The sequence below is a fragment of the Felis catus genome, chromosome D2, assembly GCF_018350175.1.
Source record: "Felis catus isolate Fca126 chromosome D2, F.catus_Fca126_mat1.0, whole genome shotgun sequence".
Classification (NCBI taxonomy): domain Eukaryota; kingdom Metazoa; phylum Chordata; class Mammalia; order Carnivora; family Felidae; genus Felis; species Felis catus.
This window is the reverse complement of record NC_058378.1, coordinates 48,334,320-48,405,601: the sequence shown is the minus strand read 5'-3', so window position 1 is coordinate 48,405,601 and position 71,282 is coordinate 48,334,320. Positions and strand designations below refer to the sequence as shown.

General features: G+C 49.4%; 1 protein-coding gene across 4 annotated transcripts; it reads left to right on the top strand.

Moving 5' to 3' along the window:
- The first annotated feature begins 31,503 nt into the window (after positions 1-31,503).
- TMEM72 (transmembrane protein 72) lies at positions 31,504-62,243 on the top strand. 4 transcript variants are annotated; one of them, XM_003994188.5, is made up of 5 exons: positions 31,507-32,226; positions 49,867-49,933; positions 53,846-53,917; positions 55,466-55,605; positions 56,983-62,243. In XM_003994188.5, the coding sequence occupies exons 1-5, from the start codon at positions 32,157-32,159 to the stop codon at positions 57,459-57,461; spliced, it is 828 nt and encodes a 275-aa protein (XP_003994237.2). In that variant the 5' UTR covers positions 31,507-32,156; the 3' UTR covers positions 57,462-62,243. The 4 variants fall into 4 exon arrangements, with proteins under 4 accessions (XP_044896279.1, XP_003994237.2, XP_044896277.1 ...); XM_045040342.1 differs by lacking the exon at positions 49,867-49,933; XM_045040344.1 differs by lacking the exons at positions 49,867-49,933; positions 55,466-55,605 and having other exon boundaries at positions 31,504-32,226.
- The last annotated feature ends 9,039 nt before the right edge of the window (positions 62,244-71,282 follow it).

Sequence of the window (71,282 nt, the reverse complement as noted above, 5' to 3'; positions counted from 1 at the left end):
CTTAAGCCCTTCAACTGATTGGATGAGGACCACCCATATTATGAAGGGTAGTCTCTTTACCCAAAGTCTACTGATTTAAATCTAAAAACTACCTTCACAACAACATCTAAACACGTGTTTGACCAATCAACTCAGTACCATGGCCTAGGATAATTGACACATAAAATTAACCATCACACAGTCACAGACCAGGAAGAGCATATTCTGGACAATAATGGATCTCAAATTTTAGCATGTATGGGAATCCCCTGGAAAGCTTACGAAAACACAGGTGTGGAGCCCCAGCCTCTGACTTTCCGATTCAGTAGAGGGAGGCTGTCTTATAATAAGTGCCTTGATGCTGATGATGCTGGCCCAGGGACCACACTGCGAACCCCTGCTGCATAGTTGCCACTTTGCTCTAAGTGATGACATTGAACCATCATGAACCATCATCACAGAAATGTATGCTTCTGATCTGTATTGTATAACAACACTTAAAGTTTTCAACAAGAAGGACTTCCTTAACCCCCCGAAAAATGTCCATCCAGCCCTGAGCCCCCTCATACGATTATATAAAGAAAGTTAGGTGACTACTCACGTACCAATAATCAGTTAATTCATAATTTAATTAACTTAAATTTAATTTATTGCGAAGCAATAGAGACACGACCCTGTGGGTCAGCCTGGACGTGGCTGAAGTGCGATGGAAGGGTACCACGAGTCAGGACACCTGGGTTGGGCAAGATCACGAGGCTCACAGTTTGTACCACTGCTCAAAGCCAGAACTCCCAGTTCCTAGTGCTTCCCTCCCTCAGGCCTCAGGTTTTCACATCCATGAAATGAGTGGGTTGGCTCAGGTCTCTCCAGACCTAATTAGTCTTCCACCCAGGTCTTAACACATCTTGATTCAGTTCAATACAGACACTCAGAGAGTTCATGGTGGCCAAGGGGGATGGGCTGCTCTGTAAGGTAGGTAGGAGGTTCCTGTGAGTGGAGGAATCCAAGAGGGAGGACACTTGGTAGGAACTTCATAGAGAGAATTCAGAGGGCAGACTGGACACATCTGTCTCCTCTCACACTGTAAAGTTCTACGAATCCCTGAATTCCAGCCCAAATTCCTGGGATGGAGCTTAAAAGGAAGAAACAAACCTTAAAGAAATACAGGAAGGTGCCATTGTTGCTAGAATCATGACGGATGCCCATTATAAAAATATTCACGGTACTCATGCATCTTATGTGCAGAAATCCAAAATCATGTTGTTAAAGCGGTTTCGGGGTTTCAGAAAATAAATAAGTAAATAAATAAGCATCGGGTCTCTACACCTCCAGGAAAACTGTTCCGACTTGGATTAATCTGGAACTGAATGTCACATTTAATCCTGCCAAGGCTTGGCAGGGCCTCAGGCAGGGAATGGTTTGCATTCCATCCGGAAAAGCGGCTTGGGTGCTGAGGAACCAGTCATCTGGGCAGGGCCCCGTCAGGGTGGCCAGACCACAGTGTTCCTCTGGGCGGACTCATGCAGCACAAGTAAGCTGAGGGTCACCCAGTCTGAATCCCGAAGGCAGTTCCCCACCCCCACTCTCAACCTGGCCCCGCTCATCCCTCTGCCAGTGCTGGAAACACCACCGTGCAGTGAAAAAGCTACATTTATTCCCGCTGGAAGCTGTGATTCCCACCGAACCACACACAATGCTAAGACTCAGCGCCTGCGTTCTAAGACTCAATGGACACAGCCTCAAACTTGGAGCCAGAAGACCTCCAGAACACCAGGCTCCACCCTTCAAGGACCCTGTGATTTAGACAAGTCAAATCACCCCTCTGAACTTTGGTTTCCTTGTCGGTAACCAGGGGTTATTAAGACGTTTGACCAGGGGCACCTAGGTGCCTCAGTTGGTTAAGCATGTGACTTTGGCTCATAATCTCATGGTTCAAGGTTTCGAACCCCACGACAGGCTCTGTGCTGAGCTCAGAGCCTGGAGCCTGCTTCAGATTCTGTGTCTCCCTCTCTGTCTGCCCCTCCCCCACTTGCGCGCACGCGCGCGCGCGCGCTCTCTCTCTCTCTCTCTCTCAAAAATAAATAAACATTGGGGCGCCTGGGTGGCTCAGTCGGTTGAGCGGCCGACTTCGGCTCGGGTCATGATCTCACTGTCTGTGAGTTCGAGCCCCGCATGGGGCTCTGTGCTTGTGGTGACAGCTCAGAGCCTGGAGCCTATTTCAGATTCTGTGCCTCCCTCTCTCTCTGACCCTCCCCCGTTCATGCTCTGTCTCTCTGTCTCAAAAATAAACAAAACGTTAAAAAAATAAATAAATAAATAAATAAATAAACATTAAAAAATAAAAAATAAAATAAAAAAAGATGTCTGACCAATCAACTCAATACCATGGCTTAAAGTTGACACATAATGCTGGATCTTCCCACCTACATGAGAAAAAGATAAAGTCTGACATCAGAGCCTGTGCTGTGGTCATATCTGCATGGCGACATGGTCCCATATGGACACCAGTGTACGTTTATCTTTGCACATAGATATATACACGCATACATTTCAATTAAGTAGATACAGCCCCATCTTGCCAGAGAGAGTGATTTTTGTCTCTTATAAGCTCCACTCTCCCAGTATGCAGGAATGATCGGTAAATGTCAATCAATGCATAGAATGGCACTGAGAAGAATGGTGGGCTTCTCCTGTGTTCCTAGAGTGTGAGATGAGGGGCTCCTGGATGGCTCAGTCGGTGAAACGGCGGACTTCGGCTCAGGTCATGATCTCACGCTTTGTGAGTTCCAACCCCGCTTCGGGCTCTGTGCTGACAGCTCAGAGCCTGGAGCCTGCTTCAGATTCTGCATCTCCCTCTCTCTCTGTCCCTTCCCTGCTCTCACTCTGTCTCTCTCTCTCTCAAAAGTAAATAAAGATTAAAGAAAAAAAATTTAGACTGTGAGATGAAACCAAAAGCCATCATCAGATTAGCTGTTATCTTCACAATGAGGTGGATGAGTTGGGGGAGGGACAGGGACCAGTGTTGCAGAAAACCAGACCTTTTTTCCAGCTTTGCAGACAAGACCTGATCCCACCCCGGTCCTCCGGGTCTGGGCCTCGATGACTGGACTCTGGCCACACCTGCCTCCCCACTCCCCAGGGAATGAAGGTCCTCTCATTACTTGAAGGCCCTATTTTCCATCCCCAAACACACGTACTGATGATGTTCCCACATTCCAGCCCCACGCCAAACCAATTTGTCTAGAAATTGCCCTTTGGTTTCTTCGTATGACTTGAGGAAGAGCAACAGCAGGAACCAGTGTTCACAAAGACAGTATATCATTACAGTAAGGGGAGGGAGGGAAAGATTTAGGGTGCGAGGGGTTGGAATCCAGCAACACCACTAAGGGATGTGAGCCCTTAGAATGCAAAGGAACTCACGGTCCTGAGGATGGGCCAGATAAGGGAGGACAGAGGCAGTGGCTGACCCACCAGGGCCCTGGCCTGGAAATGGAACCTAAAACTGCACCTGTGGGAAAGGTGGCCCAGCCTTCCCTCCAGGATGGTGCCTGAAACACATCCATTGTTTGTGGCCAGTCCTTGTCACTCCCTTAAAGTACAGGGATTGTGAAACCAAAGCAGCAGAATCAATTGGGCAGATCTTCGTGCACACATTGGGCTGAACCGTGTACAAAATGTGGGTGAGTATAAAATGCAAACAACCCCCGCTGTGTCTAGGGAGATGCTGCCCCACCGTGGGCCGCTGGAACAAGCAATACTGCGAGGTCATGGCAACCCCCAGCTCCCCATGGGGGCAGCGTGCTGTTTCCTGCTGCTCCCCTCCGTGTCCTGTAACCACCCCCCACGTTGGGGCACAGTGTCCCAGGGCCCAGTCCCAGCTCTTTGCACTGCAGCTCACAACCATCTGTCAAGTGCAAATCTTCCGCTCCAAACTGCCACCCCCAGGGAGCCTATGACTATGAGGTCCACTGCTCCTCACTCTCGTCCCCGGAGCTGCAGTACTGCTGCATGGCCGAGGGGCCCACAGGACAAGGGTCTCTGGCCAGCAGTGGGAGTGACAGTGCCGTGTGTCACAGGCATATAGAAAGTTGGCACTTCCCAGGATCCCCGCAAAAGAAAGGAAAAGCTAGCAACCATCTCATTAACCATGGCAAGAGGCAAATTAGAGGAATTGGCCATAACGGCCAATGAAACAAAGTATCATTTGTGAGAGACCGTGTTCTATCTGACTAGAGCAAAGCAACTGCATCATTTTCAAGTGTTTATGCGCAGGGCTGGGCCAAGATCTAGAAAATATCTAAATGAAAACAAACCCGTGAACTTGGCAGTTTCCGTTGATCTGATGGCTCATTTGCCTTTGATCCACTGACTCCTATTCAGGGAGATGAACAGAGAATTCCAAGTAACAAGGTCTCTTGTCCTTCAGCGTGGTTATAGGATTTCCAGATGGCATATTGGAAGGTATGACAAATGGAAGCAGGCCTGGAAATGAGATAAAACAAGGGGGCTTGAAGGCCAAAATTAGACGCCGCACAGCACGGTTTGACTTAATAGCAGTGGCGAAAACAAAAACAACCCCTTGTGACCGAGCTGGGTTGAGAAAACAGCCAGGTCACAGGACCCATTCCTGCAGGCCCTGGAGCAATGCACAGCTGGGAATGTACTAGAAACCTGGGAGGGAGCAGCCCGGTGACATTGAAAGTCCAGCTCGGAGGAGGCGGGGAGGCCCCCCCTCCCCATGCTCCGGTCCCCTCGGTGCCCCGTGCTGCCCAGCCAGTGGCAGAGATGGGATGTCCGAAGCGGAGCACCCCTGGGCCTGGCGGAAAGGTCGCCTGGACGCAGCAGCACCACTGTCCGCTGCAAATGTCTCCTTGCCCCAGAAACCCAAGCCCTCAGCCTTTCCCAGGGGCTCCCTGAGCCTGAGGTCCTGGATCCGCAAGCAGAGAGGCCACAGGCAGTGTGGAGGAGGGCACACGTGCCTTTCAAGCAGAGAGCTCTGTGCTCAGATCCAAGGGCCCCACTTTCCAGCTGTGACATCGATGAAAGCTCCCAATTCCTCCGAGTCTGACGTCCTCATCTGTGGGGGGAGACAGTGACATCCACCTTATAGAGGACCCAGAACAACCTAGTGCTCAATAGGCTTGCCTACGTTGTGTCCTCTCCTGTCTGGTTGCCTTCAAATCTCCTCTCCTGTCTCAGGGCCCCTGCTCCCCAGGGGCACTGAGGACAGGTCTGGGGCTCATTCCCTCTGGCTTCCCTTGTGCCCAGCATGGCTGAGATGAGTGTCCTGAGAGAATTTCTTCCTGCCCACACCGAGGCCTCAAATCCCCCACACAAAGCTCCAGAGGCCATTCCCTACAGCTCAAGAATGTTCCCCCGGAGCCACCTCCTACTCTCTGTTTCAAACCCCTGACGTCAGTCTGGGTTTCCTACATTCTAGACCCATGTCAAATCTCATGTGGCCTCCTTCCTCCCCCCGACCCATCTTTCTTTCTTTATTTCTTTTTTAAATATAATTTATTGTCAAATTGGCCAATACACAGTGTGTAAAGCGTGCTCTTGGTTTCCGGAGTAGATTCCCGTGGTTCATCGCTTCCATACGACACCCAGCGTTCATCCCAACAAGTGCCCTCCTCAATGCCCATCACCCATTTTCCTCTCTCCCCCATCCCCCTACCCACCCTCAGTTTGTTTATTGAAGAGTCTCCTATGGTTTGTCTCCCTCCTTCTCTGTAACTATTTTTTCCCCTTCCCTTCCCCCTTCTGGGGGTCTTCAGGGATATGTGGATCCTTCTTTCCTCCTTGTGCATTTATCTTCTTTCCTTCCTTCTTTTCTCCTTTCCCAGTCTCCACCCCCTTCTCTTTCTCCCTCTTCCTTCCTGCTTCCCTATCTCCCCTTGCCTTGCTTCTCCATTGATGACTGCCTTCCTGGCCTTCCAAGCTTTGATTTCATTTCACTCCCAAAGACACCGCCTCTTGTCTCACTCCGTTTCTCCCAAATCCTTCACTCGGGGCCCTGGGAAGTCATGCCCTCAGCTAGGCTCTGCTCCCTTACCTCCCAAACCCTATCACACAGTTGACAACTGTAGTGAGCATTCAGTTTACAAAAGTAAAGTGCGGGGAGGTGGGTTTATTCTCTCCAATGAGACTCTCAACACCTGTCTGTTCCAGGCCTGGCTTGCCAGCCCTCTCCTCAATCCTGTGGGCAAACTCGCATCCCTCCAATAAATTTTCTTCTAAGTTACTAGCACAGGTCCCTGTTGCTTCCAACCAAAGAACTCTCACTGTGTGAGCGAGAGAGGACGAGGTGCCCAGGACACCAGCTGCAGGGGAACCTTGTCTGAGTCTATTCCAATTGTAGCAGTGAGAATGATTAGCGCCCAAGCTGAGGCAGGAGCAGTGTGTGTGCAGAGAAGGGGGGGGGATTAAAGAGCTATTAAGAAGACGAAGACACTGGAATCAGATGTGGAGGATGAGCTCACCTCCAGGCTCCTGGTCAGGGTTTTGGATAGAAGGTAGTGCCCTTGCAAAGGGAGAAGGTAAGGGGTGGGGCGGGGGGTGACATGACCTGCTTCAGACACAGAAGGACTGATCTATCTATAGAGGACCCAAGCAAGAGACCCCAGGAGGCAATGGGTTGTACGGTTCTGAAAATCATCCCAAGAACAGATTATTTGCCAAGGATGTTTGGGAGATGTTCCTGCCTGGGGTCCCAGTGCCAAGCAGGTACCCAGTGGGGAACTTTGGTGCTAAGGTTGGACAAGGAGCCAGAGTGAGATGGCAGAAATCCTGGAGGAGAAGGGTGAGGGCCCAGCCCCAAGTCAGGCTCTCCACCGCTCTGTGGCCTCAAAGGCAAGCCACTTACTGCTTCTGAGCATCAGTCTGCCCATCTGTAGAGTGGGGAGAAAACAGCCCCCTTGCCCTCCCAGCAAGGGGATTGATGAGTGTGGGAGGGCCTCTGGGCTACAGGAATAGAAATGGTCCTGTAGGCAAGTCAGGTCATGGACAAGGACCAACAACTTTAGATCAGGGCTGGGGCTGCAGGGAGGAAGAGGAGGAAGCTGAGGGCCCTTAAACGCAGAGTGCCATCACACCAATTTATTGAGTGTGGCCTACCTTGAGCAACCCAGCACAGACCACTTCTTCCTCTTCTCAACCAAATGTGAAAGCTCATCAAATTCTTGCCCTGGCCTCCAAGTCCTGGTGGATACACTGTTTTTCTCTCTAGATTTTTAGACTTGAATCCAAGCTGAGGAAAGTCTGGTTAAAGACAGGTTTTCTCTGATTCCTGAGACTGGGGACCAGAAGGGCTCCAGACAGTAGCAAAGTTTCACTGACAGCCGGGGATGTTCCCTTCTGAGACTGGCTGCCTGGGGCTGAAAGACTTCTCTGTGCTGGGGGACCGCGCAGTCCCCGGGCCCACGTGTGGCACAAGACACTCTGTGGAAGACACGGAACAACACCCGTTCTTCAGCCACTGGAAGCTGTGGACACTGCAGGTGAATGAAAGGCATGACTGAATGCTGTCACCCTGGAACAGTAGTGTTCCACGTATGGCCTCTGCTTTTCAGAGCTACAGTAAAGACCGAAGGAAATGGAGGCACATAATTGAGGACCAGCCTGAGTATCCCCCACAGGGACGAGGGGGAGCATTCCTTGGGTGATTGGGGACCAGCCTTAGAAAGAGCAGCTGATGTGTTCTAGAATACTGAGTCTGGAAAGGCCCCAAATCGTGTCATCGCTTGGACAATGATTAGTGAGAGAGCCCAAACCAGGGGGAGGGCAGCATTTACTACACTGGGCTGCTGCATAGTTGGAGCCTGTTCACATGGCAGAGGCCCACTCACTTGACCGTTGACCTTAGAGAACTCACTTCACCTTTCCCAGGCTCAGTGTCCTCTCCTTAAGCCTTGGTATCCATAAAGCATTAACAGAGCGCTGACACATGATAAGTGCTCAAAAGACTGTAGCTTTCATTTTCTTTGTTTTCTAACGTTTATTTATTTTTGAGAGAGAGAGAGACAGACAGAGCACCAGTGGGGGAGAAGCAGAGAGAGAGGGAGACACCGAATCTGAAGCAGGCTCCAGGCACTGAGTTGTCAGCACAGAACCTGACACGGGGCTCGAACCCACGTACCAAGAGATCATGACCCGAGCTCAAGTCAGACGCCCAACTGACTGAGCCACCCAGGTGCCCCAATGGCTTTCATTTCCTTAAGACATTACTCTTCTCTCCTTTGTCTTTCTCTCTAGCAGCAAAAGCCCGTGGAGAGCGGGCTCTTCCCCCACCGGTGACAAGCTAGACTTTCGTTAGTACTTCACCTCTCCAGGTCTAGCTTCTTGTCTGCCAATGAGTGGTGAAAACAGATGATGGATAGGGCCACTTGCTGCAAAAAATGTACAGAACTGTGAGTCCAACATTGTGTGGTTCTCTGGACTACATGCTCGTGTACCTGGGGAGTCTCCACCTACCAGGAGTTCCCCTCCTACTTCCGTGGGCAGGGAACAGGAAGGGTCGCATTAGCAGCTCGGGGTCATTACCTACATATCCTGGTGATAAAGTCGGCTTCGGAGTCTAAACTGCAACAGACTCCAGGCTCCACAACTCAGTCTGAGAGACAAAGTTCTAGACACTCTGGGAAAACATCATTTCTGGAAAAAAAAAACAAAAAACTAGCAAATAGTCCAAATAACATTAATGGATATTTTTAATGAGACAAAAGTTATGAACGTCTCTCCTTTCCTGTTATTAGTACTTTAAAATATGCAAAATGTAAAAAAAAGCTTGCAAAAACATCCCTAAGTACCACCCCATTGCTACTTCGTCTTGCTCATTGATGACATTTCCATTTCCATTAGAATATTCTTACAAGACTTCTTCACATCATCTTCCTCAACTCCTGCTGCCCGCTTCTCCTCCTTGGCTCTGTGACACATTCTGGAATCCGGCCCTTCTAAGAATGAGCCCTGAGAAGCCTGATAAATAGTATCTGGCAAATCCGTGGAGATGTCCGCTTTCATCGCGAGAATAGTTTTAAAACAAGCATGAGTGCCTTTCACACGGCTCAAGGAGGGCTCTCTCATCACTCTTCAGTCCTAACATTGGCAGGTCCCACCCTTTAAAGGGCATCTTAGCATTACGTGCCCACAGAAAACAGAGGAACAGTCAGAGGAGTAGCTAAGGGTCAGCCTGTGGGGTCCTTACTCACGCAACGTACGTTTCAACACCACGTCTCAGATCCTCCACCCTTAGCTGGGGATCCAACAATTTAATTGAGTTCTGACACGAACTACCCAGAGCTAGGGCAGACCCCACAAGTTAAGAGATCGGTCCCACAACATTGTCCTTGCCTCAGATGCCAGTGGCAAACGGAGTCCCCAGGCCACCTGCACTTCTGCCCTGCCATCTATAAATTCAGGGTTTCCACAACGCCTCTTCAGCCTTGGTAATTTGCTAGAATGATTCACAAAACTCAGGAAGACTCTACTTAGAGTTACGGTTTTACTATAAAGGATACAAAGCAACAGCAAAGGAAAGAGACGCACAGGGCGAGATATGTAGATGAGGTGCACGGAGCTCGCCTGCCTTCTTCAGATGTACCACCTTCCCTGCATTTGATGTGTTCACAGACACAGAAGCTCTGTTGGCCTCATTGTTCCAGAGTTTTTAATCCAAGTTGTTTTTGTTTTTTTTTTGTTTTTGTTTTTGTTTTCATGTAGGCATGATTTGATTACATCGTGGCCATTGGTGATTAAAATCAATCTGCAGTTCCTCTCTCCTCTCTGGAGGTCAGCGGGGTGGGGCTGAAAATTCTAATCCTCCAATTCGCCTGGTTGGTTCCTCTGGCAACCAGCCCCCATCCTGAGGCTTTCTAGAGAACTGCCAAGATTCACCTCATTTAGCTAAACTCAGGTAAGTTCAAAAGCAGGGACTCATTATGAATAATAAAAGACACTCCTACCACTCAGGAAACAACTCCAAGGATTTTAGGAGTTCCTTGCCAGGAACCAGGGACAAAGATCAAGAATCTAGTTTTTATTGTACCACACAGCTGTGGCTGGGCTGGAATGTCACCTGGCTGACAGGGCAAAGCATCAGGTTCCTGAGTGGTAAATATCCCAAGACAACCTCAAACCTTTCTAACAAGTAGGCCATGTGCATCCAGAAGGACTGTGTGAAAGGAGCCGAACCAGTGCAACAAACAAGTTGAAACTCTCCACAATGAGATGCTACCTCACAACGACAAGTGTTGCTAGAATCAGAACCATCCGGAGCTTGCCTGCACATGGATTGACACACCCACTAAAGAGACGCGTTTGTTAGTTTCTATAAAGTTGACACACATCTATGCTATGATTCAGCAATTCCACTCGTTGGCATTTACCACAAGGAATAAAAACCTGTGTCTACAAAGAGAACTGAACTTGAATGGTCATTATAGCTTTTTTCATAAGAGTTGAAAAAACCTAGAAACAGCAGGTGAATGGATAAATGAAAAGTGGTATAACAGAAAGGAATGAACTCCTGATAGAAAAGCCCAAATGGATGAATCTTAAAATGTTAAGAAGCTAAGGGTGTCTGGGGGGCTCAGTCGGTTAAGCAGCCAACTCTTGATTTCAGTTCAGGTCACGATCTCACATTTGTGAGATCAAGCCCTGCGTGAGGCTCTGCGCGGACAGCATGGAGCCTGCTTGGAATTCTCGCTCTCTCCTCTCCCCCTTCCCCGCTCATTCTCTCTCTCTCTCTTTCAAAGTAAACATTTTTTAAAAATTAAGAATCTAGACATAAAAGGGTACGTACTTCATGATCTGATTTATATTAAATCTAGAATACTGAAAACTAATCTAGAGAAGCCAAAGTAAGGACATAGCCATTGGCAGTTGATTGGAAAGGTGTATGAGCTCTCCCTCAATGGAGATTGAAAGCGTTCTATATTTTGTTTTGAGTGGTAGTTACGCAGGTATACATGATTATCAAAATCCTCTAGGGGCGCCTGGGTGGCGCTGTCGGTTAAGCGTCCGACTTCAGCCAGGTCACGATCTCGCAGTCCGTGAGTTCGAGCCCCGCATCGGGCTCTGGGCTGATGGCTCAGAGCCTGGAGCCTGTTTCCGATTCTGTGTCTCCCTCTCTCTCTGCCCCTCCCCCGTTCATGCTCTGTCTCTCTCTGTCTCGAAAATAAATAAACGTTTAAAAAAAATAAAAAAAAAATCCTCTATACTGAAAGCTTAAATTGTTCCATTTTACTATTAGTTTGTACCTCAGTTAAAAAAATAAAAAAGTTTAAAGCCCTCTCAGTGAAGATCATGGTCCGAAGAACTGTATGGAGGTCTGTCTCTACATGGGAAGAAAGGACCCCGGGCTATACAGGATAACTCCTGTCTAACTCTACAGTCCCAACCCTGAATTCCAGAATTGCATTAGTTGCTGGAGACTTGCTAAGGAAAAGTTCCAATGTCTACGTGGACCTTGCCTTTCCCTGAATCCTCCGGAGGCACTGTCTATGAAATGTGTTCTCCGAGTCATAATCCTTGCCTGCTTCCCCCAGCCTGAGCCCCCAAACCAGAAACTCCTGGGACACAATGGGGTGTGTCACCCACCTCTGTGTCCCTTATGCCTGGTGGCGGATAGCAGACCATAGGTGCTCTATAAATATTGAATTGCACTAAGTCGCTAAATATCACGGTTGGCTATGGACGACTCCGAAAACTCAATCTTAGATGCCAATGTACCTAGTTTGTCAACATGCATTGACTATACTAACCATGTAAGTATACAAGTTCTTGGTGGGAGCCAGATAGCTTTCTCCTCATGCCACACACCAAAGAGACAGCAAATACAAACCACTCACTCAGAAATTGTGTTCTAAGGGGAGCAGACAAATGGGGAAGTCTCTCTCTCTCTCTCTCTCTCTCTCTCTCTCTGTCTCTCTCTTTGCCAGAAATTCCGTAATGTTGCCATGCTGATGAGAACAAGTACATGTGTATTTCATGAAGTGATTTATTAAGGCAAAAACGAGGTCCTTCTCTTTCATCCATCTCACTTTCTTTTGCACTGAAGTGCAAGGAGGAGACAGAAGGGGGATTTATAACTCCCCTTTAAACCCCTTCACCCCAAGATAGACCCCCCCAGATAAGTCCCTTAGGTGGGTCAGTTTGAAGTTACCAACATCACCGTGGAAACGTCTCCACTGCTGGGAAATACCAAAAATTGCCCGTATAGAGTGAACGGGGTTTGAAAAACAAGGCAGAATTACATAGAGCCCTAAGAGGAGGGATAAAGAGATGATTTGGGTTAAAAAGTGGTCATACATCCACTTGGGTTATGGGGATGTACAGAAGCAACCACTTACAAATCTAATATTGAAGTTTGACCTCAGCAGTTGGGATTACCTAGTAATGACACTCGCATGACATCTTTCTACAGGGTATACATACACCGTATTTGGATTATCCAAGTTTAATCCCTCAACTACATGAGAGAGACCCTAAGAGGGACACAGGAACAGCCAATGATGGGGCATGTTTCACAGCAGTGGGAACAAGATCAGTGTGACTGCAGGTCATTTGCAAGAAATAGCTTCTGATCCTAGCAAAGGACTCCTCCAATCTCAGCCCCAGAGGGAAGGAAGGAGAAGTGGGGCTGAGCTTGTGGACCTGAGGAAGTATCTTGTGGATGTATTACATTTATTACAAGAGAACAGACCTCGAGAGAAAGACCTTCTTGCAAAAGACAAATGACTAAAGCCATTTTATTAGCATATTAAATAGAAATGAGGTTGATTTTGTAAAGGCCAAGCCTACAAATCAATTCATGTAAGGTCCTTTAACAAGTGTTCATAGAGTACCTACTATAAATCCAGCATTGTGTTAGCCACCGGACCAAGAGGACTAAGGTGTATTCAACACGATTCCTGCCTCCCAGGAGCTCAGAGAACAAGCAGTTGGGGGGCACAGGCACGGAAACAACTCAGCCTGCCCAGCTCTGTGCTTGGTACCTTGCAAGTACTCACAACTCCTAGTGGCCATGGTGATGATGACGACAGTGACATTACAGTGTGATGAAGGCAGCCATTGAGGTACAGAAGAGGTTTTCTGGCCACACAGAAGAGGAATGGCCAAGTCTGCCAGGATGGTCAGGGAATGGGTGCTCAAGCTGGTGAGCAGAGGAAGAGACTAGATGCAGGGGACCAGAAGAATGTCTGAGCCAACTGCAAAGGGCCTATGACGACTCCTGGGAGCCCAGAGTCCCTTATAGAGAACTGAAGGGATGACCCAAGGGCCCAGAATCCTGGCCCAAAAATCAAGCCAGTTCACATTAGAGCTTTGCACTAACACCATTGCTATGAGCAGGCCTCAGGGAAAACTACATTAGGGTTTTTTTTGCCCTTCCTTGAAAGGGGCTCCTTCCCATTTCAAATCCACATCTTTGAGATGAATATCAGAGACCAAGAGTGGCCGACAACGAGGAAAAATTCTTCTACAGCGATCTGTGCAGTGCCAATCATAAATCTCACCAATGCCTGGGACTTCACGTAGTGAAAAGCCACAGAAGGATTTCAAATGGCATTTGATCAGATTCCAGGGGCTTTCCAACACCATCTGCACTTTGTTTTCCATAAATGAAAAGGATGCATGGATTACAGACTGAATATTGAGTATGTGATGCTTTGTATCTCAATTCCACAGATAGCTTTCTCCATCCTGACATTTCAGGATGATCTGTCCTTCAGGGTTTCAGACTCTGAAGTATGCCTCTAGCACTTGCTTCTGTCTGGATCCAAGTTACAGTACAGCTTTCCCAACTGTGCACAAGCCCAGAGGACGACAAGACCAACCAGGGAGAACTCACTCAGCAGAAACCAGGAAAAATCCAAGTGCAAGCTGATGAGGTTCAACCCCCAAGCCAATGGCCCTTGGTACAGCCCCAGTCAAGACAGACCGGCCGGGTCACAGGCAGGTGTGTGCTAAAGTTGACTTGTGTTGTCTAGTGAGAGCTAATGGTTAAATCTCCAGGTATTTAAAGGGCTAGTTGTCAAAGCCACCATTTAAAATAAAATTATATTCAAGCGAATGTATAATGAAACACAACAAATATTCAAAACTGAGTATTAGCACCCCCTGGAGCTGCACAGACAAAATACTGTATAACAGTGTCCTACGGTGCCCCTTCCCAGCTCTAGCATCATGTTGGCAGCTTGAAACCGCCATGGTGGGAGTATTTGCACCACAGAAATGGGCAACTGCTACAAATAAGGGTCCTCCCCCCCCCCCGCAGATGACTGTTGTTGAGCATTTACTAGCCGGCACATTATTGCCCCCCAGCCTGGTGAAGGACCACATACTTGTTCTGCGGAAACTGTTGAGATTTTACACTGGGGACTGACACGGTTCCTTCTGTGTCTCCGAACGACCCCCCCTGGCTGTGGGGTGGCATCTGGAATGGCAAGAGGAGGTGTCAGAGGGGCCAGATCAGCTAGCAGCTGATGGCCGGCAGCAGAGGATAAACAGGCAGGCCCCCGGGGTTGGCACAGCCCCAGCGAGATAAGAAGGAGGCACGTGAAAGCGATCCCTGGGAAATGGGAACCACAGGGCTGAAGGAGGGCTAAAAGCAAAACTTGGCTCTGGGGTGTTAAGCCTGAGTGCTCGATAGGTGCTGATATCCTCAGCCAAGTTAGAAGTCTCAGAATGAGGTTTCGACTGAGGACCAGAATTGAGAAAAAAAATGAGTCCCTTTGAGCCCTTTGAAAGCAGAAGTAATGGGTGTCGCCCTATGACCCTGAGCTCAGGTGTTGCCTAAGCAGAGATTGTAGGAAAGATGTCCGTGTCCTTGGCTAAAGATTATCCCCACCCTGCTCAGCAAGTTTTCACCTCGTTTTACGATCTCGGGGTGTCAGAGCTGGAAGGATATTTGTGACCCTCAGACCCTGTCACCTCATCATACGGATGAGATCATCACAGCCAGGGGCTTAGGGGAGGTACACGGGCCCCAAGCCCATCACCCTCAGGTTTCCCCAGAACCGTGACATGCCCCCCCCACCAGGGGTGGGACCAGGGTCTGTGAGGGGCTCACCTGCCATTCAGCGGGGGGAGGGGGGTACCTGATTTGCAATCAACCTTGACGGTACCGGCATGCTGTGCTCAAGACGGGGTGGGAAGCCAAGTCTCTCTGGATGGCCGCCCCGGAGCTCCTGGGGAGGGAAGAGGGCTGCTGCAGGGGGGCTGAGGGCACCCCACAGAGGGAGGTGAAGGCCGCCCCAGCTGTGAGTGTTCCCCGGGGTGGATCAGGTAGGGCAGGCCAGGAGACTAGCAAGAATTCCAGCCAAGAAAATGTCCCCAAGGGGGGAAGCCCCGCAGCCATCAAGAGAGTGCTGGTGTTCAGAGTACAGCTCTGTGGAGGCCATTTACGCAGGAGAGGCTTCATGTTTATGGGGTCCCCAGTCGCCCATCCAGGCGAGCTGAGATGATGCGAAGAACAGGGAGCCAGAGTGACAGGGTGAGGCGCATGCTCCCTGCCAGCCCGGGAACCAGCCTCAGGCAACTAGTATCATCTGCTTCTCCATTCACTATCAATGTCTGTCGTGTGCCAAGCACTGCCCCATACTGGGGTGAGCGGCCCCACGTAGTCCCCGCCCTGAGAAATGCATATCCCCGTGGAGGGAGACGGACAGTAAGTGGGCACGCCAATGAGAACACGTGTGCACATGTCACGTAGAAACGAAAGGAGAATAAGAGACCCTGAGCAAATTCCCTGTGCCCTGTGCCTCTGTTTACCCATCTACAAAATGGGACTGATGTGGCCACTGACCTCCCCCATCAGGTGAAGTGCAAATGGGACCTGCGGACGTCCCCCAGAGGGCCGGGTGAATGAGCCGAATGCAACCACAGGGGGCTTTCGACCTCTTTTTTGAGTATTTATTTATTTATTTATTTAAGAGAGAGAGAACACATGCGAGCATGAGTGGGGAAAGGGCAGAGAGAGAGGGAGAGAGAGAGAGAGAGAGAGAGAATCCCAAGCAGGCTCTAAGCTCTCAGCGCAGAGCCTGGCACGGGGCTCGGTCCCTGGGGCTCGATCCCATGAACCCTGAGATCATGAGCTGAGCCAAAATCAAGTCAGACACTTAACTGACTAAGCCACCCAGACACCCTTAACCTTTTTTTTTTTTTTTTTTTTTACTCTGGGAAATTATGCACGAATTCACCATTTTAGCCATTTTTAAGGGGCTAAATGTTATGCAACCCTAACCACCATCCACCTCCAGGACTTTTTCATCATCCCAAACAGAAACCCTGCACGCATTAAACCTCAGCTCCCTATTCTCCCACCCCCGAATTCTGCTAACCCCTGTTTTAACTTTCTGTCTATGAATTTGCCTCTTCTAGGTACCTCACATAAATGGAATCACACACCGTTTGTCTCGCGTCACACTTATTTCACTTAGCTTCACCCAGAGGTGGAATTGCCGAATCATCACGTGATAATTCGATGGTTAGCTTTTTGAGGGGTTGCCAGACTGTTCTCCAAAGTGCACCATTTTACCATTCCTACCGGCAATGCGCAAGGGTTCTCATTTCTGCACATCCTCACCGACACCCATTATTTTCCACTTTTCGAGTAATAGCCAGCCTAACGGATGTGATCTTTGGCTCTCTTTCACGTACTAACAGATAGTGTTAGATTGCATCCTGCCTGTGTGCCCATTACACGCCTACATCGCTATCTATGCTATTTATTTACAGTACATGTTTTTATATAGGGTTGGATATACCAGCCTGTGTCTTCTGTGCCCTATGGACAATTTAAGGCATTGTCAAAGGTAATCTCAACAAATTTATAAGTGTCTCTGTTTCTTCCCATAGCACGAGTGGTTACGGGGACTGGCACCCTGTCTAGAAAGCTTGGTGATGTGTCCCTGTCAGACCTAGGGAGTCTAAAAGTCAGTTCCAGTACTGTCCTCTCCCCTTCCACTCCGCCACCGTTGTGCACGCCACAGACTCGTGCCAGGGAGGATGGCAAGTCCAAGGGCACCTCATGCAGGCTTCACGTTCATGTTTATGGGCCACTGCTCAGTTTCAAAATGACCGGAACCAATGTGAATGAGTAAACAGGGGTAAATAATACAAGCTCTATAAACTGCCCCTAGCCAGACTGACCTTGCTGCCCACATCTGATCTGCCACATACCTTGACCTCCAACAATAAATAACACGTGCCTGGAGCAGAAGATACAGCAGTAGTTTAAGGTTTTGTGGGTTTTTGTTTTATTTTATTTTATTTTATTTTATTATTTATGAGAGAGAGAGAGAGAATAAGCAGGGGAAGGGCAGAGACAGAGGTGGGACAGAGGATCCAAAGCGGGCTCTGTGCTGACAGCAGAGAGCCCGATGCGGGGCTTGAACCCACAAACTATGAGATCCTGGCCTGAGCAGAAGTCCATCCAGGCGCCCCAGTAGTTTGTATCTCAAAATCCAAACAAGCGCCAAACTGCAGCCAGTTCTATGAATATAAATCCCACCTCGTTCATATGCTGACTCTCCGTGGTCTGAAAAAGAACAACGAGCAAGAAGATGCCTTCCCGACTAAGAGTTCCACACGGTCAGGTCCTGAACTTGAGCACTTTTAGGGACTTCAGCAAGGGCTAGGCAGAGATTGGAGGAAAGAGGTCTGTGTCCTTGGCTGGAGATCATCCCTCCCTGCTCAGCAAGTTTTCGCCTTGTTTTACAATCTCAGGGTGTCAGAGCTGGGAGGATGTTTGTGACCCTCAGACCTCGTCACATTATCATACAGATGAGATCATCACGGCCAGGATTTATGCGAGATAAGCAGGCCCCAAGCCTGTCCTCCCAGCCAGTTCTTGGGCCTGACTTGCCCTCCAAGGTCTATTAAGAACTTTACTGCCATTCTGGCCTAGGCTGAGAAGGAATTGGCGACCCTGTGGAGAGAACATAGGGAGGGACATAGCAAATATCTCCTGAGTCTGGGCATGAGTTGGACTTTTCATCAAATAACAGCAGCTATGTCTTGCTCTGTGCAGTCCCCGAGTGGGGTAGGCCACTCCACCAGGTCTGGCTAATAAACACCCTACAACTAAGTCACTTAAAACACAACCACTTATTATCTTACCATTCTGCGTGTTGGTGGTTGAGCTGGGCTCAGCTACACGGTTTTCTCTTCTGTTGCTGGGTCAGCTCGGGGGCTGGCTGGTCTGGGATGGCCTCGGCTGGGACAGCTCATCTCAGCTCCTGTCCTCCAGCAGACTGGCCTGGGCGTGTTCCAACAGCAACTGGGTGAGTTAGGAAAGAGGGGACGTGGAAGCATGCGAGACGCTGAGGCCCAGAGCTGGCCCACCTTCTTTCCCACTGCGTTCCGTTGGCCAAAGCGAGGCCCAGGCCAGCCCCGATTTGGAGGGACCAGAAAGAGCTGCAAAGGCACATTACAAAGAGCACGGGTACAGGAAGGAGAGCAGGATTCCACCACCACCCCCCGTGATGTGATACAGGTGATTCAGAACCACTTGCCTTGGAGAAACCTGCGGGTTTGAACAGAGAGAACTTCAGGGGTGATTAGTATAGAACGAATACCCAGAGGGCCTCTTCTGAGGGTTTGGGCCATTTAAACCCTTGACGCTCGTGCTCAGTCCTATGGACAACGAGGTCTTCCAACTGCACAGAATGCATCATCCCCCAGCTTAGTGGTTAGAAGCAGACGCAGGTTATCTGCTTGGGAGCAGTGTGACAGTTCTTATACTTGAGTGTTATGGACTAACATCTGTACTCACCAAAAAAAACTGAAGTGACAAAGGCCCAGAGAGACTAAGTAACTTGCTTAAGGTCACACAGCTAGTAAGTAGCTGAACCCTGAACAGCCCCCTAGCCCTGCTTTAATCAACCATACCACATGATACCCTGGGTGCCCGTGGCTGGAGGAAAATGGTCCACCGATTGGGGAAGTCATAGAATGAACCCTGGGGACTGACAGCTGCAGAGGAAAGCTTTGGGAGACTCCCAGCTGCCCGTCAGGAAGAAAGGGGCACTGGGAACTGGGCTTCCAGACACTGCGGCTTCCCCTCTTTCCCCAGACAGGGACCTGGAAGGTATGTGTGGCCTCTGTGTTGTCGTACCTGCAGTCCCGGAGGATTAGCCAACTTTTCTGTTCTTTTGTCTTATTGGTCTGTGCATTATATAGAATTGCCAGTTCTATATAGTGCACAGAGCAGAAAGGCAGTGAAGGGCAAATGAGGGAAATCATTTTGCAGTCCATCAAAATATAAGTACCGGATCTTCATTGAAGAAAAAAAAAGAGGGGCACCTGGGTGGCTCAGTGAGTTGAGCATCCGGCTTCAGCTCAGGTCATGATCCCAGGGTCCGTGGGTTCGAGCCCCGCATCAGGCTCTGTGCTGACAGCTCAGAGCCTGGAGCCTGCTTCGTGTTCAGGGTCCCCCTCTCTCTCTGCCTCTCCCCTGCTTGTGCTCTGTTTCTCTCTCAAAAATAAATAAACATTAAAAAATATTTTTAAAAAAGAGCTTGGACTAAAACCAATCTCAGATTATATGGGTCACCTTGGAGTACCTCCCAGGTCTCACATGTGGGGCCCAGGCCTTTCTTCTGCTATACGTTTCCTTGCTGAACACAAGTAAGAGCCAGTCTAATACGGGCCAAAGAGACCTTCACTGAACACTGCCATGTGCCAAGGCTGGACCCAGTGCTTCATGCTTGAAATTAAACGGTGAGGACCCCACCCCACCCCCGCCCCGCAGATGGGGTAGGGAGCTAAGCTGGACCCCACGCGACCAGCAAGAGATAGCACTGCTCCCATTAGACCAGGGGTTTCATTCTGGCTGCACCCTCCTGGAACCACCTGGAGAGTTCTAACACAAACAATGCCCAAGCCGGCCTCCCCAGAGACTGGTTTATGGCCCTGGGTCTCCTGCTTTTTGTTTGTTTGTTTCCCAGTTGATTTTAATGTGCAGTCAGGATTTAGAGCCCCTGTGTTCGACAGGCTCTCAACATCACCTGCACATGGAAAGTCACATCTGTGAAAAAGGTATGGAGCCTGGGTCCCACCTGCAGACATTCTGATTAAATTGGTCTGAGGTGTGACCTGGGCATCAGGATTTTTTTAAACCTGATTCCTATGAGCAGTCAAGTTAAGACCCACTGTCTTAGGTGAACTTAGGGAAAGAGTGAGTCTGGATTTCTCCGAAAGGTCAAAAGACCCCATCACCTGGGTGCTTAACCCCCCAGGGAGCCACCCACCCCATTGTCTGGGGTCAGAGTCTCTGGTTTCCTCCCCCTCCTGAAATACCCCCCACACAGAGCAGCCTGCAGCAACACCACAGGGCTCAGGCCCGCCTGTGGTCTGCACCGGAGACCGAGACCGGAGCATCTCTGAGGCTCTTCCCCCGCAGTCCTGACTTCCTGCTTCACTGTTGGAGCCATGAGCCCAGCTGTTTTCCCCGAAGACCCAGCCGGAGGCTTTTCAGTTCTTCCTGGTCGATTTTCTGGGTCATGTTACCTTTGCAAGGGCATTGGCAGCCTGACATCTGAGGAAATCGAGTTCCCATTTCTCCAAGGAGGCCCCTGAGTGGCTGGGGAGCCCTGGCAGCCTAAGAAGAAGCCGAGCAGAGAGGGCAGAGAGGAAGGTTCAGCCTCAGATCACCCCGGAGGACCAGCTCAGCGACCACAATGAGGGCAGGGAAAGATGACTGCTCCGGAACATCGTTCTAAACCCCAGATTGCTGGACCACCCCGCCAAGAGTGCCTGCTTTGGTAGCACTGGGTGGGACCGCTGCATGTGCGTCTCTAACGAATTCCCAGCTGACACTAATGCTGCCCGTCCAGAGCGCATTCTTTGCAAACCACTGATCCAAAGGCTGCTGGTTTCTACCTTTCCCACAGTTGCAGCTTTTCCTCCCACAGGATTCTCTGCAAGGCTAAATCTGATACCCCAACTTCTTGTGCTTAGGCTCCCTGCCCCAATCTTCTGTAGAAAACAGGATTTGCAGAAGGAAGATGGCCAGTGCAGTAGGCAGAATAATGGCCCCCGATAATGTCCATATCCTAATCCCTGGGACCTGTGAGTGATGAGTTACATGGAAAAGGGAAGTGCCCAGTGCACAGTGCACAGCAAAGCCCCTTCCCTATCTGGGAAAGAGATGAGATGAAGGAAAACGTTTGAAGGTGAGACATGGGATGCAGCCACATTTGATGGCTTTGAAGGTGGAGAAAGGTGGCCACAAACTAAGGAATGTAAGTGCCCTCTAGCCGCTGACAGCCAGCAAGAAGATGGGACCCTCAGTCCTACAGCCACAAGGAACTGAACTCTGCCAATAACCTGAATGAGCAAGGAAATGGGTCCTCCCACGGAGGATCCAGAAAGAGGCAACACCTTGATTTTAGCCCAGATACCAGATTTAGCCCCATTGCAGACCAGAGCTCTGTGGTTCTACATCCCTGTGTGCTGCCCTTGCCTCTGTCCTATGTCTGTGCCCTGGTGTAATCCCCACCATCCCAGAGTTTCCAGAATCCCCTTCCAAGACAGTCTTTGGATCAGGTAAAACAGGTGGGAATTATACAGGCAGAAACTGTAGGTGGAAGGAACAGAGAGGTGAGGCATCACAGGAAAACAGGAAAAGCGAGACCTGTTTAATTTTTTTTAAGGTTTATTCATTTCTCAGAGACAGAGCATGAGTGGGGGAGGGGAAGAGAGATGGGGAGACACAGAATCTGAACCAGGCTCCAGGCTCTGAGCTGTCAGCACAGAGCCAGATGCGGGGCCCGAACTCACGGACAGCAAGATCATGACCTGAGCTGAAGTCGGATGCTGAACCAACTGAGCCACCCAGGCGCCCTGAGACCGGTTTAAAACCTGAGAACATACACACGAGGAGCTGACCAAGGTGGCAGTCAGAGTGGGAGACTTCGTCCCAAGAGGGAGATTCTGCAGGCGTCCCCACTGCCCTAACACAGCCTCTCCCCAGAAACATCCTGTGATGGGACCTCACCCACCTCACCTCAGCTCAGCTCATCATTAGGCAGCTCACACAGTGGGAGAATTACTACACGTGGTGAATATCATCGCTGAGATGGGGAAGGCCCCTGCCCCACTCACCCTCCTTCCCAGCTGGGGAGAGAGTCCCCTATAACCAAGCTGGGATCTCCATGTCCCTTGGCCTTTACACGGGCCACAGTCATGACTGATGTGGGCCCAGGCTTCCAGCAGGTCTTAGGGATCGGCTGCGGTGTCTGCGGATGGCATGGGCTGGCCTGATGGTCCTGGGACACTGTGTCTTCTCCATCACTGAGGCCTCCACATCTGTGGCTTGGAGTGTTTCTAAACCATTTCCGCTAAGAAACCCCTGTGTTGTTTCTTGCCCGTGCCACTAAATTCATGCAGCTTTTAAGGTTTTTAACTGCATACAGCTTTGTTCTCTTCTGCAGTACCAAATAGTAGGCCTTCCTTATATAAGCATTTTTGTTGGCGGGTGCATTATTCCAGGATACTTTCAAGTTAAAAAAATCAGTTATTTAGCAACATGCATGTTATCATGTTGTAGCAAGAAAATATGGGTTTTTTTTTTTTTTTGTCTACGCATAATAGTATAGCTGAAAGAACACATTGTCATATATTAACATCCAGAGAAGGCGTACTTTCTTAATTTTTAACCCTGCTTCCTTTTTCAAAATGCATTTTATTTTTTTTCCAACTAATAAAAAAGTAGCCAAGCTTAATATTTCAAGAGACAATAGGAGGCTTAAAGCAGCAAATCAACAAAAACAACAGTTACAAAAAGTTGTCCCCTATTTCTCTAATCCCTCTCCCCAGATCCACTCTCCAAAGATAAGCATTGCCATTTCTTCTAGCAAATTCTTCTGATATTCACTGTGCTATTTTTTGGTAATATATTCGTGTTGCAATTTTCCATTGATCAGCTGTAGGCATTAACCTTTGACCTCCCCATCACTGTCTCTCCTTTCATCTTCCTAAAATTTAATCATTCTGGAGACTTCTTTTCTTCAGTTCTCAGAAGTTTTCTTGTGTTGCATCTTCCATACTTCGTGCTCCCCACCCCCCGTCAGCCTTTCTGGAAGTCCTGGAGATCAATAGACATACCCTTAGACTTTCTCCTCTATTTCCTTTTCTTTGTCTTTTTGTTGTACTGGATTTTAGCTTCTAACTGGTCTATTATTTTATTTTGTTTGGGTTTTGTTTATTTTTCATTTTGAGATTCTTTTGCTCTGGGGTTGCTATCGTGTATTCAAAATACAGTGTATTCTGTCCTTGTTTCATAGATGTGATACCTTCTCATATGTCTCTCAAGATAGTAATTATAGGGTTTATTGTTTTTAAGCTTTCTATGTGTCCTCCATTGTCTGTACCTTCTCTCTGGGTCTTTCTTTTCTGTTTGTCTGGGACTCTTTCTGTGATGTTGGAGCCTTTCCTCAAATATGACCTAATACCTATGACAAGGTACTAAAAAACTGATTGGAAACGTGGAGACTGATGTGGAGACTTTGAGGACTTGGGGTTTTCGCCAGAAGGCCATGAGACTTTTTGGTCTCCTAAAGTTAATTTTCAGGTATTCTGTGGGGCTATTCACACTTTCCAGGAAAGCTGTTCTCTAGGGTCCCAGGTCTGCCTCTGCTGTTCTAGAGTCAAGTCAGGGAAAGAGCTGGAGAGCCGACAGTTCAGCACAAGTCTGACTTTAACCCCTGTCTTCTGTCCTGTGCCTCGCCTAGCCTCCCAGAGCCTGACACATTGCCATTCAGTTCATCTGGACAATAAACTTCTGGTCTCCATTGGATGGAGGAACAGGAGACGAGCAGGGTAGAGAGAAGGGATGGGGGGGGGGGCAGATGGCACGGGAGAGAGAAAGGACCTGAGAGTCCAACTGCTCAGTTTCCAGACTTTCAACTATTCGCCCATTTTGAGCTCCAAGCCTGACCCCGGCTCCCTGGTCCGTGGTGTCCCTGAGTGCTGAGCCCCTCAGGGATTTGCAGGGCGAAACACTCACTGCTCACAAGAAATACCCACTGCCGGCCAGTAGCTCGAACCGTCCCATGTTCTGCAAAATCAGTTGCCACTTCTCCATCCACTTCCACTTGAATTCCACTGTTTGCTCTTATCTTGTGTCCATAGAGTAATCGTTTTTAAATTGTCACACTCCATTTGAGTGGGGAGGAGCCAAATGCTTATCATTAAAAAAAAAAAAAAAAAAAAAGCCACATTCATCTAGAAGCCCAGATGAATGTGTTTTCAAAACTAAACCTTGGTGTTGTTGGTTTTTGGTTTTTGACTTTTTTTTTTTTTAGTTGTATCAGAAAAAAAAAAATTAGCAATTGGGTGATGTGAGTGAATGAAGAGACTCAAATGAATAAAACATGGTTTCAGCACTTAGAGAAGTTACAAATGACCTTGCTTGACTTCTGAACAAAGTTCACCAACAGGACTCTCGTTTTTCCTGACAGAGCCTTAGACATCTTTTGAGAATTAATTTAAACCAAAAAATCAAAATTTTCAGAGACACTATCATGAAAAGCACGGACATGGAAGGGGAAATTGTAGCTTCCCCTCCTAACTTCACCCCTGCCCTCACATTTCATGGCGGGTGTGGTTTTTTGGGGAGAGCAGAGCCAGGGCCTTCACGAAGGAGCCTGTGTTCTTTCTCCTGAGCTCCCCTTGGGGTTCTGATTGATGTGGAAACCCCTTCCTCCCAGCAACAACAGAGGGGAACCTTGTCTGAGGCAACTTGGCGCCTTTGACTAAAATATTATTTCCTCCACATGTTGGAGTTCACTCCTGGGAGCGTTGGGGATTTAACCTCCTAAATGCTACAAACCTGGACAGGTATTTAGTCTCACTGTGCCCCCTGGGAGGACTGATGTCAGAGACCAATTTCCCAAACTCTGTGGTCATCAAGAAGGCCAAGCCCGTGAAATGTTTAAAACCTCTTGTGGCCTCGCACTGTAAATCTGTGTCTCGACAGACAGCCCCGGGAGACCTGGCTGCGACGGCAGGGCCGTCTGACCACGTCCGACGAAGCTTGCTCAGCAGAGCAGGTGGTCCCCGTGTGTCAGGCCCCCATCAGGCATGGCCATCCCTCACTCTGTCAGTCTACCCTTTCAGGACAGCTTAATTGAAATGGAGTCCAGGGTTATAAAGCCCACAACCTCAGTGACTTGGAAAGATCTGAAGGGACCACCTGTTTCACTATAAGCGTGGAAAAACCAATCCCCAAGAAGCATGACCTGTCCTAGTTCACACTGACCGTTAGAGGCAAGTTGGAATTCATCCCCGGGTAACCTGGCCTGAAGACCACCGCACCATCCCCTCTCCCAGAACCAGTGTGTTAAAATGGCAGCTGCCAAGCATGGCAGACCCGTGCCGCTCAGTAGCCCCCCACCCCCACCCCATTCCAGAGCAGGTCTCTCTTGCTGCCCTGCACAGACCAAAACATGGTGGACCCTGGGCAGCTCTGCCTCCCTGTGAACTCAGACTCACAGAGAAATTGTTAACACAACCCCATACAGTAGCACAGGCCTTGTGCAGATCGTTGGTAGCCCCTGCACTGTGAGGAAGCAGACACAGATGGCACCAAACTTAGAGAAAGAGGGAGAGGTGAAGGGCAAATGTGAGTTTGCCTGAAAATGCACCCACTGCACCCTTTACACTGTCGAGTACGTGGCTTTGCCTACTTCCTGTGCTTTGGCTAAATTGATCCTAAAGAACTAAAATATAAACGAAGGGTCCCCTTGGACAAGACGTCCTCATTCATTCAAGTATCTACTATCCCCGAGTCCATAAATCTCACCAGCCAGTGGAAGAGGCCAATGTTAACTCGGCAATCGCTAATACAATGCAACTGGCTGCTGGGGGGCTGCAGGTCTGAGGATCTCTGTTGTCTTCTGCAGACACTGAGATGAGGGCCTGAAGAGGTCAAAGGTTTAGATCCGCTCCAGGGATTTGTCTCCAGGGCCAGGCACTTCCTTTGAGTTATGCCCATGAGCTTCCTACTATTTTGCGCAAGCTTCCTCATCCCCCAACAGATGAAGATTAGCACACCCCCACATTTCATCCTTTCCTGACTTCTCATGCTCCCCAGAGTCATCCTGGGCATCTAGAAGTTTCCTGCTGCTTTTAATGGCACACAATTTATGGCCATCCCATATGGCAGAGTATATCTGTAAAGCATCCATATGTCGCAACGCACAGAAGCTCTAGACAAGGCCAGAGGCAGCTGCAACCCAGCCTCGGGGGGCACTCATTCCCATGAACCATCGTGGGAAGACAGCGGAGAGCTTCAGCAAATCCACCATCACCTCCTCCAATCCGAGAGCAGTTTCCTTTAGACGCCCTCCTGGCTGAACTGCCCCAGGGTTACCGGAATGGTCTCCTCTCACTGGGCAGCTTTATGATAAAGTCACCTGTAAAACCAGAGGGCACAGCAGAGGGAGGCAAGCAGAGACCACTGGGCTCATCGTCTCCTCATTTCTGTTTTGTGTGATCTTGAGTAAATGCACTTAATCTAACATGACTGCTTCCTCATCTATAAAATGTGAATAAAAGAATAGGGTTGTATATACAGCACTTAGCACAGCACCTGGAATGCAGTTAATGTTGAACAAACACTAGTTATTATAATTGTCACTGACGTTATCACTAGTTTTCACAGCCCTGGAGGCAGGACATTTATTACCAAGCAGCTTGAATTATTGTAAGCTGATTGAGTCTGACTGCCTTCCTATGGTTACAACACACAGGGACTCTGGTTAGTGTGCCGTGAAATGAAACAATATAGTAAACAAAGCTCTGGGTGAGCCCTGTCATCCCAAAGAACAGCTTTTCCCTCTATTTCCCTGAGGTCAGGGCCGGGCCGTGCCCCTAATTGGGAGTGTCGTTGGTTCACTGGGTGGAATCCTATTGTTACAAAAGCTACAAAAGGTTGACCACAGTGCAGAAAGTTTTCTTGGTTCACTCCTAATAGTAGATCCCGTTTCCCGGCATCTGCTGTAGACAGGTACTTTTGACACAATACTTCTATCCCAGTGAGACACCTTGTAGACCCATTTGATAGATAAGAAAGGACTGAGAGAGGATAAAGAATGTCTCAGGCCACACAGCTGTTAACTGCGGAACTGAACTGGGCACCCCTCCTCTCCCTCTCTGCACTGCTTCTCTGCCCTGGCCCGGCTGTGGACAGATGCACAGAAGAGGAACCAGGCAAGGTAGGAAATTCTGGCTCTCTTCCTTTGCATTCTAGGTGCATCCCTGGCACTTCTCAGGGCAATTGTCTGGATTCCTTTAAGAATGACAGTCATCTGGAATCACAGACTCGGGGGTCCAAATCGTCTGATCAGAGCTTGAGAATTGCCCTCAGTGTCAGCAATGTAAACGTGCGTGCGCACACACACACACACACACACACACACACACACACACACATACACACACGGTATTCTTGGGGGCTCCAGGGAGCTCATGACCTCCCACACCAGCCCATCCTATGAGTGGGGAACAACTGAGAGAACACCTTCCCCTACTGTGAACTGAAAGTTTCTCCCCATAACGCCCACCCGTTAAGGCAAGTTTAAATTCTTCCCAACTCAGCCGGAGTGGAAAGTGTGCTTTCTCTGTGCCGTACCCACGCCACACTGTTGTCAGGAGCAGTGGGGCCCCTCGCTCTCTGGTCCCTATACTGCTGTAGTCTGAGGCTCCTTTCGTGCTGCGCAGGGTACTTTGCTGCACTCTTTATACAGGTCCCTCACAGCCGTGCTCGGTCCTGGGTCCTTCCCTCCACCCTTTCACAAGCCTCTTGGAAGCCCCCTGATCTCTCAGGGAAGTGCCCCCTTCTTCTTCCTCTGAGCCCATGAAGGACGACAAAGTCAGACCTGAAGGTCTGGGAGCTTCCCCCACCTTCACAGTTAGCTTCTATTTCAGGGCCTCTGGCCCTCGGTTCCTGGAAATCTTTTCTCTGAATTCTGAGATGTCTGAGGACCTTGTCTGCCAGCCAGATTTCTCCTTTCCCCACGGAGCTCCACAAATCGGCTTAGTGACAGCAAGGCCAGAAACTCTGCCAGAGTCCTCTTTGCCAGCACACACGGGGTCTCGTCCACTGCGTGCTTTCACAACGGGCCATACCCTCCTTCCTCCACCAACCCGACCTGCACTGGGCTCTTGAGCTGACAGTGTGAAGCCTGCTTGGGATTCTCTCTTTCTCCCCGTCTCTCTGCACCCCCCAACTTGTGCGCACACACCCTCTCAAAATAAATAAGTAAACGTTTTTTAAAATGTAAGTAAGTAAGTAAATAAATAAATAAATAAGGAACAGGTAAGTTTAGCAGCTCCCTAAGGACATCCAGCGCCCAGTGTTGTTGCCATAGCACTGGACAGACTCACGTGCTTGTTTCGCCCTTTGCCTTGACCCCCCTCATCACCAAGGAGCTGCCCTTCCTGATACAGGTGCACTCACGGAGGGGGAGCCCAGCCCATCCTCAGGCCCCTTGTTAAAAGCGAGGGACACTTTCCCAGAAGTACATCAGCACATACCCCTTCCAGGCTGTTTGGCCAGAATCGGGTCATACACTCGCTCCTAAAGCAAAGGCACCAGGAAGGGAAGGCTACAATCGGGCCTGTGGAGTTCAACAGACCGTGGCAAGCAAGGCCTGGAAGGAGTCTATGTCTTCTGAGCAGGCAGATGTCAGACACCCAGCAAAACCAGCTGCTGTTAGCAAGGAGGAAGCAAAGCGCGTTGCAGGGCTGACCCGAGCTTCCCAAGGAGCTGAGAGCACAGGCCCCCACGGGGCACGGAGCCACAGGACTGCAGACCCCCCGGCCGCCCGCAACAACATCTGTGCGGTTCATTGTGTGCTACAGACACCCAGGTACCAGCATGTGGGAGAGGGGATGTGGAGCGCCAAGACCTGTGAAAAACTGGGAACTTTGTGGGGCACCTGGGTGGCTCAGTCGGTTGAGCGTCTGACTTCGGCTCAGGTAATGATCTCACAGTTCATGGATTCGAGCTCCTTGTCGGGCTCTGTGCTGACAGCTCAGAGCCCGGAGCCTGCTTCCTGATTCTGTGTCTCCCTCTCTCTCTACCCCTCCCCCACTCACACTCTCTCTCTCTCCTTCAAAAATAAATAAACATTAAAAAAAAATTAAAAAAAAAGAAAAACTGGGAACTTTGGAGTTGATAAACACAGCTGACCCAAGAAGTAAATATGTCAAACCATACATTTTCAATCTTTTTAAAATTGTTTCCTTTCTTTTTTAGAGAAAGAAAGAGAGCACAGGCCCATGCATGAGCTGGCAGGCAGCAGGGGAGGGGAGGTGCTGGGGGGGGGAAAGCGGGGGGGGGGGGTGGTGGGGAGGGTACAGAGGATCTGAAGCAAGCCCCGCTTCATAGCAGACAGCAGAGAGCTCCATAGGAACTTGAACTCACAAACCATGAGATCGTGACCTGAGCTGAAGTCCAACGCTCAGCTCACTGAGCCACCCAGGCATCCCCAAACCATACATTTTTAAACTTGATCTTAAAGGTCACATGAACAACAGCGATTCTTAAACTGATTCAAATGGGGGAGATTAAAAAAAAAATTGGTAACCTTTATGGAATGTTATGAAATCTTGACCAAATTAATCAATCATATTAGAATAACTTTGTTATTTTTATTTTTATCATCATAATAAGTCTTTAATCCTCATCCCCTATATCCCCCATGCCCCCACCCACCTCCGCTCTGGTAACTATCAATTTGTTCTCTATGGTTAAGAGTCTGTTTTTTGGTTTGCGTCTCTCTCTTTTTTCTTTGCATGTTTGTTTTGTTTTTTAAATTCCACGTTTGTGGGGCGCCTGGGTGGCTCGGTCGTTGAGCGACCGACTTCAGCTCAGGTCATGATCTCACGGTTCGTGAGTTCGAGCCCCGCGTCGGGCTCTGGGCTGATGGCTCAGAGCCTGGAGCCTGCTTCCAATTCTGTGTCTCCCTCTCTCTCTGCGCCTCCCCCGTTCATGCTCTGTCTCTCTCTGTCTCAAAAATAAATAAACATTTTAAAAAATTAAAAAAAAAAAATTCCACGTTTGAGTGAGATCATATGGTACTTGTCTTTCTCTGACTATTTCACTTAACATAATACTCTCTGGCTTCGACCATGTCATTGCAAATGGCGAGATTTCATTCTTTTTATGGCTGAATAATGTTCCAATGTGTACATACACCACATCTTATTATCCGCCCATCAGTTGATGGACACTTGGGCTGCATCAGCAATTTGGCTACTGTAAGTAATGCTGCAATAAACATAGGGATGCATGTATCCCTCTGATTTTGTGTTTTTGTATTTTGGAGTAAAATAACCAGTAGTGTGACTCTTGAATGATAGGGTAATTCTACTTTTACTTTTTTTTGAGCAACCTTCATTCTGTTTTCCAGAGTGGCTGCCCCAGTTTGCTTTCCCACCAACAGTGCAAGAGGGTTCCTTTTTCTCCACACCCTCATCAACACTTGTTTCTTGTGTTTTTTATTTTAACCATTCTGACAGGTGTGATGTGATATCTCCTTGTAGCTTTGATTTTAATTTCCCTGATGGTAAGCGATGATGATGAACATCTTTTCAGGTGTCTTCTGCCCATTTTTTAAATGGATTATTTGTTTTGGGGTGTTGAGTTGTATCAGTTCTTTACGTATTTTGGATACTAACCCTGTATCAGACATATCATTTGCAAATGTCTTCTCCCATCCTGTAGGTTGCCTTTTAGTTCTGTTGATTGTTTTCTTCACTGGAAACTTACAATAAATTTACTAGAGAGGCGCCTGGGTGGCTCAGTCGGTTAGGCCTCTGACTTTGGCTCAGGTCTGATCTCACCATTCATGAGTTCGAGCCCCGCATTAGGCACTGTGCTGATAGCTCGGAGCCTGGAGACTGCTTTGGATTCTGTGTCTCCCTCTCTCTCTGACCCTCTCCCTCTCACACTCCTTCTCTCTCTCTCTCTCTCTCTCTCTCTCTCTCAAAAATAAATAAACATTAAAAATTTTTTTTTTAATTTACTAGAGAAAAATATGTATTCGTTATATGAAGGCGTATGATCCTCACCAAAGCAATAAGCAAAACAGACCATGCCTGAGCTTTTCGTTATTATTAGAATTTAGTTTGGGGATTTTTTTTTCCTAATTTGGTTGTTCGGCTGTTTATTCCACTTGAGCAAAGGGATAAAAGATTTCAGAAAAATGCCTGGGAGGAATGCTAAAAGTTTTCATCAATGAGTAAATTGTGAATTAGTAAAAGCCCACGATTGTCAGCTTTTAGAGGCTGGGCTTCCTGGAGCCGCTCTCAGAACATACCCTGAGAATCACCGATCCAGCCAAACCCTCTCATTTATCGTCTGCAAAAGTCACTAAGGCTCACAAACATCTTTGGGTTTCCCCAAGGTCATCCAGTTAATTATTGACACAGAAAGTCCCCTCCCAAAGAATCATAGTGTTTCCCACATCACACGTCAGGGATGCCTGTCGGGGATAAAGGAGGGTCCATGTGTGCTATGGGCCCGAGCTAAGTATAACTGGTCGGAATCCAAATCTAGCGTGGCTGCAAAGCTTTCTAATCCACCTATATGCAGAAGAATAGAAGCTTGGAGCTCATTTCGTGAGTTGTTTCTGCTAGTGATTTAAAGACACAGCTTTCTCTTCCACACGAAACGGTCACCTCTAGGCAATGACTTCCCCGGACCCCGTGGGCCTGAGGTCCAGGTGTGACTTTCTCAGAGCTGACCAGTAAGGAAGGGCCTGGGCTGGCTCCTCGGCTCTCCCCTCCCACCCAGAAATGGTTAATTGCCAGCTCCAGGCTGCCTCCAGCCCAGCCCTAATTGGCCCGATCTCAAGCGGCCGTGCTGGAGCCGCAGCAACTCTGGGCCAGGCCGGAGCTGCGCGGAGCGGCAGGGGCACTCTTCCAAGGTAATGATTAAGCTGAGCGTCTGGCAAGGGCACAGGCAGCAGAGCCGGGAAGGTGAGCCCTGTTCACACCTCGGCCAGGCTGTGGTGGCCAGGACTGGTTTGGAAGGCAGGGCCCCGGGGCACGGGGGCCCAGAGCCGACAGCCACAGCCTCCCCCTGCACACGGGCATCCAGGAGCATCTCAGGCCGGAGCTTCTGCTGCCTGCCCTACTAGGACCCTGCCCTCGACCCTGGCACCATGAAGCTACAGATGTTCTGGACTGGGCTGGAATACATCTGCCGGCTCCTGGGCATCACCACTGCGGCAGGTAAGACCCCGCCTCCCTGCTACAGTCCCCTGCGCCCTGGACACAGCAGACATGGCTGCTCAAGGGGTGGGCGCCAGCAGGCTGGGGACAGATGGACACATCGGGCCACATCTGCTCTGACTTTTCTTCCCAATGCCTCCAGAAACACTGTTTCGCAGGGCAGCGGCAGGTGCAGTGGGGTGAGCCTGAGTGAGGGAGCCTGATGCCAAATCTCCACTTGGTAACCCACCACCCATGTGACCCTGGGAGCCCTCAGTGTCCTCATCTGGGAACTGAGTAGAGAGGGTCTGCTTTACCTCCTGGAGGGCTATTGTGAGGTGGAGGTGGGGTCTGAAGGTGAAGGTATAAAAAACCAGGCCAATGTGAGAATTAGACGCCTCCCCGTGTAGTTATAAAGATGATCAACAGAGCTCAAACCACAGCCCTATTTCATAGAAAGAGAATTCCCAGCACTTGGGGCAGGCTGAGCTCTAGGACTAAACATGGAGATCCCCGGCTTCCCTTGGCCCACTCCCACCTCATTAACAGAAAGTCCTGTAGAAACCCAAGCCCCCTCCCTGTGGCCTGATTACAAGAACACAGTGTGGGTCTGGAGAAGAAATGGTTCCCTACCCTGGGCTCCTCTCCCTTACCCGGCCTGATCACAGGCTGCTTGACTTTCTGGAAGCACAGACAGAGCAGAACCAGAGAACCCACGATCCTGAGTTCTGCTTGCTCACTTCCCCAGTGCAGACCCCAACCTTTAGTCCCATAGGCCCCACATGGCCAGAGTCTGTGTGGGGGAAGTGAGAAGGCAGCATTCTGAGCTCTTAGCTCTGGTCCCACTGACCCTTAGGAAAAAGAAGAGACACACATTGATCACCAGGTCCTTCCTTGCCACTGGACAAAATCCAGGATGGGTCTTGGCAAATAGGAAATGTCCCCCAGCTCAGACTCCAACAGTGCTGGTTCCAGCCCCCCACCCTGTCATCTGCTGATGTGTGACCTTGGGAGAGCCACCCAGACCCCCTCGGATGGCACTTTCTGATCTGGACCTCCTGGCCAGGTATTTTGAAAGATCAAGGATGCATAAGCTGAGCCGAGTTAAGTGGAACTGAGGGCATAAACCTCTTGGGAGAAGCCTCTATGACATGGTTCAGAGCTTGTTGGGGAGGCTGGCCAGTGGGCTCTTCTAGCATCCAGGTCCTCAGCACAGGAAGTCAGCTGTTGGGGAAGCTCTAATGCCACCCTTCTTATTGCAAGATGGAGCACCTGAGCCCAAATAGGGGCAGTGACCTTGCCCAAGGTCACACTGCAGATCACAGGGACAGCAAGTCTGGAGCTCAGGTGCCTCAACTTTTGTAAAGGCCAGGACTCTGGCCAAAAAAAACCCTGCTTCTCAGAGTAGGAAACCCCGCCCAGCAGACACCAGGAAGGGTCTGGAATTGCTCTGCTGAGGGTCCTGAGTAAATGGGCTGGCAGGGTAGCCAGCTCCCACCTCCAACAGAACCACCTTGTTACCTACATATAAGGGAATGAATGCCGACCCCCACAACTTCACATCCTGGGGAGAGAAAGGTAAACCTATAGAGTGTTTCTGTGTCTGGGGTTCGAGTCCTGGTCTACCCCTGTTGATCTTGAGCCCACCCTGCCCTCCTCCAGGCCTTGGTTTTCAGATAACTATAATGTATCCTTTTTAGCTATCAGATATCTTGGTGATATTCTGCCCAGAGCTGCCTCCTGTCAGGAAGCCGTTTTAAGACATATCTATGTTTCTAATAGCCTAGCAAAAGACAGTTTAAAAGTCTGATTTATCTCAGTCAGTGGAAGGGTCTGCAGCCACACACACACACACACACACACACACACACACACACCTCCTCTTAAGCACACTCTTATCTCTGTGCAGAGGGCTGCTGTTAACGCTGAAGATGGGTCTTCCTCTTGGTTTTGATAAGATCCAGGCTAAAAATAGGCCACAAGTTGCCTTTTAATGGCCAGGCTTTCCAATAATCTTGTTGGAGCTTTTTAGAGTGCTGGGAGCACGTGGGAAGCTAGAGAGAGGGGCTTTGGTGCTTTTGGGCAAATCTCAAGTTTCTTCCAACGTCACTAAACTCCTGGCCTGTTTCCAGTGTGTAAGATTTGCAAATTCTTTATTCCCTTAAGCCTCTTGTTGTTGAAATCTCCGTTGAGAAATCTGGGCCTCATTTACAGGGGCATTGCTACCAGAGAGGAAATAAGACTTGAGACAGAGGCTGTCACTTTACAAAAACCCCAGGAGACCTAACGCAGCCCCTGGTCCTTTGGTCAGAAGGAACGTGGCATCTCCAGAAATGAGGAGAAGCATGTGGCCCGAGGTTGCCCAGTGTCACCTGCAGGTGACACCTGCCAATCCACCTGCCAATCCCCTCTGCAGATGGGATCTGGGACTATTAGAGGTTCTAAGGGTACCAGACCCCAGGAGACTCCACCACGACGGCAAAGCCCAGTGGCTAAGGCCTGGTTAGCTGAGTTCATCTCTTCCTCTCCTCCCAGGCCCTTTGGATGAAGCTTCGTCAGGATGTCCAGTAGTCCCACGGGCCATTGCTGCCCCACCCCCTTGCCCAGCCCCACAACACCAGTGGGCACAGACAGAGCATTGCCACTGCTGAACAGGGGCAGACAGGCCATGAGCAGACAGCACCCAGCTGGAAGTGTTTCTAAAATTAGAAAATTCTCTCCCATGAGATTTTTTTATGACTTTGAACCAGTCATAAAGTTTCCAAGTCATCACAGAGCTGCCCCCCCCCCCCACCAAAACGTTTGTCTTACCCTTAGCCGGCTTCACTCATTTGCATTACCTCCTTGGCATGGAAGGAAATGTGTGTGTGTGTGTGTGTGTGTGTGCGTGCGCGCGTGCACATGTGATGTCTGGTGCCTCTGCTGCTGAGATGTGGCTCTTGGAGTCGCTCAGAGAAGCAGACACAACTGGGGAACTGCACACAGACTGTGAGCGCTCCTCACCTCCCCTCGCAGATGCCCACTTGTCCAACCCTCAAAGCGGGTTCTCATTGTGTCCACCTAAAGGCAGGGACGTGCCATCCTGAGTTAGAGACTCGGGCCCCAGGGGATGTTCAACCCTGGGCTTTATTCTCACTACAAACCCACCATCAGAAAAGGGAACCTGGGAAGTGGGTTGTAACTGAGATGGGAGCCCAGAGGTACAGGGCGCCCCTTCTCTGTCCCGCAGGACTGGTCCCCATCCCTGTTCTTGGAAAGCAGGATTTGCTTCCCTTTGAACTTCGGCAGTCCTCTTAGTCCCTGAGAGAGAATCTCCATGCACTTCCTCACCACCCCTCAGCCCCAGCCCCGAGTCTTTGGGGAAGAGAATGGAAAGAGCCCACTGTGTTGGCCCTTTGGTGAGACCCCTGCAACTTTCCTCAGAGCAATGGCGGCTCGGGGTTGAGGCTTCTCACTGTCAGCGCTTGAGGGCTTTCTTCATTCTTCCAGCCCCGCTCGGGTGTGAGAGCCGATAATGAACATTATTATTTGAGTATTTACTGTGAGCCAAGCTCCGCGCTGCCTGTTTCAAAGGTACTGTTGCATCTCGTCCTCATAATGACTCTTGGAACCATCATCATACTCCTCCCCATCCCCACTGTATGTGGGGGGAAACTGAGGTTTGGTGGAGTGAAACACCTCATTCAGAGTCTCACAAACAGGAAGCAAAGAGGCAAGATTCTGATTGATGATGGTCTATTCCTGAGACCCGACTCTTCCACCTAACTCCGGCTAAAGAACACGTCTTTATATGTCTTGGCTACCCCAAGATGCGGGAGGTAAAACACACAGAGGGTCCCAAAGAGGCTGGACCGAAGCCACACCATACACAGGCTCAGGCATGTGGCGTCACAGCTAGTTGGGCACAGCTACACTGAAGCCTAGTAAGCATGACCAAACACTTCCTGAATCTAAAGACACTGACATTTCATCACTTCCTGTCTCTGAACATGCATACTTTGACTGGCACTACCAAATCCACTCCTGGACCTCCTCTGAGGACAGACAAATCTACTCACTTTTCCGGAGGGAACTGTCACAGCAGGACCTCCCATTTATGGGTCCAGAGATGCACAACTGATAACAACAGCAGAGTCATGATCTTGCTAAAGCCCCACCAGTGTCTATGAGGGCCAAGTGCTGACCTTAGTCCTAGTTTACAAATGAGAAAACCGAAGCTCAGAATGTTCGGGTAGCTTGGCAGAAGTCGCACAGCCAGTAGACAGCGAGTATGGTATTGGGGGTCCAGTCTGCCCACCCGCAGGGATGCAGTGGAACATCCAGGGACCATCAGTACACTGCTCCAAAGAGAGGGGTGCCACACAGCCAACTGGGAAATGGGCCTGCACTGAGACAGGGCCATTTTGAATGAGCCCTGCTTGTCAGGCTAATGTGCTCTTTCTCACAAATCAACTATTTTAGATCAACCTGGAATCACTTAAGGGTTTGTTTTGTTCCAGGTTTTTGACCTATTAACCTCTTCTGTCCTCTAAAGGACAGAGCCACATTCCCCAAAGCCCCATTCCTTGACAATATTCGGTTCAGACTGGAGATTTGGCTTATTAATATAGCCTAAGACAAAAGAAGCATTTAAACCCAGATGTTCTCATTATTTTTTAAAGAGTACAGCAAATGCATAGTTTGACCTTAGCCCTGACAAAGCCTTCAAAAAAAAAAAAAAAAAAAAAAAAAAACAACAACTAATGCTTCTGAGGCAACCATCTTGGGCCCTCCATGCTAATTTCCATCCTTCTTAAATGTGTATCCCCGTGACCATTTCCTGCCATCTAAGGAAGCTTTGTGCACTTCAACATGTCCACAAGTGAATTTATTACCCAAGCAAGACCACATTGTTTTCAGATCCTCCAAATGGATGTTGACTGTTTTTCTTTTCTGATCTGATTGTTTCAATGAGTAAATGAGATATCCCTACTTCTGTTCCGCTCCCTTAGCACTGAAAGATCATATGACTTGGGTCAAACATTTTTTTTTACCTCTTTGTGCCTGTGTCCTCCTTAGATTTAGAATCAAGGAATCTGTAACTCCATTTAGGATTCATTTAGTCAGCAAACATGTGCTGAGTTCCCATTTTGTGTCGTGTAGACACATAGATTAGGATGGTCTGACCCTTACCCTCGAGAAGCACATGGTCTGACCAGGGAGACAAGCCAATAAATACACATCCCAGCACCAAGTGCTGCAGTGTAGAGTTGGAGGGGTGAATTTGTGTTCTTCTCTACTACTTACTAGGTGTGTGACTTTAGGCGTGTTACCTAACCACTTTACACATCAGTTTTTTCACCTATGAAATGGGAATAATGACTGTATTTACCCTCTAGGGCTGTGAACATTCAACAAAACAATGACTGAAGCATGCAAAAGCCTGGCACATATATTCTCAATCAGGGCTGGTTAATTTTTAAAGGGATGTGTTGAACACAGGGTTGGTAGAGCATAAGTGATGGGCTCTTCCTGAAGGATGGAAAAAGAAGAAAGACCAGAGGAAAGGAATAAGGCAATCTATGACCCTTGAAGCTGCAAAGGGAGGACGAAGAGTCCTTAGAATATGATGAGTCTTTTACTGAATAACATTTTCCTTCACAGTTTCCTTCACAGAGTCCTTAGAATGTGAAGAGTCTTTTACTGAATAACATTTTCCTTCACAGTTTGAGGTTGGGTCATTAGGATCAGCCCACAGAAAAACTGATCATTTCTAAATCACACGTAGTGATCAAATCAGAAGAAAGATGGTAGTCTCGTTTTTTTTTTTACCAATGGCAATTCTCTTAAAATTGTCCTTAGTTCTGAACAACCATCTGAAGAGGGCTATTATCAAAAGAGATTGTCATTAGATATAAGTGGCAGGTGCTGAGGAGGGAGAGCCTTCTGCGGATTTCCCCCCAAGACTTCCTAGATCACCAGAGGCCAGGTGAAGTCAGATGAAGAAACGTGGCTTGTGTGGCATGGATAGAGTATCTGGAGGGATGGCCATTGTTTTCCGGCACCAGGAAACTGCCATATGGAAGGGTGAGCAAATGTCTTCTTTTTGAATGCAAGAATAAGAAGCAAATACCTTGGGCAAATACCTTGACCTGAAATCAAGACCTAGAAGAAATTCCCCCTGTAGGTCCTTAAAAGAATGCTATTCTGTGCTAGAGGTGATATCCTCAATAGTATCAGTGATCCCTGCAGAGCCATCAACAATGTCATCCCCCAAAAGTGGCATATCAGCCTAGATGGCTTCACAAGTGAATTCTACAACATTGAAAAAATAATAGCATCTATTCTACACAACCTTTCCAGAAGTCTGAAAAGGAAGGAATACTTTTCAACTCTTCTATAAACTAGCATTGCTCTAATACCAAAACCAGACAAAAACATCATGAGGAAACTACAAATAGCCCTCAAAACATAGATGTAAAAGTCCAAACAGTGGTTTAGCAAATCAAAAAATACATATGTCAAGAGGAGAGTATATCATACACAAGTGGAGTTTATCCCAGGAATAGTAAGATTGCTTTAACATTTGAAAATCAATTAATGTAATTGACCATATTAACAAACTGAAAAAGAAAAGCTTATATTACACAAAGCATTTGACAGAATTTAACATTCTTTCATGAGGAACCCTATCATCAAACTGGGTATAGAAGAAAACTTCCTCAGCCTAAAAAGAGCATCTACCAAAAACCTTACAGCTACTTACAAGTAAAAGATCAAATGACCTTCTCCTAAGATTAGTAACAAGACAAGAATGTCCACTCTCACCACCTGAGCCAACATTGTACTAAAGATTATAACCAGTATAATAAGGCAAGAAAAAGAAATAAAGTACATACAGGTTGGCAAGGAAGAAGAAAACTTGTTATTCACAGATGACATGATCATCTATGCAAAATCTGATGGAATCTATCAGAAAAGCTACTAGAACTAATAAAAGGTTTAGTAAGGTTGCATAAGACAAAATCAATATACAATAACCAACCATATTTCTCTATACCAGCAACAAAAAAATAGAAAATGAAAATTTTAATTTTTTTATTTTTTTGTTGCTTTTTTTAATGAAAAATTTTTAATACAGTTTACATAACGTCAAAAATATGAAGTACTTCAGAATAAATCTGACCCAAAAATAAACTAAAAAAAAAAATGCTAGAGGTAGCAAAGAAGACCTAAATAAATAAAGAAATCTATCCTGCTCATGGGTCAGAAAACAACATTACTCAGATGTCAATTCTTCCCAAAATTGTCATACAGTTTAAAAGCAAACTCAGTCAAAATCCCAACAGTTTTTTCCAAAACCTGAAAGCTGCTTCTAAAATTCACATGCAAATACAAAGGTCCTAATATAGCCCAACAATGTTGTAATCAAAGAACAAAGTTAGAACATTAACACTACCTGGGGCGCCTGGGTGGCTCAGTTGGTTAAGCATCTGACTTTGGCTCAGGTCATGATCTCTTGGTCCGTGAGTTCACGTCGGGCTCTGTGCTGACAGCTCAGAGCCTGCAACCTGTTTTAGATTCTGTGTCTCCCTCTCTCTGACCCTCCCCCATTCATGCTTTGTCTCTCTCTGTCTGAAAAATAAATAAACTTTAGAACATTAACACTACCTGATTTTAAGACTTATTGTAAGTCTGCAGAAGTCAAGACAATGCACTATTGACATAAAGAAAGACAAATAGGTTAATGGAACTGAATAGTGTCCAGAAATGGGCCCATACATTTATAAACAACAGAGCTTTGACAAAAGTACAGAGGCAATTTAGTGTGAACAATTGAAAATCCATTTACCAAAAAATGAATGTCTAGCTATAGCTTGTACCATACACAAAAAAAGACTAAAGTGGATTATAGACTTAAATTTGAAACCTAAGACTACAAAACTTTTATTTTTTTAATGTTTATTTATTTTTGAGAGAGTGTGTGTGTGTGAGTGGGGGAGAGGCAGAGAGAGGGAGAGAGAGAGAATCCCAAGCAGGCTCCGCATTGTCAGCACAGAACCAGATGCAAAGCTGGAACCCGGGAACAGCGAGACCATGACCTGAGCCAGAGTCAGAGCTTAACTAACTGAGCCACCTGGGAACGCCTAAAACTAAAAAACTTTTATACTACGGGATAAACTCTAGGTAATGAGTTAAGCCAACGTTTCTTATTTATAATATCAAAAGTTCAATCCGTAAAAGAACAAACTGATAAATCGCATGCCATCAAAATTAAAAACTTCACTTTTCAAAATATAATGTTAAGAGACTGAAAAATCAAGTTGACAAAAATACACGATGGCCAATAAGCCCATGAAAAGATGTTCCACATCATCAGTCATTAAGGAAATGCAAATCAAAACTACAATGAGATACTACTACGTAGTATTAGAATGGCTTTCTACCAAGTACTGAGTGTTGGCAAGGATGTGGAACTCTAATACAGTACTCATGGGATGTAAAATGGTACACTCACTTCGGGAACAATTTGGCAATTTCTTTAAAAAGTAAACATATAACTACCATATGACCCACCATTCCATTCCTAGCTATTGATACCCAAGAGAAAAAAAAAAAAAAAGCAATGTCCACAAAAAGATTGTACATGGATGTTCATAGCATCTTTATTTGTAACAGCCAGAAGCTAGAGACAACCCAAATGCCCGTCAACAGATGAGTTATAAACCAGCCCAAGTATATCCATACTGCTTAGCAATAGAAAGGCGTAGGGGCACCTGGGCTCAGTCAGTTAAGTGTCCGACTCTTGATTTTGGCTCAGGTCATGATCTCATGGTTTGTTGGATTGAGTCCTATATCAGGCTCTGAGCTGACAACACAGAGCCTGCTTGGGATCCTCTCTCTCTCTCTCCCTCTACCCCTCCCCCCACTCACATGCACTCTCTCTCTCTCTCAAAATAAATAAACTTAAAAAAATAAACAATAGAAAGGCATAAGTCCTGATATGTGCTACCACATGGATAAATCTCAAAGTAATTATACCGAATGACAGTAGACAGCCAAAATAGAGTATACATTGTATGATTCCATTTTTATAAACTTCTAAAAAATGCACACTAATCTCCAATGACAGAAAGCAGGTCAGTGGTTGTCTGGGGGTGGATGGAAGGGTGGGAGTGTAGTATTACAAGGATACAAGGGCCACTCTGGTTTCTGCGTGCCTCATGCTCCAGCAGGTTGGCTCAGGTAGCTGTGCGTGATGATGGTAGAGGCAGGAGAGAGCAGACCAAGTTCACAAACCATTTCACATCATTGCTTGCATGATGCCTGATAACATCCTCTTGCACGAAGCAAGTCACATTTCTGAGCTCAGATTTGAGGGCTTGGGGAATCAGCCTTTGCTTTAATGCGGGGGACTGCAAAGTCACAAAACAAGGGGTGTGGACACAGAGAGGGGCATTACTTACTGCAATCTACCCCAGGACTTCTACAAGGCCAAATGAAGTAGACCTCCTGGATGGTCAACTTTGGTCTATAGCTCATGTTAAAAGAATCTAGTCTAGAAAATTGAACGGGTGCAAAATCTTGCCTTTGGGAAATTCTTCCCTAACAGGCTTGTGAGAGGTATTAAGGGTACTCACTGCCACACTATACTCTAAAATCTCTTCTAATTGAATATCTAGAATTTTCTACTATAAAATCTTGGCCTTTTCTCCCAGTGTCTCTGAACCCTGGCCCATATGTGTCAGCTGAACGTCTTTCAACATACAGGTAAACCTCCCTGCCAGGCTTAGACTCTGCCAAAGCTTCTCCTGGGTTAAGAAGTCTACAGCTACTACCTCATTATCTCAGTGGATCCTTAGCAACTGGCTCCAACATCTTCATGTTCTTAGAAATGGTGCAAGTGTAGCTGTTACCTCTACAACGAGCTGTGACCTTTTCAGAACCTAAACCATCCCCAGCCATTGTCATCAGCTGGTACATCCTTACCCGAGATGTCCTTGTGTATCCTATGACCAGTAGGAGATACACCATAATTGAGGAAGAAGAGGAGAGACAACCATGGCGTGGTGAGTTATGAGGCTGCCCTCAGCAGCAGTGAATATGACATTCTCATCTTGCTCCCCACGCAGCCAGAGCCAATATCACTGCCTGGCGTGAAAAGCCAGGTAATGTGACCTCTAGTGACCTCTGTTGCCATCAGGGCACTGCACTGAACGTAAGACAGATATCAAAACTCCACCCAGTGATGGAGTCGGAACAGACAACCCCCAGCCAACCATGAGGTCAGTCCTGAGACAAAAGCAGCACGAGGCCAGAGGCCCCCAGGATAGCCCCTCAGCAGTCAGCACCACGGACAGGCCACGTCCTCATGAGCACACTGGTCCTAAGCCCTTGGCATCCCTAGCAAGTCACACAGAGGACGTGACACAAGAGATGTTGAAATGGATGGGGATTTGGACTACTGATATCCCAATCAGGCCTGCAGAAGGGACCTCAGGCAGAAAAATCAATGAACAACATCAGTGTGCAGAGAAGAGCTCTTTAGCCACAATAACACTGTGTAATAATGGAAGGAAAGGATGAGAATAAACCCTCTCCTCCCCCTTGAGAGTACTTGCCTCTCTCGGGCAGGAACAACCTGCCTCTCCTGATAATTCTATGAGCCGCCGTCTACATTTGCACAGCACTCTGTAATGTACTAAGATTGAGCATTCAGAGCCATTTGGGTATGCTTTTATTACCCTCATTTTCCGGAAGAGGAAGCAGACGAGAGGGTTATGGTTTGCTTGAGAAGCCGGGGCTCCACTTTCCTGATCAGGCCTCACGTTCTCTCTGCCACAGCCAAGTACCCGCACAGCTCCCATCCGCCCCTGCTCTGAGACCAGCACATCAAGACGCCTAAAAGGATGCCCAGAAAGCGGTGCACCACAGAGTCTCGGGCCAGAACCTCTGATCCCTGCTAACCTGAACTAGAACAAACCACTCAGGAAGGCAACTCAGAAGAAAGCCCTGGCCTCTGGGAGAAGAAAATACCGTGCCTCGGCCCAGACAGGGAGGACAGAGGCTAGAGGGCAGGGGACAAGGTGAGGAGGCCAGGCCTGTCCACAAATGCTTGTGGAGGAAGAACTGGCCCTAATGGGCACCAAGTAGGATGCTTCCCCCAGGGGACGGTGCAGGAGCGGGGAGACAGAAAGGTGGGGCAGACTGTATGGGGGGTGGGGGGCTCCTAATGTGGTTCTGTGGGTCTGGGAAGAGAGGTAACAGGGCCCTAAGGGACAGATAACAGAGAGTGTTGGAAGGAGTCAATGGGTCACTTGATGGTGGTATAAAAGTAGTTACATGGCAGTTCTGCCCAGCACCACCCTCCCACCTGCAGCACAACAACAACAACGACAACGACAACAACACATCTAGGGATCAAGGCTGTTCTTAGGGGCAAGTTTTTCTTACAGAGGATTTATCGTAATGAAGCCCTGATTCTGGGGACATGTATGGTGTTTGTTTCCATGGTCAAACTGTCCGCTCCTCTGTCTCCACGCCCAGCTCTGGGAAAAGGCCTCAGGGCCATTTGTCGGAGTGAATTGCTGACACAGATTGTCCATTTCACACTGAACTAGAGCCCCGTGAAGCCAGAGTCGCAGAGACACCAGCCAGGCTGCCTTGTCAGGAGGAAAGGGGACCAGGAGTACAGGCCAGATTCCAGGAGTAGCTAGAGGCTCCCAAACCCTGGGCCATTGTGCGTCTCTGGATGCCAGGGCTGAAGACACCCATTGCCATGGTCACAAAAGGGCCAATGCCGCCTCCGCATCACCCTGGGAGTGAGCACCTCCTTATATTTAGGTCTTAAATTTAGAGCGAGCGCCTCTTTAAATTTTGTGCTCACCTCACATCAGTCCTGGCTTCGCTGGATGCCGAAACTTCTCTGTGTCTTATAGACAGCCCTGCCTAAATTTGGAAACCTGGCAGAGTTCCTAGGTCCGATTCCACCAAGCAAGGACTATACCCATTCTCATCCACGGGGCTGACAAGAGGCCTCGGAGAGAGCAGGTGGCCCACGCGCGCGCGGTCCTGGGAAGACAAACGCACAGGAGACAAGATGGCCAAACCACTTCTCACACACCCGTCCCATTTTTCACCTAACACCCCTCCTTCCAATCGAAGGCCACACATCATGCTCATTTCTTGGCTTCTGAAATACCCCAGTTCTGGAAACGAGTCCCCTGGAAAAACATTTGGGAAGCTCCAGACCCTCAGTCAAAACGGCCTTGGAGTCCTGTATCTGCATCACTTGGCACTGTGGGGCCTCCCAAAGACAGTGCGTTCCCAGCACAGTTCAGTGAGAACAGCAGGCGGGGAGCTGCCATGGCAATGGCTGATGTGGCTGTCTGGGGTGAGTGCTAGATACGAGTCACAGCGTTCTCCCGCAGTAGACGGGCCTCAGTGTTTGCTTTCCTCACTTCTTCCACTGGGAACCTTCGTAAAATGAATCGGCAGAAGGGAACTGCTTTGGATGAGGCAGAGCCTCACCGATCCTGCATGAAATCCTAAGCTATTATACCAGCGAATAGGATCCTAGAGACACCACCCCCACTCCTAATGAACTGCCTCTCCCGGCCCGTGCCCGAAGTTGAGCAGGGGGAGAGTTGCTACAGGACCTGGGAGCCCACAGGTTGGCTTTCTGACAACCAAGCTGAGGACCGGTGAGAAGGGCCAGAGGCCCAAGGGGCTTTGGGCGCACGCTCAACATTGAGAGTCAGAATACAGACCAGACCAGACACAGGGACTTCTGGGCCAAAAACCTCAGGTAGTTAAGAAGATAGGATAAACTGCTTTTCCAGTTCTGTGGCTACCTAATAAAACCACTCCAAAACTTAGTCGCTTGAGGCTACAACAATTTTATTACGCGCAAAATGTTGTGGCTCGGGAATTCAGGCAGAGACAGTGGAGACGGCTCATCTTTCCTGCATGACGATGGGGTGGCTGGAATGACTCCTCAAGGGCTGAATGTCTGGAGCTTTGGTTCTGACTGTTGGGTTGGCTCGTCCATTTTTCTCCACTTGGTACCTGCTGGGGCTGAGACGTCCACGGAACTTCCTCACGGAAACTTGCCTGGTGGAGAGGGCTGAACCAGCTGGGGCTGGCTGTGTATCTGTCTGTCTCTCTCTTTCTCTGGCGTTCCCTCTACATGGCTTCCTCGCACACAATGGTCCCGGGAGCATCAGACTTCTTACGTGGTGGGTGGGTGGCCCCAGAACAGGCATTTTAAGAGGCCTGGGTGGAAGCTCTTTGTGAATTAGCAGTGTAAGTCCTTGAACTGTCTACATCATTCTACTGAACTGAGTCACTAAGGCCAGACCATATTCAAAGGGAGGGGAGTTAGACTCCACCTCTATGGGAGGCATTGCAAACACATTAACACATCCTACTGTAACAAAGAATCCCCAAATCACGTTGCTAAAGTTAGGGGTATCTCTCTCACCTAACTGTGTAGAGTACATGGGCGTCCACTCTCCTTTTCTGCCATAGAGCCCAGCAATTAGTTTATCAGGTGTCTGGGAGTGTGGCTGCCCCAGGGATCCGTGGGAACATCTTCACAAGACCATCCCTGGCTCACTTACCTTAGTCATGGCAACTAGTGTGACCTTCAGAGGCCTGGGAGACCTTTGGGGAGATAAGTGCTAGGGAGAAGAGCAAGTTCTCGTAGAAACAAGTCCAATCCCCAGGGTACGTGTCTGCACCCAGGCTGCGGGGACAAGGGTTTTCCCAGCACCACAAGGCACAGCTTTCTCAATGGACTTGGCTCCCTTGGAGGAACAGGAGGAAGTTGCAAAGTACAAGAGGACTTGAGGGTGTGGGCCCAGGAAGCCACACTGTCACTGCCCTAGTGTGGAACCCGTGACCTTACCTGGTCCCAGGAACTGCACAGAGAAGCCCAGAGACGAGGCCCTGTCCCTTTTCAGCCACGGCGGTTCCAGGTTCTTATTCATGCTGCTCCACGCTTCTGGCATCACCTTGCCTTCCTTCCCTGCAGAACCGTCCTTGGCTTCCAGACAGAATGGAGCCAGCACTCGTCCTGTTCCCGGGGTGCCGTGGCCTCTTCCCACCCTCCCCCGCTCTTCATATCCTGGGTCCGCGACAGTCTGCCCAAGCCCCAGGGTATATTTCCTTTGCACCGCTGTGCTTTACCCAGGCCTGGCACAGAGGAGGTGCCATAAATGAGGGTGCAGGCTGACCGCTGGGGACTTTGGACCCTGGCCTATTAGGACGACTCTTGGGTCTCTGGGGGGCACTGCCCTGGGCAAGGAGATTCAGCCGCGGCTACTTCTGACATTCAGAAGACTACTCTGCTCAGACTGACGGCCCCTTTCCAGAGGCCTGGGGTGAAGGCCAGATGGGTTACTACCACACTGAGCCAGAGTTTAGACATTGGGCAGATCATCGAGGCAGTGAGGCAGGAGTTTCCTGACTCGTTCTGTGGCAGACATTAGAGAAATCCATTCACAGCTGGGTTTGGGGGACACAGTGGTCCACTGCCCATGGCAACGAGGGTGTCATCCATGTAACACCCCCATCACCCCATGTGAGGGCCCCCAAGAAATGTTCTCCCCGCCAGCACCATTGTCACCAGAGTCCTTCCTCTGCTGGGGGTTCTTGGGGCCCCTGGGAATCAGTCCTGATTCTGGCTACCCTCTGCCCTTTACAACAGCATGCCCCGGGCAAGGTGCCGCACCTCCAGGATGCTTGCTGGGATTTTTCCATAAGTTACATGAGGGACGTTGTGCAGACTAAACAAGATGCACGTAGGGACCTACTGGAATGTGCCGGCACATGCTGGGACCTCCCTGAGACGCAGCTGGGTGGTCACGTCCAGGGAGCCTCCAAACCCAGACGCCTTCTGGTCCCACCCTTCCACCTTCCACTACCCAGATGAAAACCAGGATGAAATGGCAAGGCACGCCCTTCTCTGTGCCTGGTCTGAGCCCCCAGACAGAACCAGCCCTCCCCTCCTGGGCTCCTGTGCCTACTGGCACCCTAGTATTAAACAGGGGAGCAAGGGCACCTGGGCATGCCGTCAGAAGCCAAAACCAGAGCTCATGGCTACCAGTGTGCTGGGAGATGGGGAGGCCAGGAGCAGCCAGACCACAGTCCTCTCTCTCGGTCACCACCTCACGTCTGCTGCTTGATCTCGGCCAATCACCAAAGCCTCTTGCCCTGTCTGCCCGAGGTCAGGATGCTTTCTGAAATGCCAATCTGAACATGTTGCTCAACTTCTCCAAAACACTCAAGGCCTTCCCTGCCCATCCTGTGGGGGCTGATATTTAAAGACCCACCCGCCAGCCTCAGTCCACATGGACTGCCCATGGCCCCCTCTGAGAAAAGAGAGAGCTCTCTCTTTTCTCTGCTGTTCCATTGATTTGTTTTTTTAATCGCAGAGCAGTGCTGCCTCTACAGCATTCCTAGAATGCCCCTCTGACTATTGACCTTCTGTTTCCATCAAAAGGCATCGAAATACCTCTCCACAGGCCTAACAAACCAGGGCAAAGGGCTGTTTCCAAGACCCTTTCCTGCCACCTGCTGGCCACTGGCCACAAAGCATGCGAATCTACAAATGTGAACGAAGCCACCCGCCGAAAGTTAACAAGCGACTGAGCAACTGTGGTGTGCCTGGCATCAGTTAGCTTACTGAATCCTTATAACCATTCTGTGCAAGAGGGATGACGAGGAAACTGAGGCTCAAGGAGATTGCGTGCCTCAGCTATTAACTGGCAGATGTGAGGTTGAAATGCAGGAATGACCTTGGTTGGTAAGTTGGTTTTGCTTACACTCTCTGTGCCTCAGTTTCCTTTCTGTAAAAGGATGGTAACACTAGTACCTTCACAGAGCACAGAGCACTGTTGTGATGACTTGGAAAGTTAACAAACGCTAAGTGCTGAGGACAGGGCAAGATACATACATTGAGTGAAAACTGAATAGACAGATGGGCATTTGCCTGCAGTATATACCACATCACACACACACACACACACACACACACACACACACACACATTGACAGTGGAAACCAGGAAACCGCCCATCACCCGGAGCCAGAGTCTCAAGTTTGGTCTGCAGATCGTTTACCTTCTGACATGTGTCCTTGGGAGAACTACCCAAGATGACAGACTGAGTAGGAAGTATATACCTCCCTGTGTCTCGGGCTGCTGTTGAGGAGCCAGGACCAGCTTGACCACCGTGCAGAAAGCATTAAGCTCTCTGTAGGTTACGCCGACCCTCTGGATGTGTGTGGCCGGCCAGCATCCCTGGCCCCTCACGGGGTACAAGCCAGTGAACATCTAGAACCTGGAGAGGGCACGGGGCCCTCCACGGCTCCAGACCAAGCCCAGGGGAACACTGGAACCTTCCATCACTACGAATCCCCAGGCACCGCCCCTCTCTTCCTGGACGGAAGCACTCTGTGCCCTGCTCCCCAAAGCACTTTCACATCCAGTCCCCCCAAGGGGGAGCGAGAGGTGCCCGTGGCCTAAGTGAGGGGCTCTGCACTGCTCTTCAGCAGACAAAAGTCTCAAGACATGGGGATGAAAGTTTACAATGTCTCTGCCAGGGAGGAGAGGACTCATCAAGGGAAGCAGCCTCCCGACCAGCAGAGGTGAAGGGCCACACATGGACAGGCTACCAAACACGACAGCCCAGCCCTGCCATCTGTGATTTTCTGGGAGGGAGACAAGGTGAAGCCACAATTCGGCCAATAGCAGAGGGGGTCATCCGAGCCCAGAGAAGAAATAGAGGATGCAGTGTAATCAACTAGGACCAGAAAGAACTCTGGTTACTGGGCCACGCGGCCCTGGAGGAAGTTTTCAGGACACCTCCGTGCTGTCTGTGGAACGTTTCCATCAGCGAGCGGATGGGGTCTGAGCCACGGCTCATTGAGTGAAGCGGTAAGAGCGAGGGAATCCCCGTGAGGAGACAGCCCGGAGCCAACAAGTCTAGAAAGGAGAGTCCGAGAAGAAACTCACGCTGGACAAATGGAAGGTCAGGTGCTTGAGCACAAACACCAACCGCCAAGTAAGAGCAGGAGGAGGGATGAGGCTAATCAGCTTCCTGTGTCCGAGCAAACCCTCAGGGGCTTAACCAGCACTGGGGCCAAAGCAAGGAGCCAGGACTGTGTGATACAAGCATGAAACCAGCGAGTGAAAACGAGGTCACAGAAATAGCTAGAACAGTGAGCTAGGCCAGGGGACAGGGGTTGGGGAAGTCCCACGGCCAAGCACGCACCCAGACACATAGCATACACGGGTATGGCTTGCAGGACAGTGAGGGCCCTTAAGGCCATGCCACATGGAAGACAGCCGTGGAGCAGAGGGGCTGTTGGCCCGTCAGTGTGAACTGTCTCTGGGGACACTAAGGGACGACCCATGTGGGCAGAGGACAGGCATCTGTGCCCCGGGGGCACTGCTGGGGTTCTGCCTGAAACCCCTCTGGCTTCCAGAGACCATTCCAGAAGGCTCCCTGCTCTCCTGCATCTTCCCAGCCACCAATCCCTGTGCTATGTGGAGAAGATCCCACCCTGGCTCCCGGTCCCCAGGGAGAAGCCTCACTCCACAGCCAAGGGACCTTCCACAGGGCCACGCTCCGGCTGGAGCATGTGGGCCCACTCTCCCTTCTCTTCTTCCCCTCTTAGTGTTGATCGGCGTGGGCACTGAGACCTTCCTCCAGGGACGGTTCAAAAGCCTGGCTTTCTATTTGCTGTGAGTATGCGTGCATGTGCTTTCCCTGCCCACATGTTCTGCTCGGCACATCCCAAGTCTGTCTCTTCAGACTAACACAGAGCAGCCCCCACCCCTTTCCCATGCTAACTCCGTCACATCCCACAGGTAGAAGAAGTAGAGAGGGCTTCTAGGATATTCTCTGCTTTGGGCAGGGCTTTGGTCGGACTATCCCATAAATCAAACAATTCTCCTTCCATTCATCTACCTACACACCCATCCTCCCATCCATCCATCCATCCATCCACCCATCCGTCCAACAACCCATCCATCTATCCATCCATTCAGCCAGCGAGCCAGCCAGCCGCCCTCTACCCACCCATCTATCTTTCCAATCATTTCTTTATTCAGCAACCACTAACTGAGCTCTTGTTTTAAAGAGAGAGGAATCAACTCAAGAGACTATATATGTGAGCCCTTCTACATGCCATGCACACACACACAAAAGGTTTTATTTACATCATGTTCTTTAACTCTGACCGCATCACGGAAGTGCACACTGTCCTAGTTTTTCAGGTTAGAAGGTTCAGAGGGAGTAAGCAGCTCAGCCACGTCACCAAACTTAAGAGCAACAGGGCGCAGACTCAGGCCTGGGCCCATGTAGCTCCTCCCCAGCATCCTTCCCAGCCAGCTGCCTCTGCAAATGCCTCCCGGCAGGAAGGAGATCTCTGTGCAGTGGTGACCCAGGGAGGGAGGAAAGGCTTGGGTCCCTGCCGCCTCTGACCAATCAGCTTCTCGGCATCCCCATCCTGAGGGACACAGGGAGCCTGGGCTTGGCCTGCAGGGTGGCCAGGCTGCCTCTGCAGCTCCTCCCTCTCCTCCCCATCTACATCCACCCTCATCACTGCCCAGGGCAGGTCTTCAACCTGCTAGATGGGTCACACCCACCATCTCCCATCTTCCACCCTTCCAGCCCACGTCCACACCACCACGCAATTAGCCACCTATAAACACAGGGCTCTTCCAGAACCTTCAGCAGCTGCCAGGGTCTCCCGGGCATACTCTCTGCCATTTCCTGGCTTCCATTTTAGTTCTTGTCACTCAGCTTCCACCCCCGGAGCTTCTGACTCTTTCTCAAACTCAGCTGCACCACCTCACCTCCTAGCCCGTTGTTCATCCCGGTGAGCACCCAAGGCGATTTTCCACCCACCTCGACATTCCCAAAGCCTGATCTTCCTTCCTGGAGTTCTGCCCCGGGGAAGCTTGCCCGGAGCCTGAAGCCCCCACTGCCTGAAAGTGACTTCTCTTCGCTCTGAACACCCTCCATGTCCCACTGAGCCTGTCCCTGCCGCTCTGCGCTGTCTCTCCGGAATCCAGAAGCGGGCCCGGCCTTCCCCCTCTCTGCACGGTTGTGCAGCTCACCCACACGGTCACTTCAAGTAAGAGGTAGGGTTATCATCCTGCTGTAACAGGTCAGGTCCATAGCCGGTTAATGCAAACTGCTTTCTTCCCAGAACCCTGCCCCTTCCTGACCGCTCTGTCCCTTTCCTGAGAGGACACTGTGCCCATCTGGTCACTCTGCGGCCCGTCCTCAAAGACATTATTTCCAGCCTCCGGTCCCCCGGCCCCTCGCGGTGAACTGGCTTAGGTTCTGCACCCTGCACTGCTCTATAACCCCACGGGACGGGCAGCCACCACCCTCCTGAGCTCACAGCCACCCACACCTCAAAGGCCATCTAAACGCCAGCCTCCCTCTTCCTTCTTCCTCTGCCGTCCTCCTTTGCACTCACTCAGGCTCCCCTGCAGATCTCAGACTCCTGCCTCTGCGTTCCCTCAAAGCGGTCCTTGGTCCTCGAAGGCAGCGCAGCCCTGTAGGACGGCCACTCCCTCCTCTGTGTCCCCAGGACCCTCGCACTCTCCAGGAGGAACTGAGCTGTTGTTGGCTTTCGCTTGTCCTTCACTTCTCTCTGCCCTGGCTTCCTCTCCCATCTTCCTCCTCCCTGCGAGGCCCCTCACTGTCTTCCTCACACGCACCCACAAACAGCAGCCACACCATTAGCTGAAGGGTCTGCGTGGCTTGTGTGGCGCCCTGGGCAGAGGCCTTGGTTTGTAGGATGTTGCTGCCACTGCAGGGCTCTAGCCTTGGATTCATTGCCCCACTTGAGTAAGCAAACTTCCCTGGCCTCAAGAGGCACAGCCTCTATAGCACCAGACAGGACGTCTGGTGAGTCACTTTATTGCCCAAGCCTGTTTCCTCCTTGCCCCCCCCCCCATCCCCAGGCAATGAAGCTTGTTTTACAAAGCATGCACCTTGGTGTGCTTGTTAGGAGCACAGGCTCTGGAGTCTGAGTGCTGGATTCAAATTTTGCCCCTGCTGCTGATCTGCTGTGTGACCATAGCAAGGATCTTGACCTCTCTGTGCCTCGAGGCCCCTAGCTGTAAGCTGAGGGTAATTACAGTGCCTCAACAGTAATATGGTTACAAGGACTGAATGAATTGATATTTGAAAGCCCTTAGGACATAGCTGGTGCATCGTTGTCATTATATAAATGTTAGTTACCCAATTTAAAAGCTAAGGAGTAAGAGGGAGATACTGGGAGACATAAAGAGAATAGGAGAGAATGGGGATTAATTACTAAATGGTCACAGAGAAAGAAAAAAGATAATAACTGACATGTATATAATGAGCATTATGTGCCACATTTGAAAGGCTTTGCAAATATCAATTCATTCAGTTGTTAGAAGCAATGTTATTGAAGCAGTGTAATTACCCTCAGTTTACAGATGAGGATACTGACACACAGAAAGGTCAAGCCACTTGCCTATAGGCATACAGCTGGTCAGTAGCAGGGGCAACGCCCAGGAACCTGAGGAAACCCCGGCCTCCAGCCACAGTGGGCCTGGGCTACATGGAAGAATTAGAGAAGGAACTGCCAAAGGGCGTTCACAGAGGCTCAGGTCACACAGGAAAACTGGGAGAAGCAAGAGGTCACCAGACAGACAAAAGGAGGAAAGGGGAGTCTTTCCATGAGGGACCAGCCTATTCAAAGGCCCTGTGGCACTAGTAGCTTCCCGTGTAGTCAGAGGACTATAGAAGTTCATGTAAGACTTTAAAGGCATGCTAAGAAATTTCCATGTTATGGGCCAGTAGGACCCTCCAACAAAACATTCAAGTTCCATTCCCAAAGATTCTAATATATAAAGTCTGAGGCTCACCCAGGAATCTATGATTTTACATATTTCCCAGAAGATTCTGACTGGAAGGCCCCTGGACCATACTTGGAGCACAGGGAACTTTTGAAGCATTCTGGATTGGGAGGAATACTGTCACATTCAGGTGTCAGAAGGAGCCCTGGGGGCAGCCCAGTAGTGGCAGAGTGGAGAGGCAGGAAGGGGAGAGGGGAATCAGGGAATCAGGGAGGCAGAGAAGGGGAGACTAGTGCAGGGGTTGAGGGGGCAGTGCCCAAACTCAGGTCAGACAGGTGAGGCCAGAGAGAATGGGAGTGACTCTAAACCGTGGAAGGAGTACAACCAGCCCCTCCTGGAGACGGTTTGGACAGTGGGAAAAGAGGAAGAAGGGAAGGAGTCTGGAACAGATCCAGCCTTCAGGTTTCTACAGCCAAGCAGTGAATGTCCTCCTAGTGACAGTCAGTAGAAGTATGTGCCTGCCAGTGTCCACACAGGGGCCTGGAGCAAGGCGGCCTCCCCTGCTGGCCCATACTCCCTCACCCATGTCTGGGCCCTGGCCCCCACCCCTCCACTGAGGCCCAGGTCCTGGCATGAAGGCAGCTCCTGTTAGATGTTGGCTTAGTGGCAGCATCAGATCGGGAGACCCCTGGTCGGTCTGCTGGCTGTGCCTGGCCAGGGGCCCCGGATGCTGTGAGAAAAAAGGCTATGGGAGAGCGAAGGGCGGACCAGATGGCACCAGACCTCCCTTACCTGTCTCCTCCACAGGTTTATAGGAGCTGTCATCTCTGTGTGTGAAGGGGCCTACTTTGTGGCTCAGCTGCTGACCATCTGCTTCCAGTAAGTACCCTCCAGAGCAGCCCCTCCACCACCTCCCAGCCCCAGACGCTCCCAGATACCCCCACCTGTGAGGCCACAGCCCAGGTGATGTTCTGCTTCTGCAGTCGCTGCGGATGGCTTCCCTCCCCACAGTGCGGCCAGCCCCCGCCTAGACATAGGATCAGGCCCGCAGGGCTCAGTGGTCCCCTTTCCCCGCTCCCAACCAGGGGAGCAGGGTGACGCATTCACTGAGGGCCTGTTCCCACCCAGAATTCCCCGCAGAGTCTGTCCCCACCACCAAGAACAGGTCATACCTGCACCTGCCATCCGGGGCACCCACAGAGGGGTGAGGACCCTGCAGAAGGCCGGACAGGTTTGGAGTAAGCAGAACTAGATTTGAGAACTGGTTCTTTTTCCTGCTGGGACCCAGGGACAAGTCAGGGGCTGCAAGGATCTTGGGAAGCCTCAGTTTGTAGAAGCTGTCATCAATGTGGCCAAGGGCTGTCCCTGGACCACAGCTCTCAGAACCTAAACAGTTGGGTTTCTAGGTAGTCAGGGAAGAGCCAGGCCTCAAATCCAGCCGTCCCGGTACCTTGCAAGGCTATCAGCTGCCTCCCAAGGTCACCAGCCCTGAGGCCACGGGCTTCCTCCTTTCTGATGCATGTTACTCCAAGGGATCTTTTGCAACTTCTCTGGAAGGAGGAGGGGCAGGGAAGAGGGGGCAGGGAAGAGCCCTGAAGCTGAAGGGGCATTTCTCCCTGCTCTGGACTCCCTTCTCCCAGCCCGGGTTTGGTCGCAAAAGAATGTCCACCAGAGGGCACTAGTGAGCCATGGCCATGGCCGTGGTGCTCTGGACCAGCACAGCATCCTCCAGGCCCCTCCACTGCCCCCAAACTTGTCTGACCAGAATTCAGCTATGCAGAGCCCTGCTCCAGACCAATTCAGAGGATGAAGGAGATAGACCTAAAGGCAAGCCCTTTCCTCCTTTGAAACCTGGAAGCAACACCCCTGAGGAAAACTGCTCAGCATCAGGCCTCTGCCAGGCCCATGTGTGGTCCTTGTGTGACAGTTTTTTAAAAAGCCCCTCCGGGCTGATGCCATCTTATGCCTAGGTGACATTCCGTGAGCAAGGTATAACTGGATTCCAGCCTGTTCATACAGGTGGCCAGGCAGCTTGTGCAGTGTACAGTCAACACAACTGTCCCAGCAGGCTATCTCCCCTACTGTGTGCCTTCTCCACTCCACGGGGGACCTCCCAATGGGGCCCTGGTTTCCTTCCCAGTCTTGGCTGAGTCCTGATATCATTTGGCTCCTTTCCCCTTTGACCTAAAGGCAGGGCTAGACAGCACTTCAGAAAAATTGTGGACCCTCTGGAGGGACTCAGACAAGACCCCTAACTGTGGAACCCATGGTGAGAACACCAGCCCCTGGGGAGTGTTCAGCCAGAGGTCACTAAAGAGAACATGGACACAGAAAGACCCAGTCCCAGCCTCCAACAGCTTCACTTGTTGCTGGGGCTTGTCTGGGTTGTTTGCTGTCTCCTACTAATCCTGGACTCCCTCCCGCCAGGTGTCGGCCAGCGTCCCTGGCCTACAAAGCAAGGGAGAAAGCCCGCTGGTTGGGCTGCTTCCAGAAGTTCCTGGCATACATGCTGTTGTCTGTGGCCTGCTTTCTCCACCCTGTCCTGGTCTGGCACGTGACCATCCCAGGTAGGACCTCCAGGAGTTAGTGGAGGCCAGCAACCCCCACCACAGACGGGCTCTGAGCAGGAAGGGCTGAATCCCCTTCTCACAGGCCTCACGGACACTGGCTCCCGGGGCCCCCACTGACCCCATTGACTTCTCTGGCCTAGATCTTGGGGATGAGGAAGTGTCAGACATCCTTCATGCTGTCAAGGGGCAAGAATGTCCCTTCATGCAGGTATCCAGAGGCTGCACCCACAGAGACTTGTCCTCCAATGCCTCTGTGTGGTCAGAGCTTTCGGAGGGCGTGAGATGGTCATTTCTCTGTACAAACCGATCCCTGTCTCCCCAGTGCCTACCCACTCAGGGGCAAACTCCTCAGCCTGGTTTGGAAGGTGTGCCATGATGGGACCCAGGGCAGACCCTCAAAGCCTCCTCACCTTCTCCCACTCCAACTTCACAGAGCCTGCTAGTCAGCCTGGTGTCTGATCGTAGAAGCCAGGACTCCGTGCTCCCGCCCCTCGGTGTTGTCCATGACCTCTTCTGCTAATACCCTCCTCTCCCCTCCTCCCTAGCTGTGAAAACTCTGTCCCTTCTCGTGACCCACCTAAAATGCCAGGAAGCCAGCTGCCCCGGGGAAACAAAGTCGAAAGGCAGAGCTTCCTCTTCCTCCCAGTGGTTTCTTTTCATGTACCTGTCATAGCATCTCAAGGCCACTCTGCACAGCCCTCAGTGGACTCCAGAGAAGGATTCAGCATTGCCGAGGCCAGAGCGAGCCACAGCATCCCGCTCCTTGGAGACGCCCGGAGGCTTCCTCTGGCCAGAGCAGCAATCTCTGCCTGAGACAGAGGGACCTCTGGCCTGGAAGCTGGGGGTGGGGGGCCCCCAGGAGGGGGGCCCATGCTAGGCCAGCCCCACCCCATAGGATTTGCTCTTTCTTCTGTGTTCACTGGGGAGGCTGAGGAAGGAGCATGTCCCCGCTGCTGGGAGCGGAAGGAAGCCCAGATCAGTCGCTGGAGCCCAGCATTCAGAAGAGAGTGCAGACCCATTGAAGGTCCAGCCCGACACGCTGTCCTAGCAGGGAGGCCAAGCACAGTGATGAGAGGCCAGGCGGGCTGCACCAGGGTCGGCTGTCACTAGGCGGGAGACCTCAGGCATGGGGCCCCCTGGCTAAGGATGAGGGTGAGGACCCCAGCATAGCGCTAGCCCTGCTGACGTCCCTCAGCCGGGCATCAGGCCTGCCCCCTGAATGTGAAGTAGGTGTGTAAGGACAAGTCACATGTGCAGGCTGGAGCACAGGAGGGCCTGAGGGTGCGCGATGGCCTTTTGGGACAGCGGGCTTGGACAGCCTCTGGCCCTTCTCTAGCACTCACCCAGCACGCTGACCTCCCACATCCCTTCCAGGCTCCATGCTCATCATCACTGGCCTGGCCTACTTCCTGCTGAGCAAGCGGAAGAAAAGCAAGGCCAAGCCCGAGGCGCCCGCTCCCCCAGAGCAGTACACAGACCCCTCCGGCAGTGCCGTGAGCACCACTGGCTCTGGGGACACCGAGCAAACGTACACCTTCCACGGGGCCTTCAAGGAGGGGACCGGCTCCCTCTTCATCCACATGAAGAGCATCCTGAAGGGGACCAAGAAGCCCGGTGCCCTCCAGTGCCCGGACACCCTGACAGAGCTGACCCTGGAGCCAGCCGACTCGCTGGTCAAGAAGAAGCAGGTGCACTTCGAAGACAGCATGGTCAGAATCATCCCGTCTCTCACCGAAGACCTGGACGGGGGGGACAGCGAGCCAGAGGAGACCACCTCTGACACCACCCCCATCATCCCTCCCCCGCAGGCCCCTACCTTCCTGTCCTCTCTCACAGACGCCAACCTGTTCTGAGCCGCAGGCTCCAGCCGAGGGGACACTCAGCAAGGGGTCTACATAAATCGATGGCCCTGCCTGGAGTTTCCTGACATCTGAGGGCCCCCCTCCCAGGGAGCTTGGGGTCTTCACAGGTTAGTACTTCAAGGGGTGACCAGACATCCCCGTGGTAGCTGGGCTTCTGGGACCATCAAGTGGCATGGCAGATCCTGGAGATGCCTCTGGCAAGGCACAGATGAAGCTCGTGCTGTCTCAAGCCAATAGAAGCTCCTCCTTCCTGGCCAGGGGGTGGGGAAGTCCCCGTGCTTTCCCCAAGAGAGACCATCGGCCCCATTTCACACAAGGCTGCTCCAGCCCCAAGAGCCAATGAGCTTCTCTTGCTCCTGACACGGGGCCCAGCAAGGCCTCGTTGTCCATCTCGCGTCAGATGCCGCAATCCAGCTCTGAAGGCCCAAGGATGCGTGGGCTATTTAAGCATCTCAAAGGCAGGTGTGAAGGCAGCCATAGACCCCAAGCCCCAGCCAAGCTGGCTCAGGATGTGCAGGGAAGGCTGCAGGCCTTCAGGAGGGGGGCAGCTGGAGCAGTGGGCCACATTCTCTGCGTGCTCTGGGGCCGGCCCTGTGCCACCGGAGTTGCACAGCCGCTCGGGGACACAATGCCACACTGTGCTCCCTGCAGGGAAAACCAGGCCGGATGAGTGAGGCTCATTCCAGAAGCATCACTGAGGACTCCCTGCCTCCCCACCACATAAACTTTCCCGAGATTCCAAGTAGATGATGTAAACTGAAAGGTCCTGAAAGCCGACGACAATCCGGCGGTGAAGACCGCAGCACAGGACACAGTACCTCCGGCCGGCAGGGACCACGGGGGTGGTGCCCTGGAGACACTCAGCACAGAGAGGTGGCCCCGCCACGCGTGGGTGCGGGTGCGTGGTGGCAGAATAGGTGACAAATGCACATTTGTTTAAAATGTAAGGGGGGGAAGAGGAAGGAAAGAGGGGGGAGATAGGAGAGGGGGCGGGCAGGCTAGCCCTCTGCTCCTGGGCTGTGGAAGTGACAGTCCGCTTAGAATGAAGGAAGAAATTTGAATCAGACCTTCCCTAAAGGATTTTCACCGTGGTATTTGTTTCTAAAGAGCATCCTCTGGTCTGTGGGATTGTGGCAAGGAGGAGCAGACCCGTTACTCTTGGGAAGCAAGCTCGATGAATGGGCAAGCTCAAAAAAATAGTTACACCGTTGACCAGTTTGTGCCTCAGCAACTCCTCCAGCACTCGCTCTAGGTTCTGGGTAAGAAACACGTGTTCCTTCCACATCCCCTGGGAGTTACACGACAAATGTGTGGGAATACAGCCGGTCCGGTCATCACTTTGGTGCCAGAATCCCATAGGTGTCGCAAACGAGCAGCCCTCTTCCAGGTCTCCTGTAAAACCAAGTGAGAAAAAAACAAAGAAATATGTTCCCATGAACCCTCGATGCCGGAAGCGGCAGAGCTGTTTAACTGCCACCAAAGAAGAGCTTCAGGGTCCCAGGGTCCACGGGGGAGAGTGAAGAACATTGGTAGACAGGGACGGCCCCCAGCTCCTACCGGGCCAGGTGTCCCAGGCAGGCCCCCGGTGCACAGAAGGAGCCCACGTGGAGAGGGGGCAGGGCTCCTGCATCCGTCACAGGTGGAGGGGGACATCATGGGCACAGACACCCTCACAGCATAGGCGTAGCGGGCTTCTGGGGAACCCCAAAACTTCTGCTCTGTTCTCAGAACCCAAGCTAGTAGAGTGGAATGGATGCCCAGGTTGCAAGAAGCCAACCCCAAAGGGTGATGTCAGAGTGTCAGATTTCTAATAAACTTCTGTAAACCCAAGGGCTAGAGCATTGCTTGGTATGGTCCCTAGAGGGAGCTGCACATTGGGGGTTCCAGGTGACACGGTGTGCATACCATCCTGTGACATCTGGGCTTCCTGGTGCCCGTCCTCAGTTAAGGGAGAGTCTGCAGGGCTCTGGAGCAAGAGGTTCGGACAGTTACGGTCTCGCCTCGCTCAGCAAAGTAAAGCTCTCACTCTTACTGCCGCCCAAAACCACAACAAAGCTGGGATGAGGTCGTTAAATAGGCTGCAGCCGTGCCTCTGTCAGTAGACCAGACGAGAAAGTGGCACCTCGTGAGAAGCAGATGAATACCACATGTCGCCATTTGACTCTCGGCCGAGACACTCTCCACCCACGTCCTCATCCCCTGCTATCCCTGTGAAGATGGTATAATGACCCTTATCCCTGACAGGGACAATGACCAGAGGGACTGACCCTAGCCTGTCCTGTTCCCTTTCTCAGCAGAAAGTGGAGCAGACATTCCGTAGATGTGGAACAGGGCAATTGGAAGTAGAACAGCGTTGGGCTGGGATCATTGGCCCTGCCGCTAACACGCTGATTGACCTTGGCCAGCCTTCCTCAGGTCTCTGGTCTCGGGTTCTCCCCGTAGTGTGTGGGAAGAACAGCTTTCTCTCAGGGTTGGTGCAATGACTCAACTGAGAAAAGTGGGGAAAATGATGTTCAGATTACACACCACCCATGTCCAACGTCCCCATCGCTGTGGGGGCCTCACACTGTGTGTGAGTGCTCTTCAAGGAGGCCCCAAAGTAAGGAAGCACTGAGGAAACACCACCAGCATATGTCTCAGCGGCAAGGCCACTCCAGAGTCCAATGCTTGAGCCTCGGAAGGGTGTAGCCACCATCCTCCGGCTTCGACAGAGAGCCACAGCGGACCCTCAATCATGAGGACCCATGCCCTGGGGACCATCCAAGATGTCCTCTCTGACTCCCATCAGTACTAAGGGTTGTTTTCCTTTTTTTTTTTTTTCCATTTTTTAGTTTTTAAGATGTATTTATTGAGATATAATTCACACACCATAAAATTCACCAACTTAAAGTACACAATTAAATGGTTTTTGGTTTTTGTATAGTCATCATCAGATTCATCACAATCTAAGTTCCCAAAATTTTCATCATTCCCCCAAAAAAACCTGGTACCCATTAGCAATTACCACCCCAGACTCACCGAAAGCAACCACTAATCTACTTTCTGTCTTTATAGATACTCCTATTCTGAACATTTCATATAAATGGACTCATATAATATGTGAACCTTTTTACTTGCTTTGTTGACTTAATCTAATGTTTTCAACGTTCCTCCATGTTGTAACATGTATCCTCATGTTACCCCTTTTTTGTAGCTGAATACTATTCCATTATATGGATATGTCACACACACACTGTGTGTCACTGTTCATCTGTTGATGGACATCTGGGTTGTTTACACTCTGTGCCTATCATGAACCATGCTGCTATGAGCATTCATCTACAAGTTTTGAGGTGGATATATATTTTCATTTCTCTTAGATGTATGCCTAGGGGCAGAATTGCTGGGTCAAACAGTCACCCAAGGTTTAACTTCTTGTGAAACTGACAATCTGTTTTCCAAAGGTGCTGCACCATTTTACATTCCAACCGTGTATGAGGGTTCTGGTAGCTCCACATCCTCACCAACATTTGTTACTGTTTGTCTTTTTTATTACAATCATCCGTTCGTTGTGGTTTTGATATGCATTTCCCTAATGACTCACGGTATTGAGCAACTTTTCATGTGATTATTGACCATTTTTGTATCTTCTCTGAGAAATGTCTATTCAAATGCTTTGCCTTTTTTAAACTGAGTTGTCTTTTAATTGTGAGTTGTAAAGGTTTCTTACCTATTCCAGATACTTGACCCTTATCAGATGTATGATTTGCAAATATTTTCTCCCTTTCTGTGGGTTGCCTTTTCACTCTCTCGGGGGTGTCCATGAAGCACAAAAGATTTAATTTGGGGGGAAGTCCAATTTACCTATTTCTTTTCTTTTGTTGCTTATTCCTTTCTGGTCAAATCTAAGGGGCCATTGCCTAACCAAAGGTCATGAAGATCTACTCCTATATTTTCTTCTAAGAGTTTTGTAGTTGGGGTTCTTAAATTTAGAAATATCAGCTTGGGAGTAATTTTGAGCATGTTGTGATGTGGAATCTAACTTAATTCTTTTTACTTATGGATATCCAGTTGTCCCAGTACCGTTTGTCAAACTAAATTGTTAACGGCGCCTTTGTTGAAAATTCATAGACCATATATTTCTGCACTGGTAACTCTATGCCATTGATCTGTGCATCTGCCCTCATATTGCCACAATTCTGACCACTGTAACTTTGTAGTAAGTATACTTTGAAACTCAGAAGATTGAACCCCCCAACTTTGTTCTTTTTTAAGATGGTTTGCCGATTCAAAGTCCCTCATGTTTCCATATGAATTTTAGGACCAACTTGTCAACTTTTGCAAAAAAGCCAGCTGGGGTTTTGATAGGGATTTCATGGACTCTGTAGACCAATTTTGAGAGCATGTCTATCTTCGCAATGTTGTCTTTCCACCCAAGAATACATGGTGCCCTCCGTAAATTTAGATCATCTTCAGTTTCTTTCAACGTTACGTGCAAGTTTTGCCTCTCTTTGTTAAAATTATTCCTAAATATTGTATTCTTTTTTTCATGCTTTTCTAAACGGACTGGTTTTCCTTTTTTCTCCAGCTTTATTGAGGTACAATTGACAAAATTATGTATATTTAAGTGTACAAAGTAATGATTTAATATACATATACATTGTAAAACGACTTCCACAGTCAATTAACACATCTATCATCTTTTTCGGAATGTGTCCCTTTCACCCAAGTTATCAACTTTGTCGGTGTAATATTGTTCATAATATTACATTATAGTCCCTTTCATTTCTGTAATTTGAGTCTTCTCCCTGTTTTTCTTGGTCCTTCTAACTATAGGACTGTCAATTTTGTTGATTTTTTCATTACGGTTTTTGTATTCTCTATTTCCTGTACTTGTGCTCTAATCTTTCATTTTCTTTCCTCTTTCATTTTCTTTCCTACTTTGCATTTGGTTTGCTCCTCTGGTTTCTTCAGGTAGAAGTTAGGTTGTGGATAGGAGATATTTCTTATTTTTCTATGTATGCATTCACAGCTATACATCTGTCTCTGGGCACTGCTCTCGCTGCATCCATCCCATATGATTTAATATGTGGAGTTTTGTTTTGATCCATCTGAAGGTATTTTCTAGCTTCCTTTGACTTCTTTGAATGCTTGCCATTTAACAATATGTTATTTAATTTACACATATTCTTTTTTTTTAATTTTTTTTATGTTCATTTATTTCTGAGACAGAGCATGAACAGGGGAGGGGCAGAGAGAGAGGGAGACACAGAATCTGAAACAGGCTGCAGGCTCTGAGCTGTCAGCACAGAGACCGATGAGGGGCTCAAACCCACAGACCGTGAGATCATGACCTGAGCCGAAGTCGGTCGCTCAACCGACTGAGCTACCCAGGCGCCCCAGATTTACACATATTCTAATTCAACTCCACCGTGTTTGGAAAACACACTTGGCATGATTTCAATTTTTTTTAGTTTTCCTTTGAACGTATTTATAATATCTGCCTTGAAGTCTTTGTTACCAAGTCCTACTTCCAGACCCCCTCAAACACTATGTCTATTGCCTGTGTATCACATGTTCTTTCATTGTATATCTCAAAGATTTGGGTCACAACTGGACATTTTCAATAATATATGATTACCTTGGATACTCGTTCTCTCCCTCCCCAGCCTGTCATCATTTGTCTACTGACTTGGCTGGACCAATTCTGTGAAGTTGATCCGTTTCTCCCATTTGGCCTCTTATGTCCTGCTCAGATGTTTTTCCTGTGTTTAACCTTTTTTTTTAAATTTTTTTTAACATTTATTTATTATTGAGAGACAGAGAGAGACAGAGCGTGAGCAGGGGAGGGGCAGAGAGAGAGGGAGACACAGAATCTGAAGCAGGTTCCAGGCTCTGAGCCAGCAGCACAGAGCCCAACGCGGGGCTCAAACTCACAAACTGCAAGATCATGACCTGAGCCAAAGTCAGTCATGTAACTGACTGAGCCACCCAGGCGCCCCTCCTTGTGTTTTGTATTTTAGCCTGTTTCTCTAGAAGCCTCCCCTGGGTGAGCATAAGCCCTTTATCAGTTGAAAGTTATGATTAAGTGCCTTTGACCAGTTAGATACTTACCCTTCACTGGTGTGTGTGTGTGTGTGTGTGTGTGTGTGTGTGTGTGTGAAACTTGGAGACTTCTATCACAGTTCTAGAAATTTACATTTTTCCCCACATTTAGCCAGGGACCAGTAGCTTGGATGTTGCCTCCCGTGTCACTCCTGAGAGAGTCCAAGTTTGGACACAGAAAGCTGTGTGCCGGGCTGTGTGCCTGATAGGCATATGGGTGACTTTATTTTTGAGCCTGGCTTTCTAGGAATTGCCCCTAGCCTAGTGTTTGGTCAGAAATTGTGCTTAATGAAGCCTCTTGTGCCAGTGAGGCATCTACCATTTGCTGATGGAGCTGTGTGTGAATTGGGGAATGATTTCAAGTCTGCCCTGCCTCCAGTTGATGGTGCCTGAGTAGCTGCAGCCTAACAGCACCACACAGCCCTTCTGAGCCCTTCATCCACCCTGTCTGCTTTCTCCCCAGGGTAGAACATCTGTAGCATTGTGCAGGAGCCAGAGATGGGGACAGAAATCTGCTTCCCCTGAGTGACACCCCTGTTCTACAAGCAGGTACTGAGACGGAGACGCCCTCTGTGTTCTCAGCTTGCCTCCCCCAGTGTGGAGCCTCCATCCTGGGAGCGAGTGGGGTGCGGCAGTTGAGGCCCCAGATTCTCTGCCCGCTGCTCCTGGAGCAGAGCGTTTCCTGCAGGAGTGAGGGCTTCCTGGAAGAAGGGGAGCTTCGGTCATCTTGGCATGGGCCTCTTCAGAATAGAACAGAACTTCTGCAACACAGGGCTGTGAGGATGAGAAATACCAGCATTTTGCACCTTTGGAGACAAAACTGTAACCTAGACGGGGAGCTGGAGGGAGAGGGAGCCCCTGTGTCATTGGCCACACCTGCCCAGAGTGGAGCACCAGCTCCACGAGATAGAGCTAAGAGGGGATGAGAGAGTGAGTCATGGTTCCAATGCCATAGACCCTCCCCATTCTCACCAAGATTCAGTGGATACTCTTAAATCAATGTTTCTCCAGTTGCCATATGCCTTTAAGACAATCTCCAGAGATTTTTAAATAATTGATATTTATAATTTTCTCCAGTTAAATAGCTGTCTTGTTGGAGAGAGTTCCCCTGAGCTCCTTAAACTGCCAGTCCAGAAGTCTACTTCTTAATTTTTTTTTTTTTTTTTTTTTTTTTTTTGCCATGACCTTGTTGAAATTGATTGCATGGATGAAAACATTGACCATCAAGTGCGCCGGACCTGAGCTTGAGCCTTAGATCTGCTTTTCACCAGCTACGTGGCCAGAGTTCATAAAACCCCCTTGAGCCTCACTTCCCCATTTGTAAAGAGGGGATAATAATAGAACCTACTTCCAAGACTTGACTGGTAGTTGGCAGAGATTCAGTAAACATCAGCCCCCTGGCCCCCTTTGAATAGTCCTTTCCTGGAACATGGGAGCCTAAAGCTGCTCTGGTATCCTCTGCTCCCTCTGTGGAGCTGTCAGTCCCACCTAATCCTTTTTTTTTTTTTTAAGTTTATTTATTTTTAAGAGAGAGAGAGAGAGAGAGAGCATGAGTGGGAAAGGGGCAGAGAGAGAAGGAGACACAGAATCCAAAGCAGGCTCCGGGCTCTGAGCTATCAGCACAGAGTCTGACGCAGGGCTCCAACCCAGGAGCCACAAGCTGACCTGAGCTGAAGTCGGAAGCTTCTACCAACTGAGCCACCCAGGCGCCCTCTTTTTTTTTTTCCCACCTACTCCTTTCAGCTCAGTCTGGAGCCATCCCTTGCAGTGGTATGTTTATCCTAGGAACAAACTTGAGCCTCTTTTCCTTGGATTCTACGCAGTCCCACTCTTCAGTAATCTCTCAGAGGAAACATACTCATTAGTAAGTCCAAATGGGAAAACTCCCTGCCTCATCCCCTGCCTGCACAAAATGTCAAGCCTTCTCTGTAAACTGCTCAGTCATCGAGCCTGCATCTTCCCCCTCGAAGCTCTGGGCTCAGCCAGAGTCTAGACAGCTGCTGGCCTGCTGGTGAAGAGTCAATTGTTTGACCACCTGGAGACTGAAGGAAATGTAAGGCTCTTGGAAGACACAGAGGGACTGTCCCCTTTGGCTGGAAAGGGGCTGCTTCCATGGGATCTGCCGGGCTGGCTATCTTATCATTTTTCTGAGAAGAAGGAAGGACAGATAAGTCAAGGCCTTTGTGCAGAAGAGAAGGGGAATTTAAAGAAGCCAAGTGTCATTTAAGTGAAACATGATACTTCCGGTTTCACATTATGACCAGGGTGAAAACAGCTTCATAAAAAGAAGCTTCCAGGACACCAAGAGTATATTCCCATGGGGCTCTGCTGAGATTTGGGGCCTGAGGGAATTAGGTCATCTCCAAAAAGTCCTGCCATCTGCATAAGGGAGAGGTGCACAGCTGTATGCATTAACCGGGAGCATTTGCCCAGACTTCAGAGCAGGCCCAAGGGAAATCCAATTCTGAGTCTAAAGATAGGCTGTGCGATGTTTTGTGCAGCGTGAGTTTCTGGGAAATTTGCATAATCTCTTAGGACAGTGATCTGGGACAGAGGGGAGCATTAGAACCGGAGAAGTATACTAGGAATACACAGGGGCAGCTGCAAGAGCCCCTCCAATGGACTGTTTACCACCTAATTGATACTGAAAGCCTTTGTGAGTCTCAAATCAAATTTCCCTTTAAAGAGAAGGTCACAAGTAAAGTGGATGGGCAATGATTGTGGTGATTCATTTGTCCCTAAACAGCCGCTTCTGTCTGAGGCCGTGCAGGGCTCTGATCGGGATGAGGGTGTGATAGCTCACTGTCATTTCATTTTCCAGTTCCCAGGAAACTCGCTGAGATATTCCTAGGCCTCAGGTCTTGGGTTCCTCTTTCCAGAGTGGAACAGGTTCCTTTCTTGGAAACCAACAGCACCAATATAAACTTAGGACATAGGTTACTAGTGATCAAAGTCAATTTAACCCAACAAACATTCATTAAGCACCTACTGGTGAACCATGCAAAGTGCCGGGCTGGAGGGGTGAGTCAGGCATGCTGTCTGATCTCATAGGATGGACCGTGAGCATGGCTGACAAGAGGCAGATATAAACGCTACAATGAAATTGCAAACAATATGCCGTGAGACATGAATTCAAAAGGAAATCTATGAAGGTAGATTGTGTTGAGCTTCAGAAGTAGGACTAGAATATTATCAGGCACATAACTGTCCATCCTGGGACAAGGGAAGCGTGGCCAAGGCCATCAGAGTCCGAAGACTGCAGATGCATTTTCCATCCATGACAAAGGAGACTTCTGTGCAGCAGAAAGAGCGTAAGGCAAAGAGCAGTATCACCAACAATGACAGTAACAACTGACAGAATTGAGACCTGAGGCTTCAGTGCTTTGCAGAAGGTGAGGAGGCAAGGGACAGGGAGGGATCAAGAGAGTCAGAGACCGGAGAGAACCGGCTGAGGTGCAACACGGCAGAAGGCCAGCTCCCCACTTTGGTGGTGACTGGGTTTACCTCATTTTTCACCCTTGTGCTCACATGCCCGGGCATGGTTTCTATCCCAAGTACAAAGTGCCCTCACCTCAACAGAGTGAGTCTATTCTGCAGCTGCCTTGATGAACTATCCCCACAGTTAGATTCCCTGCAGGTGGTACCAGCTTCCATTCAGAATCGATTTGCCACCTGCTTGGGTGGAAACCTTGGTGACAGTTACTGTGTCACCCAAGCAAAGTCATGGAGTTTATTTGGTTATTAATGTGATTGTTGGCACATCCTATGCAATATGTCTAAATTGAATTATGGTGTCAGGTACAACTATAGACAGGAACGAAGCATGTGTATTATCCATGATCATATGTCATTAAAAAATAATATTCTTGAAAAAAAGAAAAGGAAAGAGGGAGGGAAAGGGAAAAGGAAAGGAAAGGGTCAGATGGGCTCTCTACCCGGTCCCCACACCTGATCAGCTTTGGCCTACTCACACTGGAGGGGTGGGGGCACCTTTTGGACTTCCCTCATTGGCTGATGGGCCAGAGGAGAGCCTGGGTGCTATGTCCAGCTCTCCTGCATGGCCTGCCTCCAAGCCCATGACAAAAATCCCAGCCTCAGCAGAGTGTCCCCCACCCCATGCAAGAAGGAATAATTAAGTCAATGTCACCTTGACACCCAGGGACACGGTTTAAACACCTGGTCTACCCCTCCAGTTGCTTTCTTGGGGCCCAGATCTCTCGCTGCTCCTCCTTGGTGCACTCCAGTCCCTGGAGGCTCTAAAGGAGGTTAGCAGACAGAGACCAGCCAGTACAGTTGGCTTCCCAAGGCTTCTCGCTCCTCTGAGCCTGGAGTTGGCTGGCAACTGGGTGAGGGAGTGGGGAGCTTTCTGGCCTCAGGTCCCCTTGGAACTCTTCATGTCTCCACAGGCATTTTCAGTTCCCATTTTCCTGGCTTGGGTGGCTCCGTTTCTCTAGCTAGGGTTCCTTCACAGTTAACCAGAGCCTCCCACCCACCCACCCCTTACATGACGCTTCACAGAGGAAACTGCTCTCCTGAGCTTCTCTCCAGACTGTTTCCCTTCTTCTCTCCCTTCAAACCCTGCTCACTTGTCACAAGGCAGCAACTTCCCCCACCTCCTCTTCAGCCCCCCTCTTGTGATAGACCCGGGATTAGAGCAGGCATCGCTGGGCTTCTTCCCAGGGGCACTGTTGATCGCTTGCTTGCTGGTAAAGCCTGAATGTTCATGGTCAATCTATCTTCTTCCTCTTGGCCAGCCATGTTTTTTTTTACCCAGCCAGGCACAGAGGGTCCATCCTGTACAGCACGCTCACACCCTAATTCTGGCCAGTGAGAACTGAGAGAGACGGTCCAGTACCTTCTGGGAAAGGTTTCCTTCCTACGAAAATGAGCTGCACTGGACCATATCTGTTTTCTTCTTCCATCGAATGTAGTCATGTCTGCCAAGAAATGTAAGAACCATTTGCAAATACCAGGTGAAATTAAACCAACCAATATGCTGAAGGTGACAGAGTACAGAGGTAGAAACAACTTTGGTCCTTGGAGATGTCTTTCAGACCTTGACTTAACCTTGGAACCACCCATTCTTGGGCTATTTTACTATATGAGATAATAAAATCCACTTTGTTTGGGTTTTTTATGCCTCACAGCTGAAATCATCTCAACCCAGAGTGTGGTTTTTCTCTCCCCTTTGCCGGGTTTGCTGGGGAGAAAAGGTCTGATATCACCCCAAACTCTATCTTTACCCATGGACCAAAACCACACCCTCTGCCTGCTGTTGTAAATAAAGTTTTATTGGGACTCAGCCATACCATTCATTTCAGATTGCCTACGGCTTGATTTGTGGCAGGAGGAATGGTATGGTCAACAAATATGAAAATAGTTACTATCTGGCCCTTTACCGAAAATGCCAACTTCTAATTTAGATCCATTAGATAGAGAAGCAAAAGTTCCTCAAAACTTGCCACGGATTATATAGGTACATTAAAACATGAAATCCTTGGGAAAGAAGGCACTGTTAATCCTGAAGCGTCTTGGAATGCCTAGCTTCTGCCACAGATACAAGGCCACAGAGTCTGTCCTGAGAAGGACAAGATGGGGTACAAGGTGTTGATCAATCTCACAGTGTGTGTTGGTTAATTTTATGCGTCCACTTAGCTAAGCCACGGCACCCTGTTACATGGTCAAATACCAGTCTAAAAGTTGCCGTGAAGTTTTTTGTTTGTTTGTTTGTTTGTTTTGTTTTGAGTAAAGCAGATTACCTTCCTGGAAAACATGATGGGCCTCACGCAGTCAGCTGGCCCTTCAGAAAAGACTGAGGTTTCCCAAGGAAGAAGAAATTTTGCCTCAAGACTGTAACAGAGAACCCCTGGGTGAGGTTTCGGCATGCTGGCCTGAAGATGTTAGACTCAAGACTGCAATGTCAACTCTCATCGGAGTCTTCAGCTTGTTGGCCTTCCCCAAAGAGTTTGCACTGATCATTCTAATTCTGTCCCAGCTGTAAGGTCGACATCTTATTTATTTTGTTGAGAGGAAGTTTCCAAAGCGAAAAGTCAGAGATGATTCCCAAATGGACACAAGAGTCAAGATGTTTATTATTATATGGCACAATCCTGCCTCCAACACACAGATCCTGAGTTCACAGTTACAAAGACTGGGAAGAAACCTTGGGTAAGCCGACCCCTGTCATACCAAGAACTAAATAGAAGTGTCTCTGAGGGCAGGTTCAGAGGTGAGGTCAACCCAGCTGAAACATCTTTTTAAACACAAGGTTCACAGGTCAAGTCTGGCCAGCTTGCCACTTCTCCGTTGAGGATGTCTTACATTCCTTGGGAAACTGCACGCTTGTAAGAAGAGGTAGAGGGTCTGTACTTCCCTCCAGGACACAGCAGGAGCCACAGTCTCCAGCCGGGGAGTCTCCCCAGAGTGCCCTGAGGATGATCTGCTTTGAAATACAAAGCCCAGGAACTGGACAAATGGCCCTTGTCTGGGCAAATGCTCTGTGCTCTCTCAAGGTTCCTTTCTTTTCCATGTCGAAAGTCTCCACTTCCGTTGGCTGTTTAACATCCTGGCTTGAGGGAAGGTTCTAAACGTTGATTAGCTTGCCCCCTTGAATCTCAGTATCTGTCTATTCATAGGAATTCTGGCTCTCAGGCAACACCAGACTCTTTGTAGAGGGAAATCCTTACTTAAGAAATTATACTCTGAGAAACCGTCCGTCTGTAAATCCTCCTGCCCTTGTAGTGTTTCATGCCATGTCCAGCAAACAGTCTTGCCACTTGTTAAATGAGTCAAAATATTGAACAGCAGAAAGTCATTTATTAAAATTCTAGTTCCATTGAAAATGCAACTTATTCAGGCATCTTGCATTGCCATAGTTATTTTCATCTTATTTCTGAGATATTAGCAACTCATGGCCATTACGGAGTCCACTCATAATAACTGAGTTTCTGGCAGCCCCACATTGTCAGCATCCCCCAGATCCCCCAGGAGCATAGCCCAAGTAGAAGGTGGCAAAGTGTATGAAGTGTGGGTGCATGGGGGGGTCACATAGATCTACAGGAGGCTCAAGAAGACAGGGAAAGCCTAAGGAAATGGAAAGCTGTGCCTTCTAAATTTTTTTTTTTTTACATTTATTTATTTTTTAGAGACAGAGCACTGGTCAGGGAGGGATAGAGACAGAGGGAGACAGAATCTGAGCCAGGCTCCAGGCTCTGAGCTGTCAGCACAGAGCCCGATGCGGGGCTTGAACCCACAAACCGTGAGATCATGATCTGAGCTGAAGTCAGATGCTTAACTGACTGAGCCACCCAGGCACCCCAAAAGATGTGCCTTCTAAAGAAGTACATCTTCTGATCTGTACTGTTGGATGAGCCAAAATCATATATATGTATATATATCCAATGTCAGGAACCTAGGGAGGAGAAGGTGAAGGGAAAGACCTTTGACTCATTACAAACCAGACTGATTTATGCTCTCTGACTATGGATGTTCATGCCACCCTTGTCTTCACATATGTCTTTTTTTTTAAGATTTTTTAAAAATTTATTTATTCATTTTGAGAGAGAGAGCTTGTGTGTGTGCAAGCAGGGGAGGGGCAGAAAGAGAGAATCCCAAGCATTCTCCACACTGTCAGCACAGAGCCCGATGCAGGGTTGGATCTCACAATTGTGAGATCATGCCCAGAGCCGAGATCAAGAGTTGGACATCTAACGGACAGAGCCACCCAGG

What these genes read in the sequence shown, in the direction of transcription:
- TMEM72 (XM_003994188.5), top strand. Translation starts at nt 32,157, where the DNA reads ATGAAGCTACAGATGTTCTGGACTGGGCTGGAATACATCTGCCGGCTC. An exon ending in AGCCTGGCTTTCTATTTGCT is followed by an intron (nt 49,934 to 53,845) that starts GTGAGTATGCGT and finishes TCTCCTCCACAG; the next exon opens with GTTTATAGGAGCTGTCATCT. An exon ending in CTGGCACGTGACCATCCCAG is followed by an intron (nt 55,606 to 56,982) that starts GTAGGACCTCCA and finishes CATCCCTTCCAG; the next exon opens with GCTCCATGCTCATCATCACT.